General features: G+C 38.0%; 1 protein-coding gene and 4 long non-coding RNA genes across 7 annotated transcripts; 4 read left to right on the top strand and 1 right to left on the bottom strand.

Annotated features, from left to right (window-relative positions):
- Positions 1–1,415: 1,415 nt before the first annotated feature.
- Positions 1,416–9,916, bottom strand: LOC148351591 (galectin-8-like). The gene is made up of 8 exons (XM_088354552.1): positions 9,764–9,916; positions 9,567–9,655; positions 6,218–6,428; positions 6,027–6,146; positions 5,933–5,959; positions 3,767–3,855; positions 3,530–3,695; positions 1,416–3,458 (listed from the first exon to the last, which is right to left on the bottom strand). The coding sequence occupies exons 1-8, from the start codon at positions 9,800–9,802 to the stop codon at positions 3,309–3,311; spliced, it is 891 nt and encodes a 296-aa protein (XP_088210678.1). The 5' UTR covers positions 9,803–9,916; the 3' UTR covers positions 1,416–3,308.
- A 3,074-nt stretch (positions 9,917–12,990) lies between these two features.
- On the top strand, positions 12,991–16,362 carry LOC148351590 (uncharacterized). Of its 2 annotated transcripts, none has more exons than XR_015852931.1 (5): positions 12,991–13,113; positions 14,154–14,195; positions 14,910–15,011; positions 15,637–15,678; positions 16,172–16,362. It is a non-coding gene; the product is annotated as an uncharacterized LOC148351590 (long non-coding RNA). The 2 variants fall into 2 exon arrangements; XR_015852930.1 differs by having other exon boundaries at positions 14,910–15,027.
- Positions 16,363–23,980: 7,618 nt separating this feature from the next.
- Positions 23,981–32,943, top strand: LOC148351589 (uncharacterized). Of its 2 annotated transcripts, XR_015852911.1 has the most exons (6): positions 23,981–24,096; positions 24,781–24,813; positions 27,366–27,401; positions 28,589–28,664; positions 29,939–30,025; positions 32,696–32,943. It is a non-coding gene; the product is annotated as an uncharacterized LOC148351589 (long non-coding RNA). The 2 variants fall into 2 exon arrangements; XR_015852910.1 differs by lacking the exon at positions 28,589–28,664.
- Positions 32,944–40,235: 7,292 nt separating this feature from the next.
- Positions 40,236–40,627, top strand: LOC148351588 (uncharacterized). Its single transcript, XR_015852867.1, has 3 exons — positions 40,236–40,338; positions 40,430–40,447; positions 40,514–40,627. It is a non-coding gene; the product is annotated as an uncharacterized LOC148351588 (long non-coding RNA).
- A 10,503-nt stretch (positions 40,628–51,130) lies between these two features.
- Positions 51,131–54,579, top strand: LOC148351587 (uncharacterized). Its single transcript, XR_015852880.1, has 4 exons — positions 51,131–51,255; positions 52,398–52,418; positions 54,279–54,386; positions 54,486–54,579. It is a non-coding gene; the product is annotated as an uncharacterized LOC148351587 (long non-coding RNA).
- Positions 54,580–62,023: the final 7,444 nt, after the last annotated feature.

Raw genomic sequence — 62,023 nt, 5'->3', positions numbered from 1 at the left:
AATGCATGAACTATCAAAAAAATGCATTTTTTTAAATACTCTTAAGAATTTTGCAAAACATGCGGCTCACTTAGAGGATGCTCGCATGATTCTGCTACAGGAACCGGCCTAGAAAAAAACTTTTTTTTTTCTTTTTCGCATTTCTTCATCTTTTCTTTCATTTTTCCTCTTTTTTCTCTTTTTTTTAAATATTTGTATGTTTTCCCTTTTTTTTACCTTGTTATTTCACATCTTTTGTTTCCTTTTTTATTTTTGTCTTGATTTGCTTTCTTCCCCATTTAAAAAAGAACAATTCTTACTTTTCTAGGGGTGGAGAAAAAAAAATAGTGCAGTTTGGTTACTTTAATTCTCTAACATTTGTAATGTTTTTACTCGTGTTTGCTTGCATTGCACAGTGACCTCTAGTGGTCAAATATGACACCGTCCCTTTGAAAAAAAACAAGGGTTTTCTGACCCCTGTTCTGGATCCATCCATCTACTATCTGCACCGCTTATCCTCAGTAGGGTCCCAGCCATCTTCGGGCAGTGGGCAGGGGACACCCTGAACTGGTTGCCAGCCAGTCGCAGGGCACACAAGGACAGACAATTCTCGCTCATTCACAACTAGGGACAACCTGGACCGGCCAATCAACCTGACATGCTGTTTTTGGAATGTGGGAGGAAACCCACGCAAGGGGAGAACATGCAAACTCCGCACAGGAAGGTTTGTAGCTGGATTTGAACCCAGAGCAGCACAATGGCGGACAATTATGGCAGCTTCCTTGGGGTGAGCCGCATGTAATGTTTCATAATGCAAAATGTTCGACCTGAAAATATTTTATTTCATGTATGTGTGGCATTGGCTCGGGAGATAGAGCCCTCGTCTTGGGATCAAGAGGTCACAGGTTCGATTCCCGGCTCCTCCGTGTTATATGTTGAAGTGTCATAGGGCAAGACACTGAATCCCTAATGCCCCCATTAGCGGGAAGTTGCCTTGCATGGCTGTCACTGCTATCGGTAAGTTAGTGTGTAAAAGGCTAAAGTGTGAAGCACATTGTAAAGCGCTTTGGGAGGTCTTCATTGACTTGAAAAGCGCTATATAAATGCAGACCATTTACATGTGTATATGTGATAGTTAATGTTTGTTTATTGACCAGCTCAGTAGCCTAGATGGTAGTGTGCCCGCTTTGAGACTGGGAGGTCGCTGGTTCGCACCTCGGCCGAGACATACCTAATTGGTATAATGGCGGTGCCCTCTGTTGGCTGCGGCTGCATCGACTCGCTACAACGGGTCAGGTGTATCGACATTTCGTTCTGTGTACATTGTTACAAAGAATGACAATACAAAGGAAATTATTATTATTAATTATTATTATTCAATTCAATACTGTTTGTGGTCATGTTTTTTAGCACTAGGAGGCGACAAAAAACACACAATGTCCCTTTATTAAAAATTTAAAATAAAAATTCTCTTGACGTAGGCAAAAATTGTATGTTAAATCAAAAGCGTATTCATTTCAGAGTACAATCGTACTGAAAAAAAATTCAGCTAAAGAAAATAAAACCAAGTTGTTGAGGTTGACTAGTATGCTATTTCCTGTACCTGTGCTCATTGTATGTATATATTTTGAATTTTAGCAAAAATTTGGAAAACTTTTTAAAATTTTACTAATTTAAAAGATTTCAATACATACCTTTGCTTATTTTTAAAATATTGTTTTTATTGACTTTTTGACCACTTTAGGCACTAAATAACGCACTGTCCCTTTTAACGTCTAATGTCATCAAGACAGTGAACACGTATTCGTGGCCAGAGATTCCATTTATTTTGTACACTGCTACCAAAATATATCATCAGCATTAACATGTTAAAAATGAAATTATCAAGTGGTTTCGATTTATACAATCAGTCGTAACGTTAAGTGTACAGTACTGTCACTAATTAACCATTACGTATTTGAGCATCAAGATTCCGTTAAGTTTAAAAAAAAATGTTTTTGTGATCATGGAAGCTGTAATCCAAAATTATATTGTATTGCTAATGTGCATTAGACATTCTTGTGACATAACATTCAAAAGGATCAAACCAATATCAAGCAAAAAGGAGCTGTACAGAATTTTGAACTTTTTTACTCACGGCCGCCATCTCCTGGCTTGTGTCATCATTGCAGCCTCTGTCGAGCTCATTATGTTGCATGTGCGAGAATGCGCATTTCTTGCACTGTACTTGAAACAGGCCTTTTCTTACTTTCACCATTTTCATGCTATGCTGACGAATTAAAACGTAAAAAAATAAAATAAAGTCAATCTCCACTCTCTTCCCCCCGTTCCTCCTAGCTAATGTGTTCGGCGGCCCCAACAGTTTTGCGAAAGTAAGAAAAAAGCAGATAAGTGCAGTGAAAACAAATCTAAGGGCTCTTTGACTCGGTTGAGCATTTGTAACACATATCTAAAGAAAATATTCTACTTTCAACCTACTATGGACACTTAAAAAAATGCACCCCACCTTTAAACATATCAAAGTTTACAGATCCCATAACCGAGTCGCCCATCAGGTAATCCCGCTTCCAGGATGACCAGGCTGCAATAGATGCTGCAAGGGCATCAACAGACAATACATAAACATCATCGACATAAAATATAGGTACCAACAGAATGTCCCGTTGACCGCTCCCTGTTCCAAAATATTGACCAATGCAGCAGGTTCTAGATGATGGCAGACATAAGGTTCAAGTGCAGGAACGATGAGTCAATGTACATGCCCCGGCTCGAAATGCATACATCGTTCAATAACCAGGCTCATCCTTCTCCTTTAATGAGAAGACCCAGTTCTTTTTCAGTCTTTCTCTCCTCCTGTGACTGTGCCCTGGAGAATAATCCTGGCCAGTCCTGATGATCCTGTGGCGTGACCATACCACTGCAGTTTTTGTCCGTGCAGTTTGCTACAGTTCTTCATAGGGTCCAATGTGCTCTCTAATGGTGTTGGGCACTGTTTCATATGTCACATGGGCTATGCAGATGATGACTAGAAGTTTCCTGTAGCAATGCATCTCCATGGCCTGGATTTTCCTTTCCAACTTTGCTGTGAGAGTCTCTGTCCCGTAAGCGTAGATGAAGACAAAATTAACCAGCGCTTGAGTCTGATCTTTGATTTCACGACTGTGTTCTTGTCTCTTCCAAATGGGTTTAAGTCTGACAAGATATTTAAATTTGGTGACAGGTTCAAGCTCTTGGTGGTTGATGGTGATGCTTTGGGGATAGTTGGTCATTACTTTAGTAAACATATAATATAAATAAGAGCCATAACTCCAGAATAGCGGCAGTCGGAATCACCACAGTTTAACATCTGAGAGCTCCAGGTCTCCCATTATCTCAAGAAGGTCAATGGTGCTCAGGTCCTGTACCCGATGTTTGAAGTCAAACAAGTGCAGTCCGTTCACCGCCAGTTTGAACTGATGCGACTGGCAAAGAAGGAGAATCTGAGAGAGGAAGGACGCATTCCTAAGCGATGAGCCTTTCTGTTGTTCGAGAAAAAACAGATGATGCTTACCTCGAAATAATCTCCAGGAGAAAACGGGAAAAAGACCAAGTCCCGCTCCTCCTGCCCCCAGGATCGGTTCAGGTACGAGTTTCTGATGAACGTGCTGGATTTCATGCGAGGGTTCAGGTGAAGAGCGATGCTCCCTGTGGTGCTGTTGCGGAGGTTTAGTGTCACGCTGCAAGACGTTTGACAACGGAGAACTTCACTCATTGCAAAAGACTTGACAGGTTAGCTTTAGCGAGTTACCTGTGAGGATACATGCTGATCTGTCCTTTGATGGTTATGTGCTGCCCGGGGCTCAATCCTTTTAGAATGCTGCCTTTGTATGGAAGACTCTGAGCACCAAACGAAGAAGAAAAAAATTAAAAGAGCAACAACATCTGCCATGAGTGCCAAGTTCTGGTGTTTGGTTTTATAAAGATTGTGTGTATTATCTGACCACTAGATGTCACTGCAACGGTTAGTGCAACCAAAAATCAAGTCCTAAAAAATCACAAAGTACCACCACGGAGACATCAAGTGACCAGACTGCAACGTATTTCTCATTTTGCTGCCTAGCTTTTTACAAGCTTTTTGTTTTTTGGGTGTACACACAGCGGCAAGATGGTGGACAATCATGTCAGCTCCTTCTTTGTGAGCCTCAGTTTTGTCAAATAAATATTTATCGACCTGCAATTATTTTAAAAATGCACATTTACTGTATATGATAATTGATAATCATTCAAATCATTGTAAAAAAAAAAAAATGAATCAAGTTTTTGTATTACCACTTGGAGGCGCTAATCATGTCCCTTTTATGAAGTCTAATTTAGGAATAGTTTGGCCACTGCAGCAATTATGACTCCATTTTGTGAGTTTTCTACAGTAAATTGAACTTTTGTTCAATTGTCAACCCTGCATTGTTAAATTCAATTGTCTTTATCGTTATTGATGAAAACGTAGTTATGCAACAAGATTAGACATGACACTCCGGGGTAAACACGTAATTAAGACTTTAAAAGGAAAAATAAGATGACTATTATTTTGATTTCATTCTGCAAAGAAATAAATGACTGCAGAAGCGGTACAAAAATACCAAATACTAAAAAAAATTACTGCTACTGAAATACTAGACATACATCTACAGTAATATTACAAAAATACATCCAAAAGAATACTGCAAATATACTACTACAGTAATTTATATTATACAGAAATACCACCATGGAAATACTAGACAAAGATCTGCAGTAATATTACAAAAATACATCAGAAAAATACTACAATAATACTACTACAGTAATATTATGCAGAAATACTGCCGCAGAAATACTAGACAAAGATTGACAGTAATATTACAAATATACATCTAAAAATACTACAAATACACTACTACAGTAATAATATTATACAGAAATACTACCACAGAATTACTAGACAAAGATCTGCAGTAATATTACAAAAATACATCTAAAAAATACTACAAATATCTAAAAAAATAGTACAAATATACTACTACAGTAATAATCACAGAAATACTTGTCTAGAGATCATATAACATTTGGACTCATTTTACAGGACAAGAATGCAATAAATATTATTCTTTCTACAGCAATTTTTTTTCATTTTCAGAATTTTGTCAGTGAATTTGTTTTTTGGTTAAATCTTTGAGTTTGATTTTACAACTTCTTTTTTTTGAAAGATTGTGAAGAATAACAAACCATGGGGTTATTTATGTCTACCGTACTTACAGAGTCAATTACATACAATAAAAGAGTTAAGGTGGAGAGTCTGGAACATGTCATACAAACGGTATCATGAGGTTGTCTCTTAAAGGCACATCATGTTTAAGAGCAGGGAAATACAAACAGTAGGTAAAACATGTATGGTAAAAGGAACATTGTGGATTATTTACTACCAATTAGTGGTAAAAGACTCGATGGAAAAAAAACAGTAGTGATTCGAATAATGAAAAAAATACATCAACTATCAAATAAACTTGCTTTTTTAAAACTTGGTCAAATTGTTTTTATTTATTTTGCATAACTTCAAGCTCACCTCTGGGTGTTACTGGTACCCCTAACAACCGACAACATTGTCAAAGGCTAGGCAAAAGAATGAGAAAAAAATGGTGCGTTTTTGCCACTTTGGGTCCCCGTAGTCTGTATTTTATTGTGTGTTTTGTGTAGCACTTGTTTTGGGTTGCGCTTCATAAAACCAAGGCAGGCCTTAAAATGAGAGCTGTTCTAAAAGTGATGCATTGCCATCATCTGCCCGCTGTACTCAGTACTGTTGAAGATTTAATTATTTTTTTAATCTTTTGGTCAGTGAAGCAAATCTACAGTGTGGGCTTTTTGGAATTCTGCACTTCAGCAGTGCAAGGGGTGAGGCAGAATCTTTATTGGACTATTGTGCATCGTGGCCGAAACTCACCAGATCCCCAGACACCGAGTAGATTGCCTGACAACAGCAAAGAGTAACTTCAGTGACGGGGAAGGAAGATCGGTATGCAAGGACAACAACTCACAGAGTTTGGGATGTAGCCTATAGCATGCACTTGGATCTTTCCAGACACAGCAAATGTGTTGATCCTGTTTAGTGGGATTCTATGTTTGTATTCCAATAAGTGAGATCCATTTACTGCAACCTGTTGGGAAGAAAGATCAAAACAATCAAAGAGTTGGAATCCAAGCTTGTGGAATATCCGGCATCTCTGACCTTGAAAGCATCTTCTCGAACCATAATGATAGACTCGAACGGGGCCCCGCGTTTAAAAGGTAGCTGCTGCAGGGTTTCTTCTTGGCCCCAGGTGCCCTCGAGCAAGGAATTGCATTCCACACTGGGCGAGCCCTTGAAACGAGCGCTGAAGTACAAGGCCACGTCAGAAGGCGGCCTGGTGCTGCCGCCGCATGACAGCTCCATCTGAAAACTGGACAGACATCTTTCTATGCCAACAGCGTATAATGACAGGCAGAATAGTTCAGTGCTTTGCCACAAGATGGCAGAATGTGGAAAAGACTGAAATGCAACCTGGACTTGAAACTAATGATTAGTTTGGACAAAAATTGATTAAGGACACCGTCTACAACATATTCCATTGTCGACTATTGTCAACAGACCCGTTTTCAAAGATATGAGGCAACTCACATTTTTGTAATCTATGCTAAGAGTTGCTCATGCGCAATAGAATAGAATTTAGAATTTACTTTTATTGTCATTCTTTGTAACCATACACACAGAACGAAATGTCGATACACCTGACCCGTACGGTTAAACTGTAGCGATCCGATGCAGCCGCAGCCAAACAGGGTGCAGCCATTTTAGTCATTAGGTGACCAAACCCTCCAATTCCAACCCTTAATGCCGAGCGCCAACTTCCCAGTCTCTGAGCGGGCGCCCTGCCATCTAGGCTACCGAGCGTCTCTTTTTCGAGCGATATCATACAAAAATGACAGCGTCAACATTAAATACGCATACCAAAACTTAACCAACAAAAATATTTCCTTAAAATTCAGACTATAAACCTCGACTTTTTTCCCAAGCTTTCAACCCTGCGGCTTATGCAATGATGCGGCTGATTTATGCATTTTTTCTGACGGCCGCCAGGGGCGCCTGAGTAGTAAAGGTGAGAGTGAGACAGGTGGATGCTATGTGTCAAGGAAAACGCAAGTTTAATGTAACTTTGCATGGATAAAACTAGCATGGACAAACACTCATCATGGAATTCAAGTCAATTCAAAAGGGGAGGGCTAACTACTGTATTGGGAATTATTTTACCAGTCTGTTTATTTCTAAACGGAAATAATGTGGCGAAACGGACGGATAACAACAAAACAGAAATGTTTAATAATAATATAATAATAAGGAGTATCCTATTCATCTGTTGGCATTATCGCGTGTTTTGAAGTAAATATGTTACACGGTTGGATTCTATGGATTGTCCTTGATGTAGCAAAGCCATTTTCGAGGATATTTTAAGAAGTTGAAGATGGCCAGGAGATGTAATGGTGAGTGATGCCAGCTTTATAGTGTTCGGGTGGCTTCTTTCTGACTGATCGAGAAGTTTCTCTAAAAAGTATATTTTGAAATGGTCTTGAATCCCAAAAGTTTAAGCTTTCCAATGATATGTAGCATGAAGTATTTTTGTTGAGTGGTGACATCATACAGACACGTCGGGACGTTAAGGGGTTAAGGTAACGTATACTGTATTAATAAAACTCCTGTGTACAGACACTGCCCGACTTACGAACGAGATAAGTTCCAGACGATCATTCGTAAGTTGAAATTGTTCGTAAGTTGATTTAGTGCTATATTTTGTATGTTTAAGGTTTATATGCTATATAAATAAAGTGAAGTTTAACTTACTTTTGGAAGATGTGTTTGGAGAGGTTCTCTTCCGAGGTAAAGACTAGCTGAGAAAAAAACGTTCCTACCATTTTCTCAACCGCATCAAGCCTTCTTATTCCACTTTCGTTTCAAAAGAAACGGCTCGCCGCTTCTTTACACTTTACACCAACCATATTGAATGGGTGCACGAGATATTAAACAATAAAAACGTCAAAGTTCTGAGCGCGCTGGAGATTCAGTACACGTAGCACTGTTTGTTTACATACGAACTAGAAAGAGGAAACTGATTTTTCATACTTCCGGGTGGATTCTGGGTGACCTCTCACAGCGCCACACGCCTGTAGTTGCAGAAAGAAGCACGACAGTAATGTCCTGTACCCGCAAAAAGGTGCACACAATACAAAATCTAACTTACAGCAATGTCCGGACATTTTTGACATCCCGAAAAAAATAGATAGATAGATAGATAGATAGATAGATAGATACTTTATTCATCCCCGAAGGGAAATTCACATTTCCAGCAGCATCCCTGAGCTGAGAACAGTACAATAATAAAGCCAAAAGAATACAATATACAAATACCCAGTGTATTGTATTGTAAAAATGTTCGTATCTACCGTTTTACCTAAGTCGAATGGTCGTAAGTAAGGGAGCGTCTGTACCGTCTTTCTCTGCAAATACCTCATGGTTCAATGTGGGCACATGCGGCTTATAGTCAGGTGTGGCTTATAAATGTACAACATGTTTTAACTTTTAAAAATGCACTGAGTGAGGCTTATAATCAGGTGCGCACGATAACCCAAATTTTACAGTAGTTGCAAAGATTGCAAAGAAGACCTTGCATATCATGGCAGTACCTCTGTGATGCAGTAACATTTAAAGAGAAAGCACGCAAGACAGTTGAACGAATCGAGTCCGACTCCCCTCGGTAAGATTTAAATACCGTTCGATTGTACATGTTATATCGGTTTATTTCGCTTATGCGAGACTGTGCCTGACAAATGAAATGAAATGCATCCAGTCTAAATAACAAATGTCAGTTGTTAAAACCATTTAATTTCAAAATGTTGAGAATCATTTATTACAGGCTAAATATACTTCCCAAAAATGCACATAATATTGGTTTTATTTCAATTCTAATCCGATCATTCGACTAATTGTTCCAACAGTCTGAGATTAGTCAACTACTATATAAATTACACCCCTGAACGAATTAATTAATCACAAAGAGTCTCAAAGGGCTGCACAGATCAAAGACTATTGCAAACTATTATTACAGACTATTATGACACCACCCCCCCCCCAAAAAAAACACAAAAATTGGGTTGGTCTGTTACAAATAAAATTGATGCAATAATGAGTGAACTCTGGGTTTGTTTGTTTTTTGGTGTGTTTTTTTTTTTTTTTTTTTCAACAAAATGCTGGGTCAAATTTATGGTGATTCAATTAGCCTGTAACAGTTATGACTAATTAAATAACCCATGAACATAAACAAAACCTTAGGTTAATCAGTGTATTATTAATATAACTTGGTGGAAGCTAGAGCTCTTGTTGGTGAAAGGAATGAGTGGAGTGTCACTAAAACTTTGATCTAGAATGTATTGTTCTGATTTTTTTGGGGGGTTTGTTTGTTTTTCTTTTTAATAAGGCATGTTTAATTGTAAAGCGTGTTTTTTTAATCATGCAAAACACGGGATCAGTTCGTGCAAGTGCGTTTTACTTGTCAGCATTTGAAGAAACAGTGCCCTGGATGATGATAATTTCCCCAGGGTGCAGTCCTCCAGAAATGGGTCCTGCATATGGGATTGCCTGTAATGAAAATTAGAAATTATATTTATATATTTAGATAAAATGATATAAAGAATCCATTGCACCATTAACGACTGAGACGCAATACAGTAACCAAACGAAACTCACCGGGTTGAGAACACTAAACTTCGCATTTGCCACCGACATCGGGAAAACCGTTTTGATCGAAAAACTAGAACTGGGAAGCTAAAATATATATTCAGCGATTAGATATCACCGTTAGCTCATCCATGGGAGCGTTCTAAGGCGCGCATGCGCAGAATTGCCATGTGACTGCAAGCTTAACACAATGAAGGCTCTGTGATGTTGAAGACTCACTGGTTAATATATCACCAACAGCATATCATTTATTGATGAAACGAAGGGGGTAATAATAATAAAGTACTGTATGCCAATTTAGACTACTGCTTTTGCTGTTGTTCCCCTAGCCATGGGCGTAACCAGCCCGTCTAGGGGGGTGCTCAAGCACCCCCAAATTCAACCCAAGCACCCCCATTTTTAAATGCTATACATTTTATAACCCTGTTTTCTTTATAAAGGACAGGATAGGCCTAGATTTATTTTTTTTAAAGGAAATCAAAAATATTAAACCTCCATTGCCTTGAAATGGTTGAGTCCATTTGATTCCTAGAACCACAGTAGTATTTTTATAGTGTTTCTATAGTATACTTTTTTCTGATATATCTGTTGTATTATTGTAGTTGTATTTCTATAGTCATAATTTTGTAGTATTGTTGTAGTATTACTGTAGTTTTATTTTTGTAGTATTTTTACAGTATTTCTGCACTCGTATTTCTAGAGTATAATGTTTGTGATATATCTGTAGTATTACTGTCGTTGTATTACCGCAGTCGTAATTTTGTAGTATTGTTGTAGTATCACTTTAAGTTGGCTTTTGTAGTATTTTGTAGTATTTTTGTGCTGTGTTTTGTGGTGTTTCCATGGTAGAATCGTTGAATTATAGCTGTAGTATGTTTGTAGTGTTACTGTCGTTGTATTTCTGCAGTCAAAATGTTTTAGTATTGTTGTAGTATTACTGTAGTTTTTTTTGTAGTATTTTTACAGTATTTCTACTGTGGTATTTTTGAAGTATTTCTAGAGTATAATGTTTGTGATATATCTGTAGTATTACTGTCGTTGTATTACCGCAGTCGTAATTTTGTAGTATTGTTGTAGTATTACTTTAAGTTGGCTTTTGTAGTATTTTTGTGCTGTGTTTTGTGGTGTTTCCATGGTAGAATTGTTGAATTATAGCTGTAGTATTTTTGTAGTGTTACTGTCGTTGTATTTCTGCAGTCAAAATGTTTTAGTATTGTTGTAGTATTACTGTAGTTTTTTTTTGTAGTATTTTTACAGTATTTCTACTGTGGTATTTTTGAAGTATTTCTAGAGTATAATGTTTGTGATATATCTGTAGTATTACTGTCGTTGTATTACCGCAGTCGTAATTTTGTAGTATTGTTGTAGTATTACTTTAAGTTGGCTTTTGTAGTATTTTTGTGCTGTGTTTTGTGGTGTTTCCATGGTAGAATTGTTGAATTATAGCTGTAGTATTTTTGTAGTGTTACTGTCGTTGTATTTCTGCAGTCAAAATGTTTTAGTATTGTTGTAGTATTACTGTAGTTTTATTTTTGTAGTATTTTTACAGTATTTTTGAAGTATTTCTAGAGTATAATGTCTGTGATATATCCGTAGTATTACTGTCGCTGTATTACCGCAGTCATAATTTTGTAGTATTGTTGTAGTATCACTTTAAGTTGGCTTTTGTAGTATTTTTGTGCTGTGTTTTGTGGTGTTTCCATGGTAGAATCGTTGAATTATAGCTGTAGTATGTTTGTAGTGTTACTGTCATTGTATTTGTGCAGTCATATTTTTTTAGTATTGTTGTAGTATTACTGTAGTTTTTTTTTGTAGTATTTTACAGTATTTCTGCTGTAGTATTTTTGAAGTATTTCTAGAGTCTAATATTTGTGATATATCTGTAGTATTACTGTCGTTGTATTACTGCAGTCATAGTTGTGTAGTATTGTTGTCGTATCACTTTAAGTTCGTTTTTGTACTATTTTTAGAGCTGTGTTTTGTGGTGTTTCCATAATAGAATCGTTGTAGAATATCCGTAGTAAGGTAAATTGTTGTATTTCTGCAGTATTTTTATAGTATTACGATTCGGTTATTTAGCAGTGTTTATACAGTAGTATTTTTGTAATATTTCTGTAGTTTTTTAGTATTTCTGTGGTTGTATTTTTGTAGTATTCCTGTCGTAATATCTTTGAAGTATTTCTGTGGTATTTCTGTTTATGTAGCAGTATAACAGCGTTACTGTAGTGGTATTTTTGTTGCATTTCTGTAGTCATAATTTTGTAATATTTTTGTATTATACCTGTAGTTTTATTTTTGTAGTATTTCTTCGTAGTATTTTTACAGTTGTGTTTTTGTGGCATTTTCATTGTAGAATCTTTATATTATATCTGTAGTATTTTTTGTAGGATTACTTTGGTTGTATTTTTGCAGTAGGGTATTTAGCAGTATTCCTGCAGTCCGATATTTATAGTATTTCTGTAGTGTTTTTATAGTGTTGCAGTTATTTTGTAGTATTTATACTGTAGTATTTTTGTAGTAATACTGTTGTTGTATTTTTGTAGTATTTATGTAGTATCATTCTAGTATTACTGTAGTTTTATTTTTGTAGTATTTCTGTCATAATATTTCTACAGAAGTATTTAGTTAATATTTCTGTCATAATATTTACATAGCAGTATTTTTGTATTTTAGTGTTACTGTAGTGGTATTTTTGTAGTATTTCTGTAGTAATAATTTTGCAGTTATGTTGTAATATTTCTGAAATATTTTGAAGTATTTCCATAGTAGTTATTTGTAGTATTTCTTTGGTATTTTTTAATATTACTTTAGTTGTATTTTGGTAGTGTTTCTGTTGTCATATATCTGTGACAATATTTTGTCTCATAGTATTCATGTAGCAGTATTTTGTAGTATTTCCGTAGCACTTGTTCTTACCAGAATGAAGACAAAATAATATGTGAGGTCCCGATTTTAAGCACCAAATTCAGTATTAAGTTTTGTGGGGGGTTTTCGGTTGCAAACACACAAAAGCACCATGGGGACACAGTTGGCACAGGGAAAAAGTTTTTTTCTATAGCAGGTACTATATTCACTATTATATATTTCTTTATCATATTTTGACCATTTTTGTTTAACGGGCTGGATGAAGAAGCCTGACGGGGCCCGTGTGGCCCGCGGGCTGTGGTTTGAGCTCACCTCTTTAACGGCCGAACTTTTTGAGTGAAAGTTGTTTAAGCCAATAAAAATGTAGCTCGATCAGCACAGTTTCTGAAAAGTATATAAACTGGTTCTGCACGGGTATTTAGCCAGTATTACTGCCTACATTTCTCAAAAGACCGACATTAAGCTAGTGAACACCACACGCAAAATGGGACTTCGTAAGTACTCCTTTTACTTTTTATCTTTATTTACTGGGAAATTGTTTGACTCTAATGGTATACTTTGCGAACATTCCGACTGTTGGTAACAAAATTCCAATTAAATATCTGCACATTCTTCACCTGCTACTGTTTTAATGATAAATCACCTAAACGACATCTTTATTTTTATAAATTATTTCCCCTAAATTGGTCCCAACAGTAGAGAGAAAAATGTTGCGTTTATTCACATATTCGGTTCAAAAACTAAGTAGAAATATTGTCCTTAAAATGAGGACAACACGAGGTTTTAATGTTTAATATTAAACTATGGCGAAAACGTGTGTAAGAGTAACCTTAAAACAAGCTGCGTCATTCCTAGTTTCACTTTCGTTCTTAGTAGGTGCTTGTGACCCTCGTCGCTCAGTCATTCCTGTAACGGCCATTCTATAATTTAATTTATAGCCGGCAACTGTTTTAATTTAACTTTAAAATTGAACAAAACTCACTAAATGGCGAATACCTTCAATTAGCTTTTCTTCCCTCTGTCGAATAAATAGCATGTTATTCTGCGCCTTGCCATGATATTTTATTTTCCTTTTTCATATTTATTGTGTTTTAACCTTTGGGTGTTCATAAGGGAGATTGTATCGCCTTATTGTACACTGAATGTGTTTAACAGCACTTTAAATGTCAATTCATTGCCTGAGAAGTGCTTTATAAATTTGATCTGATTTAATCCGCTGTTTTAAAAAAAAAAAAAGTCAATGGAACAAGGCAAATGAGTGTAGCCTCTTTATATAAGCAACTTTGAACACGAGGGTTTCGTTAAGAGTTTTAATTGCAGGAAAAATCTTGTTATAAGGAAAATCCAGTTTACTAGTAGTCACAGAGGCTACCAGTAGGGGATGCTCGGCACTTCCGACAGCTTGCCGCCAGTGTAAGCTTGTTTAGTTTGCACATGTAAACTGCAGATAAAAATCAGTGTGTACGTTCATTTAAAGTTACAGGAACTTTAATTTTGAGTGTGCTAATTATTACACAATTTGGGTGCGTTTCAGTGACTGCCTTGGCTGTTGCAGAAGGTGGAGTAGCTGCCACTGGTAAGTCTTGGAGCTCTCCATTTGATTCCTGCATTATATTGTAGACGATTTCTTTTTATGGTTCCAAAATATCACTGAAAGCCCTTTTCTTTTTAAATTCCCTTTCGGGTCTTTTACTGTCAGGCCAGTTGTAAAGAATGTTTAACATTCATTATTGTCAATGGCAGTGAGTTAAACAGCAGAAACATAAAGCAAGACGAGCTTCACTCGATAAAATGTTTTTTCCACTGAACTTTACTTTTTTAATTCATTTAAATTTCATTTTTCTTTTTTCACTGTTCTTCGTTTTCCTTATTTGTTTTTACATTTTTTCTTAGGCAAAGCAAACGCTAACTGTTTTGGTCACTTGGAGCCTCAGTTTGTAATCTTGTTTGCAGCACTTATTTTTGAGTTGCACTACGCAATAGAGCAACATCTAGTGGACAAACATTACACACTGTCCCTCTAAAGCAAAATAAATTATTTTTATTTTCTTCATTAAACTCTAATTTTTGCTTCTTTTTTTTTGTTTTTTGTTTTTTGTTGTTGTTGTTTTTTTCATAATTGTGCCAAACTGGTAGTGCGTCAACAAATGTTTTTATCCTATTTTAATCCGAGTGAAGGATTTTTATAAAATTGACGTTTTTACTATTATACTTTCGATGTCTTGTTATGGTGTGCATTTTTTTTTCTCAATGAAATATCCGACTGCTTACATTTTGACCTCCCTTTCAGGAGGGATTCTGCTTTTTGCACCAGTGGCTATCGCCACTATCGGTTACCCAGCGGCGGTAGCGCTCACTTCCGTCATGCGACGAACAGCGGCGGCGGCCGCAGGTACGTGCGACCGCAGGTACGTGCGTATAACGCAAAGCATCAAGATGCCAACTTGAACAGCGCCGTGCTAAATTGAGCCAGCGAATACCTTCAATTAGCTTTTCTTCCCTCTGTCGAATAAATAGCATGTTATTCTGCGCCTTGCCATGATATTTTATTTTCCTTTTTCATATTTATTGTGTTTTAACCTTTGGGTGTTCATAAGGGAGATTGTATCGCCTTATTGTACACTGAATGTGTTTAACAGCACTTTAAATGTCAATTCATTGCCTGAGAAGTGCTTTATAAATTTGATCTGATTTAATCCGCTGTTTTAAAAAAAAAAAAGTCAATGGAACAAGGCAAATGAGTGTAGCCTCTTTATATAAGCAACTTTGAACACGAGGGTTTCGTTAAGAGTTTTAATTGCAGGAAAAATCTTGTTATAAGGAAAATCCAGTTTACTAGTAGTCACAGAGGCTACCAGTAGGGGATGCTCGGCACTTCCGACAGCTTGCCGCCAGTGTAAGCTTGTTTAGTTTGCACATGTAAACTGCAGATAAAAATCAGTGTGTACGTTCATTTAAAGTTACAGGAACTTTAATTTTGAGTGTGCTAATTATTACACAATTTGGGTGCGTTTCAGTGACTGTCTTGGCTGTTGCAGCAGGTGGAGTAGCTGCCACTGGTAAGTCTTGGAGCTCTCCATTTGATTCCTGCATTATATTGTAGACGATTTCTTTTTATGGTTCCAAAATATCACTGAAAGCCCTTTTCTTTTTAAATGCCCTTTCGGGTCTTTTACTGTCAGGCCAGTTGTAAAGAATGTTTAACATTCATTATTGTCAATGGCAGTGAGTTAAACAGCAGAAACATAAAGCAAGACGAGCTTCACTCGATAAAATGTTTTTTCCACTGAACTTTACTTTTTTAATTCATTTAAATTTCATTTTTCTTTTTTCACTGTTCTTCGTTTTCCTTATTTGTTTTTACATTTTTTCTTAGGCAAAGCAAACGCTAACTGTTTTGGTCACTTGGAGCCTCAGTTTGTAATCTTGTTTGCAGCACTTATTTTTAAGTTGCACTACGCAATAGAGCAACATCTAGTGGACAAACATTACACACTGTCCCTCTAAAGCAAAATAACATTTGTCTTTCTAAAGCGCTACCTTTCGTTTTAGGATCTGCTGGCGCTCCAGTCGCCGGCTTCGTGATGGCGCTCTTCTGATTCCTCAACACCCAATCCACACCTAACGAAATTTTTATGCCATAATGCTGGTCAAAATTCGTGAAAGATTTAAGTTGAGTCAAGGAAATGTTACTTTTTTGTTTGTATTTCAGTTGGAATGAATAAATGAATGGCTCCCCTTGATTGTGATTTATTTCTTAATAAGCTTTCAGACTTTGAGAACATTGTTGCATCACCATTACAGCTAGACTTTTTTTTTTTTTAAATGGTCCTATATAGGACTTTTCAAGTCAATGAAGAACATCCCAAAGTGCTTTACAATGTGCTTCACACTTACTCATTCGCACACCAATAGGGAGTCAGCCATGCATGGCGCCTACCTGCTTATTGGGGGCATTAGGGATTCAGTGTCTTGCCCAAGGACACTTTGACATGTAACCCGGAGAAGCCGGGAATGAAACCTGCGACCTCTTGAGCGCTTTACATCCTGAGCTAATGCCGCCCTCTTAAAATATATTTAAGCGGTGTATCAGTATAGCTTATACTTGATGAAAAGTCCATTGAGATGTCGTATCACATTTAAAAATTTAGCGATATACAGTGCTGGTCAAAAATAGTGCAATTTGACTAACCTGAATATGTTGTTAGTATGTTACCGGTAGGTGCAGTAAATTCTCAGAAAACAAGATCAGCATTTATAATGAACATGCTCCGAAGGCTGTGCAATAATACAAATGGTTCAAAGGGGTGTGTTCAAATAGTGTGTTGTTGACTGTACAAACTCAAAACTAACTTCCAAAAGATGGGATTCGGCAATGAGTTGCATGGCCAGTTCAAATAACTGCTTCACAACTGTGGCAGAATTTAGTTAATTCACATGATTTATGCTTAACATTCAATTTTACATTTCTTGGTTTTGCCTAACACACGGCATGTTTGATATCACCTTTAAAGTTTTCAATTGGATTGAGATCTTGGGATTGGTCTGGCCACTCCATAACATTAATTTTATTGGTTTGAAACCAAGACTTTGTCTACACGGTGTGTTTGAGGTCATTGTCTTTTTGAAACACCCATTTCAAGGGCATGTCCCCTTCAGCATAAGGCAACATAACCTCTTCCAAGTATCTCGACCGACATAAACTGATCCATGATCCCTAGTATGCGATAAATGGGCCCAAAACCAGAGTAGGAGAAACATGCCCAGACTATGATACTTGCACCACCATGCTTCACTGTCTTCAATGTGTACTAAGGTTTGAATTAAGAGTTAAGGGGTCGTTACACACATGGTCTGGACCCTAAATGGATTACTCCTTTATCAGTCCACAAAATGTTCCTTTTTCTTTAGATCAGTTGATGTGTTCTTGGGATAATTGTAACCTCTTCTGCACATGCCTTTTTTGAACTGAGAGACTTTGCGTAGGATTCTTGAAAATTAATTTGCTTTACACAGATGTAACTGTCACAGCACTTACAGGTAACTGCAAACTGTGTTTGATTTTACTGGAGCTGATAATTGGCTGAGCCTTTGCCAATCTAGTTATTCGCCGGTCCATTTTAATAGTCGTCTTCTGCTTTCTTCCATGTGCCTCTGTTTTTTCTACCCATTTTAAGGCATTGGAGATGTTTTAGCTGAACAGCCAACAATGAATCTCTCTCTAATCAATGATATATCTCATCTCATCAGCTGCACCGCTTATCCTCAGTAGGGTCGCGGGGGTGCTGGAGCCCATCCCAGCAATCATCGGGCAGTGGGCAGGGGACACCCTGAACTGGTTGCCAGCCAATCGCAGGGTACACGGGGACAGACAACTCGCTCACTCATTCACACCTAGGGACAATTTGGACCGGCCAATCCACCTGAAATGCATGTCTTTGGAATGTGGGAGGAAACCGGAGTGCCCGGAGGAAAACCCACGCAAGCACGGGGAGAACATACAAACTCCGCAGCTGTATTTGAACCCACACAGGAGGTTCCCAAGACCTTAGAACTGTGCCTGCTAACTAATGTAGCGATAAAAGACAACGAATGGGAAAAAACATTGAAAGAGGGACACAAAATAACCAACAGCCCGACATGGAGGGAGTTTGAATGGAAAGTAAAAATGCGATTCTTCTATACACCCTCTATCACTTCAAAATATAAAAATACCTCAAATCTATGCTGGCGTAACTGTGGGGGGGTCGGTGACTTTACGCATATTTTCTGGAATTGCCCTGTAATATTAAATTTTTGGAGAAGTATCCAGAGAGAAATAAAATTAATCACGGGCTGGGAGTTGCGGTTGGACCCAAAGGCTTACGTAATAGGAATTTTGCCAGAAGAATTACTATCTGGTCAACAGAAATATATACTAAGGGTAATGCTTCTGGTAGCAAAGAAAATGATCACAGTGTCCTGGCTGAAACCACAACCTCCTGACATAAAACAATGGAGAGACAAATTAAAGCAAATGTACATTATGGAAAAAATCACTGCAAGACTTCAACTGAAACTTGACCAATTTGAGAAAAGATGGAAGCCTATCACACAAATTTTACTTGATGTCTAAACACCTCCCCCTATTTATTATGTGCGTTGTTTTTTTTTTTGTTTTTTTTTTGGGTGTATATTTTGATTATTTTATATATATGTATTTATATATATATATATTTCTTTTTGTATGGATGTATTGTATGAACGTTTATTCTTCCTTTCTATTAATAGTATTTTTTTTCTTCTTTGTTGTTTCTTCTGTTATTTATGAGTGTGTCAAGTGTATATATTATGTGTTGATGTATGATGGAGGAATCAAACCTCTGTCAAAATTGCTGTGAGAAATAAAAAGTTAAAAAAAAAAAAAAGAACTGTGCCTGCACACGCGCTAACCACTGCGCCGCCGTGCTGCCCTCAAATATATATATATATATATATATATATATATATATATATATATATATATATATATATATATAACAATTTGATTTTAGTGCTCCCCATTCCCAGCTTCCTACTGTTGGAAATTAATATCAAAATGTACCATTTACCAAATTGTTCGAATTACTTATCTGACTCCATTTACCAAACACAACTTACATTCACCCAACAATTTATGCACGCTCGTTCTTGACGGAAAAAAATGAACAGGAAAGCCAACATTTCCACACGGGGGCAGATTTAAGTGTACTCCATCGAAAACAGCCGAATTAGTGTCGTTGGAGTCTCTGGGAAGCCCTCATCTGAAGTCCTTTAGCTCTCTTCCCTAGTCAAAATATTCTGCATTTGGAACAGCTTGACCTGTCATTGAACTAAAGCCCAGTAAGTGAATATCTTGCATTAAACTCAATAAATGTAATTTGTATTCAATCGTATAAAATCCTTTATAGTCAAATGTATAAAATCCTTCACTACCAAATAATAATAATAATAATAATTTCCTTTGTATTGTCATTCTCTGTAACAATGTACACAGAACGAAATGTCGATACACCTGACCCGTTGTAGCGAGCCGATGCAGCCGCAGCCAACAGAGGGCGCCGCCATTTTACCAATTAGGTATGACTCGGCCGAGGCGCGAACCAGCGACCTCCCAGTCTCAAAGCGGGCACACTACCATCTAGGCTACTGAGCTGGTAAACCTGCTAGTTAGTCATTTAATGAATGCTATACGTATATTATCATTGTTAAGTTTAAATTTTCGGACACATTTGAAAAAGGAGAGAAGACACCAATGAATTTTGAGACCAAACCTCGGATAACCTAAATGCCCTTGCCTGAACCCTTTCTTTTTATCAAATCTCCCAAGTTTACGACACCTAAAGGGTGTGGATATCAAAGGACCAAAACATAACGATAGTGACAATGATTTAACAGTCAAAACAACAAACAACAGTCTGCAATAATAGTCAAAATAAAAAACTTGCATCCAATGCAGTCTCCTTTACAGGTGTCCAATATTAAAAAGAACAAACTTAATAATTGTTTCATTTTGAAGAGATTGTTGAAAATAATAACAACATAATAACGTTTGACAGAAAATAAGCAATAATTTAAAAGCATGAAAATAAGTTCATGATATGTTGATTAGTTAATTGATAAGATAAATGACTGTTAAATCATGGGTTAATTTGACAAGTAAAGAAACAACGCCACAGTTTTTTTTCTCAAAAAGACATTCAACTCTCCCAGGCCAGAATAACGTTCAATATCAACTCCATCATTTACAGGCAGCCAGTTAGGTTTTAGGTTTTGTTGACTCAGCAGCTTTCCTAGAAAGACATTCTACTCTTATAGGCCGGAACAAGTTTGGCCAGGATCACAATCTTTCACAAGTAATCAGGTAGGTAACTTTAGAGGTTGCGTTTTATTATTGCGTTTTCTCCCCTTTTTTAGTTTGATAATTTTTTTCTTATTTTCTTAGCTTTTTTTATTCTTCTTTTTTTCTGCTTTTCTCCTATTTTCCTTCCTTCTTATCTCTCTTAGTTTTTCATTTAATTTTATTATTTTTTCCCCCTGACCTTTAATATGTCTTTTACTCGTTATACTATTTTGTCTTCTTTTTTCAGTTTTTTCTTGTTTTCTTCTTTTTTGTTTCTTTTTACTAGCTTTTTACTTCATTGGTCTGTTTTTTTACTACTTTTTTTCTTTTTTTTTTCCTTTTCTTTTTTCATAGTTTTTCTTCTTTTGTATCTTTTTTCCTGGCTTTTTACTTCTTCTTTCTTGCTTTGCAATTTTTTGCTTCTTTTTCACTCTTTTTCTTTTGTTTGTGTCTTTTTTTTCCCTAGCTTTTTCTTTGTTTACTTTTATACTTTTTTTCCTCCCTGTTTTTGGTTTATATTTTATTTTATTTCTTTTTCCGTGTTCGGTTGCCCTTTTCATTTTCACCTTTGTTTGCTTTATTTTTCCAATTTTCTATATCGTTTCGTGAATATTGTTACATAATAATTTGTAATATATGGATTAGTTAGTTTGTTGAAACCCTTAACCACTAGGATCGTAGGGACACCATTTCCCTTGGTGTGTCCTGGGCAAGCACAGCCTGGTGGCACCCTTCCCTCTCCAGACCATTATATGTTTCCACCCGGTCTTGGATTAGAGCAATAAAAACATTATGAAAAGGCTTTTAGGGAACCGAAAGAGTCGGTAATTTTCAGTGAGCCAAGCCAAAAAAGCCAAGTCTCTGAAAAAGAGCTGGAACTCCTATCACTACCCCCCTACTCTAAAATGCCCCCACCCCACGGATCTTCTCCGAAACGTTCCATTTCTAGTAAAACGAAACCTAACTTTGATTGACAGCACTGCCCAACCAATGAGAATGTTTTTCCTTCTATCCAATCAGATTCATTTCTCACCGTTCATCAGAGGGAAAAAAGATATTCATAAATGCTATTTTGATAAATAACTAGCAACTACGTAATTATGCCATTAAATAGATTATAGTATTGCAATAGCTAATAAAGCTGAGGGATTTCGCGGACGCAATATAAGCACTGGCACAGTTTCTGAGCTCTTTGAACTCCTTCCTGGAGCAGTTGCGTCCTTTCCTAAATACAATGGCTCGATTGACTCACTCATGAATGAGTTCAATACCACCCTGACTAGTGTGCTGGATTCAATAGCGCCCATAAAACTAAAATCACGTCCTAAAAGACGCACACCTTGGTTTACCGATGAAACTAGAACCCTTAAAAAAGAATGCAGGAAATGGGAGAGAAAATGGCGCGCTACCAAGCTTGAGGTTTTCCATCAAACCTGGTGTGACAGCTTGTTAAAGTATAAAGCGGCCCTTGCCTCTGCAAAATCGGCCTACCTTTCGAAGGTGATTGCGTCTCAAAAGAACAACCCCAAAGCCCTTTTTGACACTGTAGCATCGCTTACAAGGCAACAGCCTATCGCAGACAGTTCGACACACTCTGCTCAGGAGTTAATGGTCTTCTTCACTAAGAAGATTCAATGCATACAGGAAGAAATTGCAAAAGATATTGTTAGTACCACACGTATTAAAGGACTGAAATTTACAGATGCACGACAGGGTGGCTGCCCTGGGAAAATGGCCGGTTTTAGTGAACTGTCACTTGATGATCTCAAACAAGTGGTGAATGCGGCCAAACCGACGACTTGCCAGTTCGACCCGCTCCCAGGTTCACTTATTAAAAGTCTTTTTAGCGTCCTTGGGCCTTCAGTTCTAAATATTATAAATACATCACTCTCCTCAGGTGTAGTTCCAGCAGCTTTTAAGTCCGCCGTTATTAAACCCACACTGAAACGACCCAACCTTGATCCAGAAATATTAAGTAATTACAGACCTGTGTCAAACCTACCTTTCCTCTCTAAAGTACTCGAAAGAGTAGTGGCACAGCAGCTGAATGCTTTCATATCGGAGAATAACCTTTTTGAATCCATGCAATCAGGATTCAGGGCTAACCACTCTACTGAGACAGCTCTGATCAAGGTAACAAATGATCTCCTAATGTCAATGGATTCTGGCGCTTCATCACTTTTGCTTCTGCTGGATCTTAGTGCTGCTTTTGACACAGTGCGCCACAATATCCTACTAGAACGGTTGGAAAAATGGATTGGTCTCTCAGGAGCTGTCCTCTCGTGGTTCAAATCCTACCTCTCAGATAGGACGCACTGTGTTAAATATGGTGAAACGACATCTGAGCCCTTTAATGTTACCTGCGGTGTTCCGCAGGGTTCAGTGCTCGGCCCCCTACTTTTCAACATTTACATGCTTCCATTAGGTGATATTATTCGCAAGTACAATATCAGCTTCCATTGCTATGCAGACGACACTCAACTATATCTTCCGTTGGAGGAATCTTCCACACTAAACTGTGGAAATTTGGAGGCCTGTCTCACTGAGATAAAAGAGTGGATGTCACACAATTTCTTGCGTCTTAACTCTGAAAAGACCGAAATGTTAGTCATTGGTCCTTCTAAATGCCGGGACTTATTCTCAAAAACTGCTGTGAACATTGACAAATGTCACATCACACAGAGTGACTCAGTTAAAAATTTAGGTGTCATATTTGACCCTGATCTATCCTTTGAGATGCATGTAAAGCAAATTACTAGAACTCCCTTCTTCCATCTTCGCAACATTGCTAAAATCCGTTCAATACTGTCTCAGTCTGATGCGGAAACAATAATTCATGCATTTGTTACCTCCCGTCTCGATTACTGCAATGCACTACTCTCCGGTCTCCCGAAGTCCAGAATCAAGTCTCTTCAGCTAGTACAAAATGCCGCAGCGAGGCTCTTAACCAGGACAAAAAAGTACGATCACATAACACCGATTTTGGCTAACCTGCATTGGCTCCCAGTTAGCCAAAGATGTGACTTCAAAGTTCTCTTAGTATTGTACAAAATCATACATGGACTTGCTCCCTCTTATCTTTCAGATCTGACCTGCCACTATGTCCCGGTCCGAAGCCTACGATCTGAGAGTGCTGGTCTTCTGATGATCCCGAGAGCAAAGAAGTCTTCTGCTGGTTCGAGAGCGTTCTCCATCCGGGCACCGGTGCTGTGGAATGCTCTTCCCCCTGAGATTCGATCTGCAACCTCAGTGGAAATGTTTAAATCTAAACTTAAAACTCACTTCTACTCCATTGCATACGAATAACCTACTCCTCTTGTCGGTTGAAAATAGTTTGTGTAATATAGTGTAACAATCTGTGAAGCCCTTTGAGACTCTTCGTGATTTAGGGCTATACAAATAAAAATGACTTGACTTAACAGTGTCGAAAATTTAAAAATAATATAAATAATAATATATATATATTTATTTTTTTAAAGGACCCGCCCCATCCCCCACCATTTTTTAAAGGAGGACGCTGGACCACTCACTAACTCACAATCCCCCACCATTTTTTAAAGGAGGACGCTGGACCACTCACTAACTCACAGACACAAACACGACAAAATGGGAGTCGGTAAGAAACTACTTTTTAGTTCGCTTTTCTTTTCCATAATCCGTGATGCTAAATAAGAAAAATTGTATTATTACTTTATTGTGCTGTCGAGGAGACCGCTAATCAGGAAACGGAAATACAAGGAACGCTTTCAAAATAAACGTAAGACTTTCAAAATATGATAAGTTTAAACTAAACAAACTACACCGGGGATGGGCAAACTACGGTAAAAGGTGAGTAAATTGAGTCACCTGTCATAAATTGTGATAATAAATGCGAATTGATAAGTTCATTTGCAGAAAATAAACATAGTAAATATTAATTTAAATTTTAAAATTGGTACACAGTACTCTTTGTTATATGTGGTCAGTTTTAAAGGCACAGTGCGTGATATAGAGCGCCTCCTCGTGGTGCAAAAAACATTTATTTCTATACTAAAATACACAAATTATCCTACCAATGTTTTTTTATTTAGAAAAAAGAAACAATAATAGTGTTTTGCGAAATGTGTATTTATTATACTTAGTGAAATTCCTCCTTACGTTCGTCTGTCGTTTTGTCGCTCGCTGAGGCACTAGTTTGCGTTCGCATTATACAACAGTCCCATCTAGTGGTCGAATATGATACACTGGGGCTTTAATGATAAGATGATGACCTAAAGTGAGTTATAACGCATGAATTCTGTTTCTCTATCTTGTGTTTCAGTTACGGGTCTCAGCATTGCTGCTTTGTTTGGCAGTAAGATGTTTCTTTGATTTTCCTCTTTCGACAAATGGAAACGTTTTCTGGTTTATCCTGTAAAACTTTTCGTTAGGGGTGGGGGGTACTGGGAGTTTTGATATCCTTACGATTCAAGTCAATGCAGAGTAGTATTGATAGTATACTGATATTGTAGATCAGGGGTAGGGAACCTGTGGCTCGGGAGCCATATATGGCTCTTTTCATGAGTTCATATGGCTCTGAAATGAAATGTAACTATTGCACATCTCTCTGTGGCGTTCCAAAGTCAAGTGATATCATCCCGATTTTGGTCCATATAAAGCCGAAGCAACTTAATGCAGAAGTTCGATAAGAAACCATTTTAACTGATAAATACAAATGCTGGCAAACGACTTTGATTGGGTGAACAGTACAGGTGGGCGGATCCCTGCACACAGCGCAAGGCACAGCCTTCTCTCTCTCTCGCTCAGTGCAGTCTACACCGAAAGTGAATATGATGATATACTTATCGTTAGCAGTAATTTGTGACATTTTTACAAAAGAACTTTGCATGCACATTGTTTTGAAACCGTTGTTGAGGACAAATTTCATGGAAAAAAGTGCCTCAACACACTTAATTAAAGGTGGAAGACAAATTGTTAATGGCATATTTACATTGAGGGCAGCACGGCGGCGCAGTGGTTAGCGCTTGTGCGGCACAGTTCATGTCATGGGAACCTGTCGTGGGTTCAAATCCAGCTCCAGACTTTCTGTGCGGAGTTTGTATGTTCTCCCCGTGCTTGCGTGGGTTTCCTCCGGGCACTCCGGTTTCCTCCCACATTCCAAAAACATGCATTTCAGGTGAATTGGCCGGTCCAAATTGTCCCTAGGTGTGAATGAGCGAATGAGTTGTCTGTCCCCGTGTGCCCTGCGATTGGCTGGCAACCAGTTCAGGGCGTCCCCTGCCCACTGCCCGAAGATGGCTGGGATGGGCTCCAGCCCCCCCGCGACCCTAATGAGGATAAGCGGTACGGCTAATGAGATGAGATATTTACATTGATTTGAGACACAGGATTTGGCATTATTATCATTTCATACATTTGATTAAATCATCAAATGACACACAGTGAAAAAAATGTGCTGAAGAATTATCTTTTGTTTAGAGAGCATGTTTGGCAGTTTTTTCTGAAAATATTTGATGTGGCTCTCTTAATTTCTTTTTAAAACATTTTTTTGCTTCTATGGCTCTTTGGGTCAAAAAGGTTCCCGACCCCTGTTGTAGATGCTTGAAATTGAAGCCTTGTTTCTCAGGAATTCTGCATAGGGCCAATGCATTTCCTTCAGGTTTATGAGACCCTGGCGGGACCAATGATACCTGGCCAGGATTTTCCTATGCATGGGAAACATTGATTTATATTTCAAGTTGATGTTGACTGCGTATTATCTGTAATGTCTTTGAAACATCCATTGCAGCCTGCTTGTTTCCCCACTTTGTACAAAACCTTTGTACTGTTAGGAAATAAATATTAAAATGTACCGTTTACCAAATTGTTCGAATTAGTTATCTGACTGCATTAACCAAACACAACCTACATTCACCTAACAATGCGCGCTCTTCCTTGATGGAAAAATGAACAAGAGACCGGCATTTCCACACGGGAGCAGATTTAATTTCTTAAACAATTTTACTAAGTGTAAGAGCTATATATTATATAAACTCTCTTTTGGCAGAATTACTCCGATGAAATCACTCATTAAGTTTTAAAATCTCCCTCGCGAAAGAGCCAGCACTGCCGGGAAGCCATCTCGCCAAAATCTCTCTGACAGAACTGACTTACCTCAGGTCAGGAGGAGTGTTTTTTTTGATACATAAACAGGAAAAGAAACACACATGAGCGTGACTTCACAATAAAAGGATATAAGATAGAAAAACGTATAAAAGATAAAATTAGACTGATGTTCGAAAAGTGACTATATGTGTGTGTGTGTGTGTGTGAGAGAGATTGTTTTAATATTTAGAAATATAAAAACAGATTAATTTCATTGGATTGAATTCCAAGAAATGCACATATCTCAAAACTGCCAACTTTACACTAAGTGAACTCCATCGAATATGCCCGACTTAGCCGAATTAGTGTCGCTTGAGTCTCTGTCGGGCCTCCTCTCTCGTTCTTTTGCTTCTTCTCTCGGCCCATGTTTTTTTCCGCAAGCTGGTGTGCCGGCTCCTCCCATGGGCGTGCCAGGAAAGCCCCCATGTGGAGTCCACCATCTCGGAAAAGAGCGTCACGATGTCTGGAATTAACCAAAACAACACGGAGCGTCATCAGGGCCTTGTTCTCCAAACATCGCCTGCCGTCCTCCGTCAGAGTCCTGTTTTCAAAATTCCCCAGCCAAAACATTTCGCATTTGGAACAGCGTGACCTGAAGCCCACTCAGTGAAAATCTTCATTGCACTCATTAAATGTAACTTGTATTCAATCGTATAAAATGCTTAGGATTTTTTGTGGGGCCCTTTAATTCTTGTTGTTATTTGACTCGCATTTCGAACTAAATTCCTTGCAGCTTTAATTTGTTGTCTCTCTTTATTTCAGTTCCCGGTCTTGCTTTGGCGGCGTCATTGCTCGGGGGTGAGAAATATTTTATCTTCAACTACAGCAAGGGTGACAAACTCATAAGTATCATGGCTGCCCTCAAATGGCCGAGTGTAACTTGTAAATGTAACTAAATGGAATTGGTATGTCAAATGTATATAAGTACTTCTTCTTGTAAAGGAACCTTTTATTAATTATTCAACTCACAAACATTACAGTTTCATGGGAAAAAATGTCACTACTCATGCACAGTGCCGTTAAAAAAGTATTTGCCCCCCTTCTGGACTTCTGTGTTTTCGAATCATCACACACATTTTGATATCACACAGAGACAATTTACGGATATACAAAATGGAGTTTGGAAATATTGAATCCATTTATTAAGGCGCCCCAAAAATACCCCAAACCTAAAATAATTGCCCCCTGAACCTAATAGTGAGTTGGGCCGCTTTAGCAGTGAAACCAAAAAGCAAATATCTACGATAATTGCCAATGAGTCTTTCACAACGGTGTGGAGGAATTTTGGCCCACTCTTCTTTGCAAAATTGTTTCCAATTGGCCGTATTGAAGGCGCTTCTTGCCACAGTATATCAATTGGATTTTAATCTGGACTTTTGACTCCCAAGTTGACCGCCACGGGTTTTAATCCAACTTGTAGGACAAGGATGAGAGAGGTGCAAGAGAAAAATAAGCTGCAGTTTTAAATCTGTTGCCAAAGCCAGGCACGACTCACAAAGCAGCTGTGAATCTCTCTCTCTCTTTTACACGCTCTCTCTCTCTCTTACACTTTCTCTCTCTCTTTTGCACACTCTCTCTTTCTCTGTCTCATTTTCTCTGTCTCTGCTGCTCTATTTTTCTTTCTTTCCCTCACTTTACTTCTCTCTTTCTTTCTGTCTCTCTTTTTTTTTCTCTATCTTTTTTCCTTTTCACTCTTTCTTACTTTCTCTCTCCCTTTATCTTTCTCTATCTTTTTTTCCTTTTCACTCTCTTTCTTCCTTTCTTTCTTCATCACTCTCTTTCTCTGTCTCTCTTTGTCTTCCTCTATCTTTTTTCCTTTACACTTTCACTTTATTTCTTTCTTTCTCCCTTTATTTGTCTTTTTTTTCTTCAATCTACTGGTTTGTCCCCATGAGAATGTTTTTTTTCCCCACCACCGCGCCACCCAACCTTAAATGAGTTTCACACCCTCGACCTAACCTAAATTGTGTATGTTTTTCCAACAGTTATTGCATTTTATTGTCTTCCCAAATTGACTCTCTTGTCTATTTCATGTTACAGCTGCAGTATTAACTTCTCTCGGTAAGACTTAGGCAAAACTTCATTTTAAGATTGTTGTTTTTTTAATGCTTTGATAACTTTTTACACTTTCTTTTATGTTTTTTTCTTTCTTTTAGCTGGGGTGTGTATAATGTGTAATGTGTTATTATATCTCTCGGATAAAATCATTTTAACCTCGCTGTGGGACTACAGATTAAAACTACAATGGTTGGGAGAGTGGAATGTCTTTCTGAAAAAATTCTGATGCGGCAAAACCAAAAGCGCTGAGTCAGCTTTTTATTTTTCTTGGTATTTTTTACATTTAGTGTAACTTACCTGACTGAAATATGCAGGTCATATCCAAACTCAATCATTTTTTGCATTTTCACCATGTGAAAAATTTCCATCCCGGCTTGTTCTGGCCTAGCGGAGTAGAATGCCTGCTGAGTCAGCCAAACCAAAAAGGCCAAGTCAGCTTTTTGGGCAGCTTTCACACCTGGGTTAACATACTTGAAAATATTTTGTTAATATTGAACATAGTTTTGGCCTGGGAGAGTGTAATGTCTTTCTGGGGGGAAAATGGTGGGTCACCAAAACCAAAAATGGCCAGCCAGCTTTTTTGGCAGTTTTCACATGAGTTAACCTACCCAACTGCCTGTTAAATAGGGTGTTAATATTGAACGTAGGTTTTGGTCCGGAATAGTGGAATGTTTTTCTCGGGTAAAAATGCTGAGTCAGCGAAACCAAAAATCGCAAGCCAGCTTTTTTGGCCGTTTTCGCATGAGTTAACCTACTTGACTGCCTGTAAAATAGGGTGTTGATATTGAACGTAGGTTTTGGTCCGGGAGAATGGAATATCTTTCTGGAGAAAAAATGCTGAGTCAGCAAAACCAAAAATGGCAAGCTAGCTTTTTTGGCCGTTTTCGCATGAGTTAACCTACCCAACTGCCTGGAAAATAGGGTGTTATTATTGAATGTAGGTTTTGGTCTGGGAGAGTAGATTGTCTTTCTGGAAGGGGAAAAAATGCTGACTCAGCAAAACCAAAAGCGCTGAGTCAGCCTTTTTCCGGGCATTTTTCACACCTAGCTTAACCTACCTGACTGCCTGTAAAATATGGAAACCCCTCCCCAATTTATTTGGGTGAACAGACACAGAAACCAACAGATACAGTATATAAAATAAAACCACCCTCGTTTTTCTCGCCGGTGATAATTAGCTTGTAACTAAATATGGTTTCTCAACACATACATTATCCCCGTTGCGTGTTAAAATCTCACGTGCACAATAGCTCAAATCTATTTTTTTTTCCCGACAGCGATGCGAGGAACCAACGCAACGTGGACCTATGACCGCGTGGACCCCGACGATTTTTTAACAACACCACTTAGAAACATCGACTTAGGTACACTTTTCACCCAAAAAGTATGATTAGAATTCGCTCTTCTATCTGTCCTGCTATCTTTATATGCGATTTCATTTATGATTTGGTTTGTATCGCATGTTGTTAGCACCCTCTAGAGGTGCGTTTGGGTCACTGCAACCTTTTGTGTGGTCATATTGGAAAAAAAAACCAGGAAATAAGGTTTTCAGTCGGTAGAAGGTAGCACGCCATTTTCCACCGTCTGAGTCATCGCAAATCTTGTCATTTTCAGGTTGCATCTCCGGTAAGTTTCACGTACTCGTGTCTAACTAAGTTTATTTTGTATTTACGTTGTTTTTTTCTCATAAGAATTTGGCCAAGCGGTTGAATACGTATGTACAATATGCTAATTACCCGCGAACAAGGAGCTCGTCAAAATGGCGTCCGTGATGCATTTTCTTTGTTTTATATAGCTAGCAGACACTAAATGAACCTATTTTAATACGTTTTTGTGTGTATTTTCAGTTTTACCCTTTTGAATAACATTAACCTTGATTGACATAGCCACGCGTGCAGAGTCCTTGGTAACGTAAAGGAGTTGGTTGAATCCATGGTTGCAAAGGCAGCACACAGTGCTACCTCTTGAAGGATTTGATACACTTGACTATAAAGGATTTTATACGATTGAATACAAGTTACATTCATTGAGTGCAATGAAGATTTTCACCGAGTCGGCTTAAGTTCAATGAGCAGTGAAAGTTCAGGGCACCCTGGTAGGAAATATTGTTTGCAGGAATGGCGGGAACTGACGTGAGGCTGATAAGATAATAGGCGCATCCAGACGCGGAGGGACCCTGATGACGGAGGATGGCGGGCATTGTTTTGAGAGACTCTCTCCGCTGTTTTGAGTTTTCCAGACGTTGCGACGAGGTGGTGGGGCTCACGTTGGGCTTCATTGGCACGCCCATAGGAGGAGCCGGCACACCATCTTGCGGAAAGGCGTGGACCAAGAGTAGAAAGCGAGATGACTTCATAAAGGGCTTTCCAGAGACTCTAATTCGACTAACTCGGCCATTTTCGAGGGAGTACACTTTGTTAAATTGCTAATGAAATTAAATTTGCCCCCGTGTGGAAATGTCGGTCTCTTGTTCATCTTCTTGTTCTATCAAGAAACGAGCGCGCATTGTTAGAGGAATGTAGGTTGTGTTTGGTTAATGGAGCCTGATAACTAATTCTAACAATTTGGTAAACGGTACATTTTAATAATTAATTCCTAACACTCTTTATACGAGCACACGAGATTACAGTCATAACTCTACTTACGAATTTAAATCGTTCCGGGAGTACATTTATAACCTGAAAAATTTGTAAGTAGAGGCGCCTTTTCAATGTGAATTCGCTAATCCGTTCCAAGAAATGCAAAAGTATGATTTCCCTTTTTGGCAGTCATTCACCATTAGAGTGACCTGTCTGATTGCAAGTAAAAGATTTTTATCTCTGCCCAGCTTGTTTTGGTTTGAGGGAGTAGAATGTCGTTCTAGGAAAACAGCTGAGTCAGCAAAGCAAAAAATACAAGGTCCGTTTTCACAACTGGGGTTACCCATCTGACTGTCCGTGAAAGCTCGCATTGATATTCAATATTGTTTTGGCCTGGAAGAGGTGAATGTCTTTCTCATAAAGCTGCTGATTCAGCAAAATCAAAAATGCATAGCTTTTTGGGATAGTTTTCACATCTGGGTTAACCTTCCTCGTTGCCTGTAAAATGTTTTGTTGATCTTCAATGTCCTTCTGCCTTGGGAGAGTGGATTGTCTTTTGGGGAAAATTTGCTGCGTCCCAGTAATATAAACATGTTGAGTCAGCTTTTTTTGGTGCCATTTTTCACATAAGCCGTCTAACTGTCTGAAAGAAGATGTGTCGAAATTGAATGTTATTCTGAATGGAAAGAGGGAAAAAATGCTGTCGGGTTTTTCACCTCTAGGGTGATCTACCCGATTGTTTGCGATAGTCTGTGTTAGGAAAGTGGAAGGTCATTTATTCGAGATAAGATGATCCTTTACTTTTTCTCTTTTTTTTTTTCTTTACACATAATTGTAATTATTTATTTTTCACAGGGGATAAAAACGGAAAAAATAGAATATTGTAAAACGTGTTAAGATAACTTTTCATTTTTCTTTTTTTTTTTCTCTTTACTTTCTCATATTTACTTTTCTTCTTTCTTTCCCCCATATTTATGCCTTTTTCTCATAATTTTTTCATATTTTTCTTTCTATTTTTTTTCTTTTCATCTATTTCTGTCTTTCATGTCTTTTTTTAGAAAAAGAGACAGATAAAATAGAATGATGTAACAAAATTGTTCCACCGTAAGATTTTTTTTTTGCTCTTTTTAAGTGCCTTTTTTCTTTTTCTCTTTTTTCTTCCAGCATTTTTCTCTTTTTGTTTTTCCTCTATTTGATTTCCTTTTTTCCTCTCTTTTTTTCCTTTTTTTGCCATTTTCCCCCTCCTTTCATTTTCATTTTTTCTTTCTTCACATTTTCTTTCCCATTTTTCACTGGTCTTTCCTTCCCTTTTTTATTTGACTATTTTCTTTCTTTGCGAAAGCCCGGGCAAGAAAGCGAGGGAAAACAATGTCGTTTAGTCTCCGTAGTTTGTATTGTCCTTTGCTCTTTCTGGCACTCGTCTCATTTGGTTTTGCATCTTGTGTTTACAAACAGAAAGGAGATCCCGCCCACCAAGCCGACTTGACGCGACCACGGATCGTTCTGACGATGAAAATGAAGACAAGAAAAAGAAAAAATGATTGCAGTGTTAGCTTGTGCTGTTTAAACTTTGAGATTTTCACCTATTTTCTCTAATAATCTTTTTTTTTTCTCTTCTTGCTTTTTTTTCTTTTTCATTATTCGACTAATAAAAACACATCCTTAAAATGTAAATAAATTGTTTTTGTTTGCTTTTCACAGTTCCCTTGTCTACGTTGCATTATCGTTTTCATTAGTCTTTTAGAATAGTGTTTCTCAACTGGTGGGGCGTGACCCAAAGGTGGGTCGCGGATCTATTTTTAACTGGTCACAGGCTTTTGCTTTGGCATAATCATGCTAAGAAGAAGAAAAGACAAATGGTCGGTTACACTCCTCAATAGTTGACGGTGAAAATTGCCCCGCTCGATCTTTTCTTCCTGTTCAGTCAATTGGCGCGTTTGAGAGAGAACACATCTCATTTTATTTTGATTTTGGTGCTTTTATTTCCTTTTTCCTGCCCATAATGAGTCCCAAAAAGTTAGTGAGAAGAAAAATGGAAATGTGAAATCAACGATTGAGTTGAAAAAGAAATCCATTGTGAAACAAAAATAGTTTACGAGCATTGGCGTAACTAGCCTGTTTTGGAGGGTGCTCAAGAACCCACAAATTCAACTCAAATGACCCCTAAAATTGTAGCAAAACTCTTTTCCTGAATAAAGGGCAGGACAGGCTGAAATATGATCAAAAAAACTCGAGATTGAAAAAGTAAAACAAAATAAAAATTTGAAAAATGCATTTTCGTAAATACTCCACTGTCTCGAAAAGTCTATTTGATTCCTAGCACTGCATCGTAGTTTCGTCTAGTATTTTGGAGTATTTTCTAAAGATTTTTTTTTTGGTGGGGTAGTGTATCTGTAGAATTACTGTAGTTGCACTGCAGAATCTAGTGGCTGTATATTTCAGAGAAATTTGAGGTTTCAAATTTGTTACTGCGCTGCAAGGGCACCAGGTTGGTAGTTTGTATTCTTCCTGCTGGACCTTGGTGCTGCTTTTGACACAGTGGACCATAATATCTTACTAGAAAGGTTGGTAAAATGGATTGGTCTCTCAGGAAACGTGCTCTTATGGTTCAGATCCTACCTCTCAGATAGGATGCACTGTGTTAAATATGGCGAAATGACTTCTGAGCCCTTTAGTGTTACCTGCGGTGTTCCGCAGGGTTCAGTGCTTGGCCCCCTTCTTTTCAGCATTTACGTGCTTCCATTAGGTGATATTATTCGCAAGTACAATATCAGCTTCCACTGCTACGCAGATGACACTCGGAGGAATCTGCCACACTAAACTGCAAATTTGGAGGCCTGCCTCACTGGATAAAAGAGTGGATGTCACTCAATTTCTTGCGTCTTAACTCTGAAAAGACCGAAATGTTAGTCATTGGTCCATCTTAATGCCGCGACTTATTCTCTAAAACTGCTGTGATCATTGCCAAATGTCACATCACACAGAGTGACTCACTTAAAAGTTTAGGTGTCACATTTCACCCCGATCTGTCCTTTCAAATACATGTGAAGAAAATTACTAGAACCGCTATCTTCCATCTTCGTAACATTGCTAAAATCCGTTCAATACCGTCTCAGTCGGATGCGGAGATTATAATTCACTGTTTGTCTCGTTTACTGTAATGCACCACTCTCCGGTCTTCCGATGACCAGACTCAAGAGTCTTCAGCTGGTACAAAATGCCGCAGCGAGGCTTTTAACTAGGACAAAAAAGTCCGATCACATCACCCCAATTTTGGCTAACCTGCATTGGCTCCCTGCTAGCCTAAGATGTGATTTCAAGGTTCTCTTATTATTATACAAAATCATACATGGACTTTCCCCCTCATATCTTTCAGATCTGATTTCCCCCTATATGCCGGCCCGAAGCCTTCGTTCCGAGAGCGCCGGTCTTCTGGTGATCCCAAGAGCCAGGAAGTGTTCCGCTGGTCGAGAGCGTTCTCCATCCGGGCGCCGGTGTTGTGGAATGCTCTTCCCCCTGAGATCCGATCTGCAACCTCAGTGGAAATGTTTAAATCTGAGCTTAAAACTCACTTCTACTCTATAGCAAATGAATAACCTAAACTGCTCATGTGTAATAACCTGTGAAGCCCTTTGAGACTCTTTGTGATTAAGGGCTATACAAATAAAAATGACTTGACTTGACTTCCCTGCGCTTTGTGCCACTCATTTTCTGTTACACTTCACCATATTGCGGAATGTAGTGGCCGTATATTACAGAGTGTCCTTTTAACAAAATTTGGAGGTCTCAAATTTGTCACTGCGCTGCAGGGGCACCAGGTTGGTAGTTTGTATTCTTCCTTGCGCTTTGTGCCACTCCCCTTAGTAAAAAAAACCCCACTAATAAATAAATTGAAATTTTACCGTCTCGTTGTAAGATAAATGTTTTTATACATTGTTTTGCCTGAAAAGTGCTTTTACAAATCATTTTTTAAATTCGGTATGATTAATATTTTGTTTTCAATTATAATGATCACTTTTCAAAATACTTCCGTGCCATTGGGTGCTGATCTAAAGGGACGGTGTGTATCATTTGACCACTAGATGTCGCTGTATTTTGCCGTGCAACCGAAAACAAGTGCTGAAAGGACTAAAGGGCCCCACTTTTCTCCTCATTTTTTGCCAAATTTCAGTTTTTTTCGGGTACCCTGAGCAGCAAAATACCTGACAATCATGTCAGGTCCCTCTAGGTTAGAGGTTACCAAACTCTTTCAAACCGGGAACTACTTTCTGTTACTAATGAGCGCAAAGGGAACGTAGTCGGCTTGCTAAATAGCTAAAAAGGTAGATAGTTAGCTAGAAAAGGATTTAGATCAATAGCTAAAAAGTTAAAACAAGCGATTTAAAAAGCTTGATAGAAAGCTAAAACCAAAGCTGGAATTTATTTATTGGAATATCTAAAACATCAACTGATCATGTTATTATCATGTTGTTACTATGTTATCACCTAGTCTTTTATTAAAAATAGGGTTAAAGAGACTCAGTCAACAGATGAAAGAATCATTTCAATAGAAAATCACAATGACCCAGCTCTGGTGAGCTATTTTCAGAACAGCTCCGCAGGCACCAAGTCAGGGACCCCTGCTCTTGGTGTAGCTCATGTTAGAAAAAAAGGTTTTGAGTTTTCCCTTGCCCTCATGTAGGTTTTAGATCAGGGGATGGTGTCATAGTAGTCTCTACAGCCCTTTGAGACTCCTTGTGATTAAGGGTGAAAGCAACAACAAGGATTTTACTGACCGGTACTCTTTTTCTTTCACTTTCTGCGTACTAAGCGGTTCCAACCTGCTTATTCTGTCAATTATTTACAGAAGTACCTGATTTGTCCACTGGGGGTTGGAACCCTGGAGAAATAATAATAATAATAATAATTTCCTTGTATTGTCATTCTGTGTAACAATGTACACAGAACGAAATGTCGATTGCACCTGACCCGTTGTAGCGAGCCGATGCAGCCGCAGCCAACAGAGGGCGCCGCCGACCACTTTTTAAGTCTTAGGAATGACTCGGCCGGGGCGCGAACCACCGACCTCCCAGTCTCAAAGCGGGCGCCTTACCATCTAGGCTACTGAGCTGGTAGAAACATAACCCAGATTACCAACTGACACACTTTCCGTTTCGTCCAGTTTCATGATAAGATAAGAAATAACTTACTTAGTTGGATAAGATAAAGATATAAAAACACGAGAAGAAGGTGAGATCCTTGATTGTAAAAACAAAACACAGATGGGTCAAACGGGCGACCCGCGGGCCGGATCAGGCCCGCTAAGGGATTGAAACCGGCCCGCGAGACAACGCTGAGGGAAGTGCAAGAGAAAAAAAAGCTGCAGGTCGAAATATGTCCACTTGATGTTGCCAAAGCCAAGTGCCTCTCATAAAGACGCTGTACTTGTATTTGTTTCCCTCTCTCTCTCTCTCCCTCTCTCTCTCTCTTTCTCTCTCTCCCCCTCTGTCTCTTTTCCATTTTCTCTCACTCTCTGTCTCACTCTTTCACGCTCTGTCTCCTCTTTTCTCTTTCTTTGTTCCTCTTTGTCTCTTTCTGTGTCTTTTTACCTTCTTTTGCTCTCCCTTCCTTTTTTCCTTTTCTCTCTTTCTCTCCCTCTCTCTTGCTTTCCCCTTCTCTCTTTCTCTTCTCTTTTTTTCCTCTCCTTTTCTATTTGTCTTTGGATAACTTTCTTTCTACTTCTCTTTCTTTCACCCCTCTCACTATTTCTCTTTTTAGCTCTTGTTCTCACGTTCTCTCTCTCTCTCGTCCTCTTTCTCTCTTTCTCTCTGTCTTTTCTCCCTTTCTTTTCTCTCTTTTTTCCTTTCATCCTTTTTTTGTGCCACCCTCTGTCTTTTTCTCTCCCTCTCTTTCTCTTTTTTCTTTCTCTTTTTTCCTTTCTCTCTAATTTACCAGTCCGGCCCCTGAGAGAATGTTTGTTTTATCATGTGGCCCTCGAGTTAAAATTAGTTTAACACCGGTATTATAACTGGTATCCTTGTTGTGTTTGTTGTTCTGCATAGCTGTTTTTAAGGCCAAAACATCATCCATCCATCCATCCATTATCTGCACCGCTTATCCTCAGTAGGGTCTCGGCCGTGCTGGAGCCCATCCCAGCTATCTTCGGACAGTGGGCAGGGGGCACCCTGAACTGGTTGCCAGCCAGTTGCAGGGCACACAGAGACAGACAACCATTCACTCGCTCATTCACATCTAGGGACAATTCGGACCAATTAACCTGAGGTGTATGTATTTGGAATGTGGGAGGAAACCCACGTAAGCACAGGGAGAACATGCAAACTCTGCACAGGAAGGCTGGTAAATGACCTCAGAACTGTGCCTGGGACGGGCTAACCTCTTAGCTGCCATGCTGCAATCCAGGACATGTGAGTTATACATTTTAGGAGTGAATTGAGGCTCCTCCTCTTCCTGTTTCCAAACAAGACAGAGTTATTGTGACGTGGACTGAAGCTCCAAAATATCGCAAGTGAAACAAGTCCATGAAAAAGAAAAGGAGAATACAGCGGAATTTCCCAAGAGACATGGAAACGTGGTTGTTGACCTCAGTGGACTTGCTGGATTGTAGTCCCTAAAACGCTACAACGGAAACAGGCTATTTTTGAGTGTTTTTTCAAAGTAAGGTGTCCAAGGGAGGAGCCGGCACGCCAGCTTGGGAGAGATGTGGGTCGAGAGAAGATCGAGAAAGGCAGAAGATCTGAGAAGATTGATCGAGAGGGAAAAATCAAAAAAGAGGCTCGACAAAGACTCAAACGACACTAATTCGGCTAATTCGATGGAATTCACTTAGTTTATTATTTAAGAAATTAGATCTGCCCCCGTGTGGTAATGCCGGTCTCTTGTCCGTCTTTTCACAAAAAGAAACAAGCATGCATTGTTAGGTGAATGAAGGTAATGTTTGGTTAATGGAGTCAGATAACTAATTCGAACAATTTGATGAACAGTACATTTGTAATATTTATTTCCTAAGAATGCTAATAATGGGGACTCAAGTTTGAACACGTTGGATTTTATAAACAGTTTTAATTGTTGGAATTAAATATCAAAATGTACCGTTGGCCAAATTGTTCGACTGAGTTATCTGACTCCATTAACCAAACACAACTTACATTCACCCAACAATTTATGCGCTCTCGTTTCTTGAGGGAAAAGATGAACAGGAAGGCGACATTTCCACACGGGGGCAGATTTAAATTCATTAGCAATTTAACTAAGTTTACTCCATCGCAAATGGCCGAATTAGTGTCGTTGGAGTCTCTAGGAAGCCTTTTTCTCAAGTCCTTTAGCTTTTCCTATTGGCCATCTTCTCCCCGCATAATGGCGTGCCGACTCCTTCCATGGGCGCACCAAAGAAGCCCCCTGGGCTTCACCATCTTGTAGAAGAGCATCCCGATGTCTGGGGTACTCAAAACCACACCGAGCGTTTTTACGTCATCAGGGCCTTTCTGCGTCAACAGCGTCTGGATGTGATGATTACCTTATCAGCCGTACGTCCCGTTCCCGCCGTTCCTGTAAGCAACATTTTCCACCAGGGTGCCCTGACCTTGCACCAGAGCCCAGTCAGTGAATATCTTTTGCTTTGAATGTAATTTGTATTCAATCATATAAAATCCTTTATAGTCAAATGTATAAAATCCTTCAGTATGTTCTCGAAGCTTTCTTCTGGTATCAAATAAGCGATTGCCACACACCTCTACGCAATAACTTCGTTACGGCAAGCTTAATATTCTGTACATACATGAAGGGTGTTTCTTGGTCAAATATATGTTTCCGTCTACTCGTAACTGCAATGTTATTTGCTCATTTGAATTGTACGCTATTTGCATAGGCTCTCCGGCTAATATGGCTATGGCCATTGCCTATCTTTACTTGTAGTTCAATGTCTTTTTTACATTTCCCAAATACCATAATGTTTGTTTTTGATCAATCAATGATATTTTGTTTTTATCGAACCATCGTTTTACTTTCTTAAGTTTGCGGTCATTTCTCCCTGCCACTCCCGTAGATTTGTACCTGTGCCTAATAGTGTTGTGTCAGCTAATAGAATGTATTTGTCACGAGCTCTCTCTCTACCGGTAACCAGCACCAATCATCTACCTGCTCTGTCACTGCACTCTGATCTGTTCCACTTGTCTGTTCTCGCTTACCACCAGCTGTTCTGAATTCTGTGCCAATCAAGCTCTGTATTTAAAGCCCTGCCTTACAGCCTATCTTTGTCAGATCGTCTGCAAAGCCGACACCCGGAACCTGTTTGTCTGCGCTTCTGACTCTGAACCTGGACCTGTTTGACCCTTCTGCCTTCTCTTCCGCCCCGGTCTTCCAGACATGTGGTGAGTGAGCCCGGACCCATCTCCTCCCACTACCCCAAACGCCACTCAGCCAATGGGGAACACACACACACACACACACACACACACACACATATAGACACGGACATTCTCTCCCGTTTCACCCATCCCTAAATAAACTTTCTTAACATGACACAATTGTGGTCCTCGTCTGTCTGATCTGTGACAGTATTTTCATTTCGATGATGCGTTACATAAGTCCTTCACATACAATATAAAAAGTAAAGGTCCTAACACAGACCCTTGCGGGACTCCAAAGCTAACACTTATATGACTTGAATTTGCTGCCACCAATCTTTACATATTAAATTCTATTTGAGAGTTATGACCCTCTTTTATAATTGTGTTTATTGTCATATACACAATGAAATTCTTACTTTGCTGTCCACACAGTTGCCAGCATAATAATAGAAACTGGAAACTATAGACATGTATACCTAAAACAATATTAGAAATATTCAGAGATAAAAATACAAGATGAACTCAATATGAGTAATGCTTGAGCAGGTTGACCTGACACGTTTATATTTTCCGTTGATCATTGATGAGAAACAATTCGCCGCACCCTCAGATGACCCAAATTGAAATTAATTTTCCTGCGACCAATTGGAGCGTTCGGGTGCGGTCCGTGTTTTTGCTATAAAAGCGGTGTCGTTTTTCGGACTGGAAATTCTCTCACGGCAGCCACTCCGACTTCTAAAACAATGGGAAACGGTGAGTAGCTTTGCTATTGTGTAGCATTGAACGTCTTTGATGAGAAGAATTGATATACTTTGTTTTTGCTTGTTTCCTTGTTTTTCATCAGGTCATCCCTCTCCACCAGGTAAATTTTACCAAAAAAATGATATATTCCTGCAAGGCAATCTTTAATTTTCGTCATTTTTTACAGTGATTCATCCTATTTTGCACGCACCGCCCATCGACGCGACAATCGGTTATCCTCTACCGTCACCCGTTAATGTCGAGGCGATGCCTCCCACCACGGGGTTGACACCATTTCAAGGTACATCTTAAAGGGACAGTGTGCAATATTCCACTGCTGGATGTCACCGTATAATGTAATGCATTGCACAGGACCCGCCATCCTACCTTAATTGCAAGCCGTGACCCAAATCGAGAAAAAGCATCCACTTCTCATATTTAAGAATTGTAGAAGAAAAAGATTGTGTAGTTCGAAGTAGTGATAGTATAATTGTCATGGTTGCCATGGTGCCCAATTGGCCCCGCCCGTGGGGCATCAAGTGGACATATTTCAACCTGCTGCTCGTTTTTCTGTTGGACTTCCCTCAGCGTTGTCTCGCAGGCCGCCTGTTAGACACCCCTGTTATAGAGTGACTTCTCCTTTCTTATCTTGTAATGTGAGTTCCCAGGAGAGCCTATAAAGCAGGGGGAGAAACATTTTTTCTTGCCTTTTGGGGGGGGTGCAACTCCCGGCCATCTTGGTGGGAGGCCACTTCCTATGGACTGGCATTCAATTCGATGTTTTTTGTTATTCGATCGATTGAATTAAACGTACAAATACTTGTCAACGCTTTCGAAAATAAATCCATGTTTGGCGTCTTTTGGTCACGGCTGGGTGGTTTCAACTCAATTATATGAGTAGCACGCAATACAGTGACATCTAGTGGCCAAATATTAGACGGTGTACCTATAAGGAAAAAAGTTTTTTTTTTTTTTTTTTTTTTTACCAATAAGAGCTGCTAAAAAAATACACACTGTCCCTTTATGACGAACACTTGAACTAAAATGACCTTATTTATTCGATATATTTGATTTAATTTGTTCGGAATGCTAGGTCCTGGGGGGATATGAAGTAGTATTTGTTTGTTTTTGTTTTTTTACACTTAATGCAAAATAATTATTCAACTGTGCCTCAAATGAGGACAAATCAATGTATTCTAGCCAAAGTTCGTATGTCTTCTGTTACTGCAATAATGAATTTTATCAGCCAAAAAATGTTTTTAGTCATAGAATGCTATTTGGAATTCTGTATGTATTTTCCCCAATGTGAAGTAAAATCAATAAAAATATGTCAACGTTTCGCATACTATTCATTAACCGCTTCCTGTGGTGTGTCTTGGGCAAGTACAGCCTGGCGGCGCCCATTCCTCTCCAGGGTAAAGGGTTCCCTCCCCCACATGAAACTAATTTATATGTTTACCAGGAGAAGCCTCCCGATTCAGATACAGCACCTTCATCATCTGGTTGATGTTGTTTTTCTATGTAAAGCATTTTTTTATTGCAGTGGTATTTTTGTAGTATTTCTATTGAAATATCTTAAGTATTTCCAAAGTAAAGTTTTTGGAGTATTCCTGTAATATTTTAAAGGTAGCGTTTTTGTAGTATTTCGCATTTTGTTATATTACTGTTGTATTTTTTGTTGTTCTTCTCCATGCTATATTTCTGTAGTGGTGTTTTTGTATTATTGTATTACAGAAGTGGTATTTTGTAGCAACTTTATTTAAGTATTTATGACATATTTCCGAAGCAGTATTTTTTTTTTTGGTGGTATTTTTTTCTATAAATCTCTTATTTCTTTAGTATTTTTGTAATTTTTCTGTAGCGGTATTTTTGTATTCTAGTATTAGTCTTTTGGTATTTCCTAAGTAGTGTTTTTGTAGTATTTTTATAGTGTTCTCATGGTATTCCATAGTAGTATTTTTGTAGCACTTCTTTAGTATTTTTGTATTACTCTATTTGCATCTTTGTAGTATACCTGGTATAATATTTCTGCAGGTTTTTTTTTTTGTATTATGTTACTGTAGTGGTATTTTTCACATATTTCCCAAGCATTTTTTTTTAGTATTTCCATAGTGGTATTTTTTATTTTTTTTTAGAATTTCTCTAATATTTCTTCATTATTTTTGTAGTGGTATTACTGGAGTGGTAATTATGTAGAAGTATTTTTTTTAAGAATTTTCTACAGTAGTGTTTTTGTGGCGATTTATAGTAGTATTTTTGTAATTTGTGAGTTATTTGTAGTATTTCTATAGTATTTTTGTATTACTGTATTTGGATCTTTGTAGTATATCTGGTATAATATTTCTGTGGTGGTATTTTTTGCATTATAGTGTCACAGTAGCACTACTATGGCCGTTTTTCTATAGTACTTTTATCTTTTCAGAGGGAAAGCAAAATAATTTATTAGGTTTTATTTTTCCTCTTAAAAAAAACACTCAAATTAAAACAATCAATTAAAACAACAAACAAGTCATTTATTCAAACCATTAGAAATCCCTGAATAAATCAATATAATGGTTCCATTAAAATACGCAAATAAATACATAAACATCGAAATAAAGATATGTATTTTCTAGTATTTAATTGTGTTTACGGTCTTGGGGCGACCTTATCTGTCGCATGTGTTTTTTTTCCCCAGGACATCTCTCAGAAAACACAACTTCAACAAAGTCTTTCTTTGAAAACGTGTTGTGGGCAGAGGCAAAAGGAAGGGGTAGTGGAATTTTCCAACGGACATTGAAGAGCTTAGATAAACTTGTTGAACTTTCGTTTTCAGGCAGCTCACGTGGCCCCCACGCATGTGGAAAGATAAGCATGCCTCTAAATCTTGGAAGTGCACTTGCAATAAGAATACTCTCATGACAAATAAATACTCATTGGAAAAAGGGACAGCGTGTAATATTTGACCAAGAGATGCCCTTGTACTGTGTCGATCAACTGAAATCAAGGGCTTCGAAGCCGAAGGAAGAATAGAAACTACAAAGTTTTAAGGGTGACAAAACAGGATCGTTTTTCTTCAAATTCTTTTGCCCTGGCAAAGAAAGAAATAAATGAAAGGGAGAAGGAAGAAAGAAAAAAAGAACATAATAAAGAAAAGATAAAGAGAATGAAAAAAAAGAATGAATCAGAAAAGGAAATGTAAAAGGAGAAAGGGAGATAAAAAGAATGTAAGAATAAAGATAGAAAAAAGTATGGATAAGTAAATTGGGAAACGACACTAAAAAGGAAAATAATGAAAATAAGAATGTAAAAAGAAAGACAAAAACAGAAAAGGGAAAAGGAAATAAAAGTGAAAAAGAAAGAAAGGGAGAATATAGAAAAGATGAAAAGAAAGAATAATGGAATGAAATAGAAAAGGGAAATGTAAAAGTAAAAAGAGAAAAAAATGAGATAAAAAAGGAAGAATAAAGAAAGGAAAGAAAAAAAGAAATAAGGAAAAGGGCAAAACCAGAAGGAAAAGAATAAAAATAAGAATGTAAAAAAATCTGAATCTGAATCTGAAAAAGAAAGAAAAAAGAGAAAAAGGAAATATAAAAACAGAAAAGGGAAATACAGAGGGAAAAAGAAAAGAATAAAAATGAAAAAGAAAGAAAAGGTAAGAACAAAGAAAAGAAAGATGAAAAGAAAGAAAAACGGAAAAAAAGACAGAAAAGGCGAATGGAAAGGAAAAAAATATAATGTAAGAATAAAGAAACAAAAGAAGAAATTTGAATGAGAAAATAAAGAAAAAATAACAAAAAAAGGAATTTGAAAGGTATAAGGAAAGGGGGAAAACGAGAAAAGATATGATAATAATGAAAAGGAATGTAAGAACAAAGAAAAGAAAGAAGAAAAGGAAAATCGGACAAAAACCCAGAAAATGGTAACCAAGAATAGAGAGATGAAAAGAAATAAAAAGAGAAAAGGAAAAGGGGTGGATGGCAAGGGATAGAGTAAAGGGAAAGGAGAGAGAAAATATAGGAATGAAAAACAATGTAAGAATAAAGAACAGAGCGGTGAAAAGAAAGAAAATGGGAAATTGAAAAGAGAAAATAGAGAGAAAAGAATAGAAAAAAAATTAAAAGAAGAAAAGAGAAAGGAAACAAGAAAAGGTGGAAAGAGAAAAGAAAAGGAGAATAACAGAAAAGAGTGAAAAGATCATTTTCAAAAATGCAAGTTCATATGGTAATTCTTTTTTTTTTTACCTATTATTCAAATCAATAGGTTTCTTTGCACCTCTAGGAGTCGCTATATAATACACACTGTCCCTTTAAGATGAACTTATCATGGTACAGTATGTGCTTGTGGTGACCTCAAGCAGAAGAAGCAGTGAACAAAACAAGACCATATAAGGAGGTGAGGGAACGGGGAATGCAGGACATCTTTAACAGGAAGTGTTGGGATACTGTTTATTCAAGGACATTAGTTTGTGTAAACTACTGCGTGATCACCACGGCTGTGTGCTGAGTTATTTTTCATTCATAAAGAAGAACGTGAAAACCTATGTACAGTACTACTCTATTAATTAAGTCAGTGTTTCTCAACTGGTAGGTCAGGACCCAAAAATGGGTCCCGGACCGACACTCACAGTGGCCTATTGATAATGCCACGAAGCAGAAAAAAACAGTGGGTCAGTTACACTCCTTAACAGTAGATGGCAATCATGCCCCGCTCAATCTCTTCTTCCTGTTCAGTCAATTGGGGTGTTTGAGAGAGACAACATCTCATTTGATTGTGTTTTTGTTGGTTTTATTTCCTTTTCCTGCCCATGATAATGGGTCCCAAGAAATTTAGTGATTAGGGAAGGAAAAATAGAAAACAGTGACGACAATGATCGAGTTGAAGAAGGAATCGCCTGTCAAATACGAAAATGGCTGCCATTGAAGTGCTGCTAGAAGGTACACTTAACGATATAGAAATGTTATTTTTTATTTTTTTACCAGAATAATAATCCTTATTAGCTACTCATTTATTAATAATTATTGAACAGGTTCACGGTTCATTGATCCCTTAACCACAAGGGTTGTCGGGGCACCACTTTCTGTGGTGTGTCTTGGGCAAGTACTCTTCAGGCTGTTTTTGGGGTAGGTGTTTGCTCCCCCACATAAACAAAATGAAAACGGTCTCCATGGTTACCAGTGCGTCATCCTGTTCTTTAGAGACGAGCCAGACCTAAGCATTGAAAAATATAACTACAGTAATACTACAAAAATACCACAGAAATACTAGAGAAATAATACTACAGTTATACTATAATACATAAAAATTACTACAAAAATACTATGACAGCATTACTATAATGCCTAAATAAAATTATGAAAATACTGTTAAAGAAATATGAACAAAATGCGACTACAGTAATGCTACAAAAATACCACAGAAATACTACAGAAATAATACTACAGTCATACTATTATGCATAAAAACACTACAAAAATACTACTATATTACCTAAATAAAATGTATGAAAATACTGTTAAAGAAATACTATCAAAATACAACTACAGTAATATTACAAAAATATCACAGAAAATACTACAGTCATACTATAATACATAAAAACTAAAAAAATACTATGGCAGAAACCATACAAAATACTACAGCAGAAATACTACAACAGTACTACTATTAAACCTATATAAAATTAAAGAAATACTGTTATAGAAACACTATCAAAATACGACTGCAGTATTACTACAAAAATACCTCAAAAACACTACAAAAAGAATACGACAGTTATACTACAATATATGAAAACTACTACTAAAAATACTACGGCAGTTATACAACAAAAATACTATGACAGTACTACTATAATGCCGAGATAAAATTATGAAAATACTGTGAAAGAAATACTATCACAACACAACAGTCATACTAAAAAAATACCACAGAAATACTAGAGAAATAATACTACAGTTATACTATAATACATAAAAAATTACTACAAAAAAACTATGGCAGAAATACTACAAAAATACTACGACAGCACTACTATAATGCCTAAATAAAATTATGAAAATACTGTTAAAGAAATATGAACAAAATGCGACTACAGTAATGCTACAAAAATACCACAGAAATACTACAGAAATAATACTACAGTCATACTATTATACATAAAAACTGCTACAAAAACACTACAAAAATACTACTATACTGTATTACCTAAATCAAATTTATGAAAATACTGTTAAAGAAATACTGTCAAAATACAACTACAGTAATATTACAAAAATATCACAGAAAATACTACAGTCATACTATAATACATAAAAACGACTAAAAAAATACTATGGCAGAAACACTACAAAATACTACAGCAGAAATACTACAACGGTACTACTATTATACCTATATAAAATTAAAGAAATACTGTTAAAGAAACACTATCAAAATATGACTGCAGTATTACTACAAAAATACCTCAAAAACACTACAAAAAGAATACGACAGTTATACTACAATATATGAAAACTACTACTAAAAATACTACGGCAGTTATACAACAAAAATACTATGACAGTACTACTATAATGCCGAGATAAAATTATGAAAATACTGTGAAAGAAATACTATCACAACACAACAGTCATACTAAAAAATTACCACAGAAATACTAGAGAAATAATACAACAGTTATACTATAATACATAGATAGATAGATAGATAGATAGATAGATAGATAGATAGATAGATACTTTATTCATCCCCTAAGGGAAATTCACATTTCCAGCAGCATCCCTGAGCTGAGAACAATACAATAATAAAGCCAAAAGAATACAATATACAAATACCCAGTGTGACGTGCAAATGCCCACTTTAGCATGTTATATAGAGTAACTAAATAGTGCTACACAGAATACATAATGCAGTAAGATTCGGTAATATCCAATGTAGGTGGTGTGGTTTAATGTGGGCCTTTACTTTGCCGGGTAGAGTTAAAGAGCCTCATGGCATGAGGAAGAAAAGATCTCTTCAGTCTGTCCGTAGTACAAGACAGTGACAGCAGTCTGTCACTGAAACTGCTCTTCTGTCCGGAGATAATGCTGTGAAGCGGATGCGATGGATTGTCCATGATTGACCTCAGCTTTTTCAGTGCCTGTCTCTCAGCTACTGTTGTTAGGCTGTCCAGCTCTTTGCCCACAACAGAGCTCGCTTTCCTAGCCAGTTTATTGAGACGAGAGGCATCCTTCTTCTTGACGCTGCCTCCCCAACACGCTGCCGCATAGAAGAGGGCGCTTGCCACTACTGTCTCATAGAATATTTTCAGGAGCTTTTTGCAGATTTTGAAGGAGGCCAGCCTTCTGAGGAAGTAAAGTCGGCTTTGCCCTTTCCTACATAGAGCTTCTGTGTTGGCAGTCCAGTCCAGTTTGTTGTCCAGCTGCACACCCAGGTATTTGTAAGTCTGGACAAAATCTACACATTCTCCCTTGATGGTTACAGGAACCGGGTGGGTTCTGGTTCTCCTGAAGTCCACCACCATCTCTCTGGTCTTGGTGGTGTTTAGGTGCAGGTGGTTTGCGTCGCTCCATCGGACAAAGTCCTGAATCAATTTCCTGTACTCCTCCTCCTGCCCGTTTCTGATACATCCCACGATCGCAGTGTCATCGGCAAACTTTTGCACATGGCAGGACTCAGAGTTGTACTTAAAGTCCGATGTATATAGAATGAATAGGAACGGAGAGAGAACGGTCCCCTGCGGAGATCCTGTGCTGCTAACCACGGTGTCCGATGTACAGCCCCCCTGTTTCACATACTGCGGTCTGCAAATACTACGACAATACTACTAAAACACCTAAATAAAATTATGAAAATACTGTGAAAGAAATACGATCAAAATACGACTACAGTAATGCGACAAAAATACCACAGAAATACTAGAGAAATAATACTACAGTTATACTATAATACATAAAAACTACTACAAAAATACTATGGCAGAAATACTACTAAAATACTACGACAGTACTGCTATCATATCTAAACAAAATTATGAAAATACTGTTCAAGGAATACTATCAAAATACGACTACAGTAATACTACGAAATTACCACTGAAATAGTAGAGAAATAATACTACAGTTATTCTATGATAGATAAAAACTCCTACAAAAATACTACGACAGTGCTCCTAATATACCTATTATAAAATTATGAAAATACTGCATATTTCTTGTATGATCAAAATACGACTACAGTAATACTACAAAAATACCAAAGAAATACTAGAGAAACAATACTACAATTATACTATAATACATAAAAAGTACTACAAAAATACAACAGCAGAAATACTACAAAAATACTACGACTATCATGATTACGATGCGAATCACATGTGCCCTCTCCTTTGGCGCCATCTGCATCGGACTCTGATAGACTCCCTGTCCCGATTTAAAACCACTCCTATCCCTGTCCCCTGTTGTCAGCCCGTCTGCGAACCTCAGTTAACACTAGGCAAGCCTTTTTCCGACCCTAACTCCCACCTGTTTTTTGTTCCTGTCAGTCCCCCTGCTTCGACTCGTTTTTTCCCCAACCACGTCTACTCTCCTTTCCTGGATTTCGACTCGCTTCCGACCCCGACCACGTTTTTGCTCTCCTGTCCCGGCCACTGACCCGTTTTTCCGTTGCTGACACTGCCGTCGCTCGCCACGAAAGATCCACTTCCGCGTTCAGAGCGATCGGCAATCACCGGATCGTGGGCGCAACCCTTTCTCTTTCTTCCAATAAAACTTGTGAGAAACGCAACGCAATTGGGTCCTGTCTCCGTTCTGGTCGTGACAACGACAGTACTGCTATGATACCTGGATAAAATTATGAAAATACTGTTAAAGAAATACTATCAAAGTACGACTACAGTAATACTACAAAATTACCACAGAAATACTAGAGAAATAATACTACAGTGATACCATAATACATAAAACTACTACAAAAATATTACGGCAGAAATACTACAAAAATACTACGGCAGATATACTACAAAAATACTACGATAGTACTACTATCATACCTAAATAAAATTATGAAAATACTGTTAAAGAAATACTTCAAAAATACCACAGAAATGCTACAAAAATAATGCTACAGTTATACTGTATATATACAAACTATTACAAAAATACTACAAACTAATCGAAAATCAAAATAACAAAACCAATCTGAAGAGCCGTTTAGGGAGCGGAAAGAGCCGGCTCTGGTTAACGAACTGAGCCGAAAAAGCCGCTTCTCTAAAAAGAGAACGAATTACGTTTAGGTACAGGTTTGATTTATTATCATTATTTGAACGATTTGTTACAAACATTGCAAATACAATAAAAATGGCATTAAAAAAGTAATTTAAAAAAAGCACGGTGTTGTAGTAATACAGATTAAAAAATAAATACACAAAAGAAAAATAAAGACACGTTTAAATGAATACAAGGGGGAGATATAAATCCCTTGGACACTGAAAGTGATTCAATCAAAAAAACAAATTCACCAACCAAATTCTGAAATACAGGTTTACACTTTTGATATTTTTTGTGTGGATGAAATATTTTGGTAGGAAAAGTGGAGATGACAGGAATATGACAGAGCTGAACATTTTTCCAAATGAGCAGATATAATCTTCAATTTTAAAACGGGCTTTTAATAAATATTTAGACGGATAATTATTCATAATGTGTCAGGCTCGTTTAGAAACAAACATACTTACAGGGATTAATGGCATAAAATGTGGGCTTTAGCTGTACAGCTGAGGGTCTTTTCTGAACCTCACAATTAAACTGTAATGCAGGGATGTAAGATTTGATTATAAAACAATGATTGAGGTTTTTTTGTTCCTCAATATTGTTTTTATTTCACTAACAACTAATATCCACTGGGTATTTTCTCAAGACTCCTATCTATTCTCTAACAATGAACTGCTGGAGTGTATCACCTGAATCTGTCACGGTTGCCATGGCGCCCAATTGGCCCCGCCCGTGTGGCGCCAGCTGCGGCTCGTTGACGGATTGGCTTCCCTTCTATTTAAGCACAGTGCTCTCACTCACCCTTGGTCAGTCCGTCAACGAACCTCTGCCCCGCAAGACGTGGGTTTTGACAGTGTCCAGTTCCCTGTCCGGCATTGTTCCCGGCTATTTTGTCCTGTTTAATATTGATCTCCAGTTTTGTTTCCGTCTAATTTGTCCTATTTAATTTTGATATCCAGTTTTGATATCAATCCTGTCTGTCCCGTCCTGTCCGGTATCGACCCCATCGGTCTGATATCTGCTCGTGCAATTGGTATCGATTTGAGATTTGATCTGTAACCTCAGTGGAACTGTTTAAATCTAGGCTTAAAACGCACTTCTTTTCTTTAGCTCATGAATGACCTATATTCCACGTTAACAATATCGCTGTTTTATTTGTTATCGCAACATCCGTTGCAGCCTGGTCATTCTGGAAGGGGGATTACCTCATGTGTGGTCCCTTCTCATGGTTTCTCCATTTTCCTCATGTTGAGGTTTTGAGGTTTTCCTTACCCTCATGTAGGTTTTAGATCAGGGGATGATGTAATAATAGTCTGCAGTCTGTGAAGCCCTTTTGAGACTCCTTGTGATTAAGGGCATCACAAATGAACATGACTTGACTTGACTTAAAGTGTGTTTCTTTTACTTTGGGGTCTATTGGTAACTTTAAATATATAGTTCTCGGTCTATTTATCACAGTGTCATCAAATTTATAATGAATGTCATTTTTGTTTTAGTTTGCAGGAAATATCCATTTTGTTAAGCATTGTCTCTGAGGAATTGTACACTTTCGGTTTCATTGTCCCGCCCCTCAGATTTTTAACCAATCAGATGAGTGTAATCATCCCTGTCCAAATTTTCCAAAAGGTTTTCTGTTTGCAAGCGACAGGAAAAGAAAAGAAAGGCAACATGGGAGGTGAGTAATGCGACTAACAAATTGATAAGCGATTCTTTTGTATCTTTTCCCCCCTAAAAACCAGTTCTGCAAGTGGGACGTTGGGTTTTAAATGACATTTTGAAATATATGTGTTATGGCCTAAAAGTGTCGAATTTGGAGATTCCATTTGCGGGGCGTAGTTAAATCCAGGTACATAACGGACATTTTATGATTTGCGGTAGTGTATTCATTTTATTGTCTCTCCCGCATTTTTTTAGATAAAAACTACAACAATCTACTCATATGCAGCTCTGATTTTTGTAGTATTTATGTAGTATTCTTCTGTTATAACTCTAGTTGTATAGCGACTTGAAAAGCGCTATAGAAATGCAGAGCATTTACCATTTAGTATTTTTGTATTATTGCTGTAGTTAGTATTTTTGTATGACTGATGTAGTATTACTGTGGTATTTTGTAGTGGTTCTCTAGTAGAATTTTGGTAGCAGTATTTTTGTAGTAAGAATTTTGGGTATAATTCTATTGTATTGTGTTTGTAGTAGTTAGTAGTGGAACGGTAGTATTACTGTAGTAGGATTTTTGTAGTAATTCTGAAGTAGTACCTATGTATTATAGTATTAGTGTAGTGGTATTTCTGTATTATTTATGTAGTTTTACTGCAGTTGCATTGTTGTAGTATTTCTGCAATATAATTTATGTATCACAGTATTACTGTAATACTATAGTTGTAGTATTTCTGTAGTTGGATCTTTGAAGTACTTCCTAAGTATGATTTTTGTAATATTTCTACAATAAACTTTTTGTAGTATTGCTGTAGAAGTATTTTTGTAGGATTGTTTATAGTATTACCGTAGTATTATGTAGTAGTTCTCTGGCAGCATATCGTAGCATAGCATGTAGTAGTATTTATGTATTATAATATTAATGTAGTATTTTTGTAGTATTTATGTAGTATGATTATTGTAAATTTTTGTAGTATGATATTTCTAGTAGTTTTATAGAAGTACTGTATTAGTGTTTTTGTAATATTACTCTAGTAAGATTTGTAGTGGATCTTTAGTAGGATTTTTGTAATATTTCCCAAATATGATTTTGTAGTATAAGTTTCATTTTAAAGGTGTCATGCAAACAGTAAGTAAACCTGTGCTTTTTTGTTTCATCAGTTAGTTCATCTGTTCCAACAAGTAAGTATCGCATCCATCCAAATGTTTAAATATATCTATTTTTTACAATATTCTTTAAAGCACGTGTGTCAAAATCATGGCCCGCAGGCCACATGTCGCTGCCACCAAACAATCCTGAGAGAAGCACAAAAGAAAAATTCAAACAATGACTTGCAGTTTTAAATATGTCCACTAGCTATACAGTGGTACCTCTACTTACAAATTCAATTTGTTCTGGGAGTAGCTTTGTAACCTAAGACATTTGTAAGTTGAGACGCCTTTTAAATGTAAATGTGATGATCCGTTCCAATCCCCGCAGTCACATTTTTGGGGGGGGGATAAATCATAAAAGAGCACCAGAACATGAAACAAATTACATATTCAAATTAGATTAGGGCACAATAAACATAAAACGAGAGGTACATCATGTAAAATAAACAAAGAATAAAGGAAATAATAAAAATATTTATTTACCTTTTAACTGCCCTTTTTGTTTACTGGTCTCAGCAGTGTTTTTTGCCGGGCATTTCTTGAAAAACTGACTTGTTGATAAACAGTGCAAGTCTTTGTGAAAAATATGTTGAGGGAAAAAAAAAACGTATCAATCGTTTTAAATCAAATATTACGTCCACAAAATATAATTTAATCCTGAGCCTCCTAAAAGACCCCAGCCCTCCAGTTAAGGCACACTTTTTATGCCATTCCTTTACTCAGAGAGAACACTTTCCTACCATGTGAGTTCAAATGAGTTTGACACACCTGTTTTAAACCTGTGTTTCTCAACTGGTGGGTAGGGACCCAAAAGTCTGTTGCGGACCTGTTTTAATGTTGCACACTTTAACAGTAGATGGCGATTATATCCTGCTGGAGCCATTCTACCTGTTCAGTCAATTGGCACGTTTCAGGGTGACCACATATCGTTTCATTGTGATTATGGTGGTTTTCTTTCCCTTTTCCTGCCCATAATAATGAGTCCCAAGAAGTTTTGTGATAAGAGGAAGGAAAAGTGGAAAACGGTGACACAACGATTGAATCGAAGATTGAAACGATTGCGAAACACGAAAACGCTGTACGAGTGTATGCCATTGAAACACTGCTTGAAGGTACAGTAAATGGATTAAAAATGTTGTAAATTTAGATTTTTAGCAGTATATTAACCTTTATTAACTCCATAGTTATATAATGTTTGATGTTTAGGTACACACTTTATTAATATTTGGATTTATCTTGGTGTGTGGCGATATTAAGGGAGTTTAAGGGGATCGCTTATATGCAATGTAGGCTTATATGCAATGTAGGCTTATATGCGAGTATATACGGTACTTGTTTGTTTATGTTTATTTGTGTAGCCCTAAATCACAAGAAGTCTCAAAGGGCTGCACAGACTACAGACTATTATTACACCAAAACAACTCTGATGAATGACAAAAGGGCTCAGCAAATAAACACAAGTTAGATGTTTTCCAATTTAGGTTATCTCAAATCCATGGGTATGCGCTAAAAACACACGTTGATTCTTAAAGTTTAGTACTCCACACTCAAGACCAAAGGAATAATCCAATTCCTACCGCAACCTTGATGTGAAGCTCTATGAAGAATAAGATCCATGTTGGATTCCTGGTCTGAGTAGATTGAAGTCGTTTTGGTTTTTCTAGTCGTTTTATTTTTTGACAAATTGGTGGACATATTCTACCATCTTCAGCTTTAAACTGCACAATTCTCTTATTGGATACACTTGAGAAGTGCAGATATTTTCTTGTTTGGGTCACAGCTTATCATTAGGGCGGAATGGTGGCTCCTGAAGTTACACCAGTTGAGAAGCAATGCTTTAAAGTATAACTGAATTTAAAGGACCATGATTTGCACATCTCGTCCCCGCAGCTGTGCTTTATCCATCCCCTGCCGAGGCAACAATTGGTTATGATCGCAACCCGGCTGCGGACTTGGTTATCCCTTCCCAGGATTCAGGCGCCACTGCTCCACCAACAAGTAAGGATCTACTGCAGGCGTGTCAAACATATATACAAACATCTCCCACCCCTGCTGTGAATTGTTCCAATTCTAATGTGTCCTGTTTCTTATTTTTAGGCCCCAGCTCTGATTCTGGTCCCTGATTGGGTGGCACCTGATTTGAGTCCTCAGCATGGAAAATCCAAATAAAAGCGTCCGTTGATTTCCATTATCCCTGGTCTTGTAGCCATTATCACGTCAATGAAACGGTGTTTAGGGATTTTTGCAAGTGTATCATGGGATTTTGGATTGGACGTTTACAGTTAGGAAGGTTCCTTTGGTTAGTCTGCAATGTTTTTGGTACAACCCCCTTACTCACCAACTCTACCACTTAATGCGTTAGACTACCACTTTTTTCCCCTTAAAAAAAATCTTCTGCTTGTTCAAATTTTAACAAAAAAAAAATAAGTCCATGCGAGAATAAATTGTTCCAATAATAACAATAGATCGCCATTTTGGTAAAAGTTTGCCGCTTCAGGTTTTAAACAAGCCCATTGTTAAGTTTTGGGGTGTTGGAACCATGTGGGGGAAGCAGGAACTGGAGGGATGGTATATAATAATAAAATGAGGTACAAAGTGACAAACAAACAAGGGTTCACAAAATATCTAAACAAACCTAACCTGACAAAGTCCATATCAGAAACAAGCACTGAAATTGTTCATGGATAATGCAAGGAGCAAAGTAACAAAGAAACCAGACACAAACAAACCTGGCATGGTGGTGGAAAAAGAAATGACTTGACCATATGTGCTGTTCAAAATGTCCTTATAAATAGCTCAGGATAATTGGGACAGGTGTATGGTGATTGCACCCATCTGTGCCCAGTTCAAACCCATACTGCCATAAAAAGGGAAAATAACCAAGGTTGCAGTAACGGGATGGTTCAGGGTCCTTACCCATCCCCGCCGAGACAGGGTTAGGGTTAGGCGCCAGCTGCTGCTAGTCGCCTGATTTATTCCGATCCAGGCGCGGCTGAGGGACCCTTTTCCTCACTGCCAGGACAGGAAACCAGGCGGGTCCGAGGGGCTGTTTCCTTGCCGCCACGGCAGGAACCAGGCGTGGTCACTGGGCTTTCTCTTCGCCATCAAGACAGGAAACCAAAAGCCGCTGCTAGGACAGGGCTGTCTACCCCTGGGTCGTTTTGTGGTCGGGTCATTCTGTTTTTGGAGGGGATGGACCCATGTGGGGAAAGCAGGAGCTGAGGAGGGTTGCTCAAAAAGAGGGATGGTATTTAATAACAAAATAAAGTACAAAGCGACAAACAAACAAACAAAACCTGATAAAAGTCAGGAACTGGACAATACAAAGCAAAGTAACAAAGAAACCAGAAAGAAACACAGACAAACCTGGCGTGGTCGTAGAAATGAAAATGACCTGACCAGATGTGCAGTTCAAAATATCCTTATAAATGGTCCAGGAGAGTCAGAGACAGGTGAGTGGTGATTTGACAGACCCGTGTTCAGATAAAACCCCAGTGGGGGCGCTCTGGTGGTAAGAAGCATAACAGACCCCAGCACCATGTGTATTTTTTTTACATTTTATATTTAGGTATATTTTTGTGTTTCATGCATAGTAGATGGATGGCAGTTGTAGACCTAGATGTTTCTGCATTGTGTAGTGCAACCGAAAACAAGTGCTACAAAGCACAAGAAATAATCTAAATTGTGGTGACTCAATGTGATCAAAACAACACAATGTTTTGTTTTCTTTCTTTTCCCCAGCCTTCTACAAGGTTTTTGGTGGTACCCATAGCAGCAAAATGATGGAAAATAATGTCAACCATTTCCCCTAGGTAAACCTCACGTTATGTCAACTTAAAAAAAAAATCTTGATCTAAAGGTATTTAAAAATGCATGTTTATATGATAGTTTATAACTTTTTTTGCTTATTATTCAAATACATTCTTTTTTTAGATAATTACGTTTATTTTACAACGAGGAGGTGCTAAAGGATACACGATATCCTTTAAAGCAGGGGTCTCAAACTCACTGCTTGGGCCAATTGCGACCCTCAACCTTAGTATGAAAGTTAAAGGGTCAGTGTGTATTGTTTTATCACTAAAAGTCGCTGCATTCTGCCGTGCCACCGAAATCGATTGCTAGAAGTACAAAGGAAGAAGACAAAATACTGAGACTCAAAGTGACCAAAAGGCCCCTTATCACTTTAAGAAAAAGAAGAGAAATAAGAAAATAAATGAAAAAGTACAAAAAGGATAAAAATAAAGAAGGAAATATGACACAAAGTACACATAAAGAAAAAAAGGGGGGGCGTTGAAAAATAAGAGAGAAATTGCATTTTTTTTTTCATTTTTAGTCTTTTACTCCATTTTTCTTTTCGCCTACTATTTTTATTCCCATTTTACTCGTTTGCCTCTTTTTCTCATTTCTTCTTTCTTCTTCTTTTATTCCTTTAAAAAAATGTTTCCCTTCTTTTTGTCTTTCTTCCTGAAAGGCTGGGTAAAAATGCGAAGAAAAGGCTGATTTTTCCTCACTTTCAGTCCACGTAGTTTGTAGTCTTCCTTGAACTCTTTTTTGGGTTGCACATCCAGTGGAAAAAAATAAAACACTGTCCCTTTAAGAAGAGCAGAATGATTTCATCAGCACTGTTTTGGTGAAAACCCCAATTTGGCCCAACCTCAAGTGAGTTTGAGACCCCTTCTTCAAAAGAATAAAGTCACCAGCCGATGCCCCTACCGAGTATGTAATCTACAAACATACCTCCGTTTTACAAACCAGAATTAGAAAATAAAAAAGATTTAGATATTAAATTAAGTTGAGTTTTATACGCTTGTGCCGACCGCAGAAGCTGTGAATGGGACAAGACCATATAAGGTGATGAGGGGCGTTTAAAACACATTTAGGGACATTATGTTTTCTAGAGTACTGCGCGATTACCACGCCCTTGTGACCAGTTCATGTTTTCTTTCAATTGGTAACTGTGAAACCAGAAAAAAAACGAAAATATAAATGCGACTCTAGTATATGAAAAATGACGAATTCTGACTCTTTTTAGAGCCAAGGCTTTTTCAGCACGGCTCACTAAAAGAGTCGGCAATTTTGGATCTCAATCGCCTCTTCAGATTGTTTTTGTTACTTTGATCCATACATTACCGATTATTATATAAACATAAACAAAAATCCTTGTAGAGAACTGGTCATTGACCAATCAACAAGAGAAGAAAGGAGTCTCGAAGGGAACCCGTGATGAGCCGGTGTTATGCCGAGAAATGCATCCCTGCCGAGATTTGCATCCCCAAGCTAATATAATAATAATAATAATTTCCTTGTATTGTCATTCTGTGTAACAATGCACACAGAACGAAATGTCGATTGCACCTGACCCGTTGTAGCGAGCCGATGCAGCCGCAGCCAACAGAGGGCGCCGCCGACCACTTTTTAAGTCTTAGGAAGCACTTTTACCTCGTTTTATCTCACTTTTATATCACTTTTCAGGAGATTAATGGCGAACATATATCCAAAACCACTTCGTCTTGCATTTGTTGGGAACGTAATACAACTTAAACCATTCCGTCTTTGTATTTGTTGTGAATGTAATCGAACGGTAATGCACACTGTATGCAAATCACTTTTGAGCAGGTAACATGTTTATTTTGCCGTTTTCTATTCAAATCGCCTGTATTGAAACTGTTATGCACTCTACCATAAAGCTTATTTCAGCATAATAAGCTATATGGTAGAGTGCATAACAGCTCTCCAGCTAAAACCAGGTAAAAGTGCTTATAGTAGCTAGGGGATGCAAATCTCGGCAGGGATGCATTTCTCAGCATAACACCGGCTACTATCATGCACTACCAAGAGCCAGCTCATAGAGACGTTTTGTTAACGAACGACACATCCCTTTTTAGCAGCTTGGCGTCAACTCCGGAATCCAAACAGTTCTTGTTTGCAAGCGACAAGAAAAGAAAAGGGAAAGAGAAAAGGAAAAGAAAAGAGAAGAAAAGAAAAAGTGAAAAGAAAAAAAGGAAAGGCTAATACCGTTTTATCCGCCCTAAAACGGTATTAGCCTTAAAATAATTATTACCTACGGTAACTGCAGCCTTCCCTTCGTACACTGGGTCTGTTGACTCACTTACAAACAACTTCAATACTGCTTTGGTTAATGTTCTTGATTCTGTGGCGCCCCTAAGGCATAAATTCCGACCCAAGAAGAATACACCTTGGTTTACTGAAGAAACTAGGTTACTCGAACAAAGTTGCAGAAAAATTGAGCGAAAATGGCGCACTACTAAACTAGAGGTTTTCCGACTGGCCTGGTGTGACAGTTTGCTAAAATATAAAGTAGCTCTTGCTTCAGCTAAAGCTTCGTTTTTCTCCAAGATTATTGTTAAACATAAGAATAATCCGAAATTTTTGTTTGACACAGTGGCGAAACTTACCAGACAACAACTTAACCCGAATGGTTGCACTTATTCTGCTAACGACATTATGGATTTTTTTAATAAAAAGATTCAACTAATCAGGAATGAAATTTTAAAAGAACGCTCTGTATCCTCCTCCTATATCAAAGATGTGGAGGTGTTAGGTATGGACCGTGTCGGCGGTTGTTCAGAAACATTCTCCAGTTTCAATGATTTGTCCCTTGATAATCTAACACAGATGGTCAGTAGGGCCAAACAAACTACGTGCCTGCTTGATCCGTTTCCAGCTTCACTGGAGAAGGATCTGTTTGGGATCTTAGGACCATCAGTTTTAAATATTATTAATATATCGCTATCCTCTGGTATTGTTCCTGTAGCCTTCAAGTCTGCCGTCATTAAACCCACGCTTAAGCGACCTAACCTTGACCCAGAAAGCCTAGGTAATTATAGGCCAGTGTCAAATCTGCCATTTTCTGCGAAATTACTTGAAAAGGTCGTTGCACAGCAGCTAAATGACTTCATGTCAGAAAATAACCCCTTTGAAACTGTCCAGTCAGCATTTAGGGCAAATCACTCTACTGAGACAGCCCTGGCTAAAGTAACCAATGATCTCCTTTTAACAATAGATTCCGGTGCCTCATCTATGTTACTGCTGCTGGATCTCAGCGCTGCTTTTGATACTGTCGACCACAACATATTATTGATTCGTCTAGGACGCATTGGCATCTCAGGAACTATACTCTTGTGGTTTAGGTCCTACCTGTCAGACAGGATGCAATGTGTTAACTATGGCAATCTGACCTCTAAACAATCTAATGTCCCTTGTGGTGTTCCTCAAGGCTCTGTACTTGGCCCCCTTCTTTTTAGTATTTATATGATCCCGCTTGGTGACATTATCCGCAAGTATAATATTAGTTTCCATTGCTATGCAGATGACACTCAACTGTATGTGCCACTGGAAAAAACTGGACATTTAAGTTGTAGAAATCTGGAGGCTTGCCTTACTGAGATTCAAAGATGGATGTCACTTAATTTTTTACGCCTTAACCCAGAAAAAACTAAATTGTTGATTATTGGTCCAGCTCACTGTTGTCAGTTGTTTTCAAACACTACCCTGAACCAAGACAAATGTAATAAAGTGACTCGGTCAAAAATCTAGGTGTTATGTTTGATCCTAATCTGTCGTTTCAGTTACACGTGAAAAATATTACTAGAATAGCTTTCTACCACCTCTGTAATATTGCGAAGATTTGTTCGATGCTGTCCCAATCAGATGCAGAGGTTTTAATTCATGCGTTTATTATTTCTCGGCTTGACTACTGTAATGTATTGCTTTCTGGTCTCCCGATGTCTAGCATTAAAAGTTTGCAGCTGGTTCAGAATGCGGCAACTAGACTTTTGACTAAGACCAAAAAGTTTGAGCATATTACTCCTGTATTGGCCAACTTGCACTGGCTCCCAGTCCACTTAAGATGTGACTTTAAGGTTCTCTTATTAACATATAAATGTTAGCATGGGCTAGAACCCTCTTATCTCTCCGATTTGATTTCCCCCTATGTTCCTGCACGGAGTCTGCGCTCGGAAAATGCCGGTCTACTTGTGACTCCGAGAGCCAAGAAGTCTGCAGGCTCGAGAGCGTTCTCCATCCTCAACCTCAACAGAAGTTTTTAAATTAAGGCTTAAGACACACTTCTATTCCAAAGCGTATGATTGATGCCCACCTCATATTCTGTTTTGTCCTGTCTTTTTCCGACGCCTGCCTGGCTGATACGAAGGAGAAGGATGATTTGGGATGGGTCAGCGGACCAGCGTCTGACCTGCAGCATGTCAACCCCTGCATTTACCAGCTGGCAGAGATGGGAGTCAGCGTCGTGGCCGTCATAGACTTTCTGGACTGGTTTGCAGGCTGGGGGCGTCGTTGATGTCATGCACTTTGCGGACATTTTCAACATCTTACCTAACGTTTACTATTATTTGTACAGTAATCCTGGAAAGGGGATTACCACATGTGAGGTCCTTTCTCAAGGTTTCTCTTTTCTCCTCACACTGAGGTTTTTGAGTTGTTCCTTGCCCGCATGCTGGTTTAAGATCAGGTAATTGTGTAATTCTGTAATTGTAATCCTGTGCAGTCCTTTGAGACATTTTTGTGATTAAGGGCTATATAAATAAATGTGACTTGACTTGACTAGAAGAGAGGAAAAGTGACATGGAAAGTGGGAAACTCGTGTATCAAATTGACGAGCGATTATCTTCTACGTTACTGTTACATTCCACCCCCCCAAAAATGTCATACTTGGAGACAGGGGCGGTTTTAACTTCTAAGACCTGGGGGTTGCTGACAAGTGGTGCCGTATTTTCCGCACTATATGGCGCACCATGTTATAAGGCGCACCTTCAATGAATGATATATTTTAAAACTTATGCCATACATAAGACGCACCCCATTATAAGGCGCTATAAGTGCATGCTGGTTTAAGATCAGGTAATTGTGCAATTTTGTAATTGTAATCCTGTGCAGTCCTTCGAGACATTTTTGGGATTAAGGGCTATTTACGGTAAATAAATGTGACGACTTGACTACAGTAGAGAATGTAGTTACTTTATGCAACCTCTAGATGTTGCCACGCTCAAGGGAATGTCAACAAAATATTCAAAAAGGTCAAACTTTATTAACAAACAAGCTTTCCACAACTCCATTCACTCCCAAAATAAATAAACAGCCGTTTTATTATTTTCTCTGAGGTAAAGCATTTTCGTGACACATCTTTGAACAACATCGACATATCATTTTATTTTTTGTCCATTTAGTCAACACGCAAAGAAAAAAACGTCTGATACTGTTATTTTAAATGAAACGTTAGTGCAATCGCAATAAAGTGACACTCGTAATGTGCAAAAACAACGAGTGCAAAGCAATAACATAATAACTGTAAAATGTAAAACGTAAACACACAAAAGAAAAACAAAGATCACTCTATAAGCTCCTCATCGACGAATCCCTCGAATTCTTCTTCTGCTGTGTTCGAATTGACCATATCTCAGTGAATGGGCCATCCAACACGTCCGGTGTTTTTGTGCCAGCGCTGTTGCCTTCATACGTATAGTTATCGTACTGACACTTCTGCTTGCCGCTCTTTGTTGAACAACCCACTGTTCAAGTGTCTCCTCTAACTCTGGCCATCTTGCTTTATTGCCACGGAAACTTTGTTGAGTTTTCCTTACTTGGCGGAGCTTATC

The sequence above is a fragment of the Urocampus carinirostris genome, chromosome 15 (genome assembly GCF_059441175.1).
Source record: "Urocampus carinirostris isolate Australia breed hairy pipefish chromosome 15, RoL_Ucar_1.0, whole genome shotgun sequence".
NCBI classification, from domain to species: Eukaryota; Metazoa; Chordata; class Actinopteri; order Syngnathiformes; family Syngnathidae; genus Urocampus; species Urocampus carinirostris.
This window is presented reverse-complemented; position numbering and strand designations above follow the sequence as displayed.

Coding starts and splice junctions, on each gene's coding strand:
- LOC148351591 (XM_088354552.1), bottom strand. CDS start 9,802: ATGTCGGTGGCAAATGCGAAGTTTAGTGTTCTCAACCCG. Junction 6,429..9,566: donor GTTTCTTCAAATGCTGACAA/GTAAAACGCACT, acceptor ATGTCTGTCCAG/TTTTCAGATGGAGCTGTCAT. Junction 3,696..3,766: donor ATCAGCATGTATCCTCACAG/GTAACTCGCTAA, acceptor AACGTCTTGCAG/CGTGACACTAAACCTCCGCA.